Source organism: Hydractinia symbiolongicarpus, chromosome 13 (assembly GCF_029227915.1).
Source record: "Hydractinia symbiolongicarpus strain clone_291-10 chromosome 13, HSymV2.1, whole genome shotgun sequence".
NCBI classification, from domain to species: Eukaryota; Metazoa; Cnidaria; class Hydrozoa; order Anthoathecata; family Hydractiniidae; genus Hydractinia; species Hydractinia symbiolongicarpus.
Genome location: NC_079887.1, coordinates 24,800,371 through 24,872,459, shown reverse-complemented (window position 1 = coordinate 24,872,459; position 72,089 = coordinate 24,800,371).

Below are 72,089 nucleotides of genomic sequence, written 5' to 3'. Positions count from 1 at the left end.
AGTTTTTGAAACTGTCGCTATTTCTTCAGCGCGCGATAACGGCTAGGGTTGGTCCCACAGTAAAAAATGACTTTTTTATCTTAATTTTTATTTGAAGCGCTACCACAGCGCCCAGTGTTATCGCTGAGTTTCGGCAATCATTTCATATTAAGAAGAATGTTATTTCTTGGAGTCCAATTGTCTCACTTTTACATTTATAAGGTGACAGTCCATAATCAGTTCAATTAATTCCCGCAGTCAATCGTTTCACTGATAAAAGCCAAACAACCTAGTAATATCAGAAAAATATCGCTAAATACATGTTCGTACGAATATGTGACCCAACCGTTGTAACTCAAACGGATTGACACCGTTAGAAAGTCAATGAAATGTAATTTTTGAAACTGTCGCTATTTCTTCAGCGCGCGATAACGGCTAAGATTGGTCCCGCAGTAAAAAAATGACTTGTTAATCTAAATTTTTAAATGAAGCGCTACCACAGCGCCAAGTGTAATCGCTGAGTTCCGGCAATCATGTCAAATTAAGAAGAATGTTATTTCTTGGAGTCCAATTTTCTCATTTATCACATTTATCAGGTTACAGTCCAAAGTTAGTTCAATTAATTCCCACAGTCAATCGTTTCACTGTTAAAGGCGATGAAACCTCGTAATGTCAGAAAAGTATCGTTGCATACATGTTGGTACAAATATGTGACGCAAACTTTGTAACTCAAATGGACTGACACCGTTAGAAATTCAATGAAGTGTAGTTCTTCAAGCTGTCGCTATTTCTTTAGCGTGCGAAAGCGGCTAGGATTGGTCCCACAATAAAAAATGACTTTTTTTTATCTTTATTTTTTTAATGAAGCGCTACCACAGCGACCAGTGTAATCGCTGAGTTCCGGCAATCACGTCAAATTAAGAAGAATGTTATTTCTTGGAGTCCAATTGTCTCATTTTTCACATTTATCAGGTCACAGTCCAAAGTTAGATCAATTAAGTCCCACAGTCAATCGTTTCATTGTTAAAAGCGATGCAACCTAGTAATATCAAAAAATATCACTAAATACATGTTGGTACGAATATGTGACACAACTGTTGAAACTCAAACGGACTGACACCTTTAGAAAGTCAATGAAATTTAGTTTTTGAAACTGTCCCCATTTCCTCAGCGCGCAATAACGCCTAGGATTGGTCCCACAATAAAAAAATGACTTTTTTTTATCTTAATTCTTAAATGAAGCGCTACCACAGAGCCCAGTGTAATCGCTGAGTTTTGGCAATCATGTCAAATTAAGAGGAATGTTATTTCTTGGAGTCCAATTGTCTCCTTCATCACATTTATCAGGTGACAGTCCAAATTTAGTCCAATTAAGTCCCACAGTCAATCGTTTTACTGTTAAAAGCGATGCAAACTAGTAATATCAGATAAATATCGCTAAATACATGTTGGTACGAATATGTGACCCAACAGTTGAAACTCAAACGGACTGACACCGTTAGAAAGACAATGAAATGTAGTTTTTGAAACTGTCGCTATTTCTTCAGCACGCGATAACGGCTAGGTTTGGTCCCACAGTAAAAAATGACTTTTTTATCTTAATTTTTATTTGAAGCGCTACCACAGCGCCCAGTGTAATCGCTGATTTTCGGCAATCATTTCATATTAAGAAGAATGTTATTTCTTGGAGTCCAATTGTCTCACTTTTACATTTATAAGGTGACAGTCCATAATTAGTTCAATTAAGTCCCGCAGTCAATCGTTTCAATGATAAAAGCCATACAACCTAGTAATATCAGAAAAATATCGCTAAATACATGTTCGTACGAATATGTGACCCAACCGTTGTAACTCAAACGGATTGACACCGTTAGAAAGTCAATGAAATGTAGTTTTTGAAACTGTCGCTATTTCTTCAGCGGGCGATAACGGCTAAGATTGGTCCCACAGTAAAAATGGCTTATTTATTTAAATTTTTAAATAAAGCGCTACCACAGCGGCCAGTGTAATCGCTGAGTTCCCGCAATCATGTCAAATTAAGACGAATGTTATTTCTTGGAATTCAATTGTGATATTTATCACATTTATAAGGTCGAAGTCGAAAATCAGTTTAATTAAGTCCCACAGCTAATCGTTTCACTGTTAAATGCGACGCAATCTAGTAATGTCAGGAAAATATCGCTAAATACATGTTGGTACGAATATGTGGCGCAACTGTTGTAGCTCACACGGAATTATACTGTTAGAAAGTCAATGAAATGTAGTTTTTGAAACTTTCTCTTTCTCTTCAGGGCGCGCTAACGGCTAGCATTGGTTCCACAGTAAAAATGGCTTATATATTTAAATTTTTAAATAAAGAGATACCACAGCGCCCAGTGTAATCGCTGAGTTCCCACAATCATGACAAATTAAGACGAATGTTATTTCTTGGAATTCAATTGTGATATTTATCACATTTATAAGGTCGAAGTCGGAAATCAGTTTAATTAAGTCCCACAGCTAATCGTTTCACTGTTAAATGCGACGCAATCTAGTAATTTCAGGAAAATATCGCTAAATACATGTTGGTACGAATATGTGGCGCAACCGTTGTAGCTCACACGGAATTATACTGTTAGAAAGTCAATGAAATGTAGTTTTTGAAACTGTCTCAATTTCTTCAGCGCGCGCTAACGGCTAGCATTGGTTCCACAGTAAAAATGGCTTATTTATTTAAATTTTTAAATAAAGAGCTACCAGAGCACCCACGTTATCGCTGAGTTCCAGCAATCATATCAAATTAAGAAGAATGTTATTTCTTGGAGTCCAATTGTCTCATTTATCACATTTATAAGGTCAAAGTCCAAAGTCAGTTCAATTAATTCCCACAGTCAATCGTTTCACTGTTAAAGGCGATGAAACCTCGTAATGTCAGAAAAGTATCGTTGCATACATGTTGGTACAAATATGTGACGCAAACGTTGTAACTCACAAGGATTGATGCCATTAGAAAGTCAATGAAATGTAGTTTTTGAAACTGTCTCAATTTCTTCAGCGCGCGCTAACGGCTAGCATTTGTTCCACAGTAAAAATGGCTTATTTATTTAAATTTTTAAATAAAGAGCTACCACAGCGCCCACGTTATCGCTGAGTTCCAGCAATCATATCAAATTAAGAAGAATGTTATTTCTTGAAGTCCAATTGTCTCATTTATTACATTTATAAGGTCAAAGTCCAGAGTCAGTTCAATTAAGTCCCACAGTCAATCGTTTCACTGTTAAAAGCGATGAAACCTCGTAATGTCAGAAAAATATCGCTGAATACATGTTGGTTCAAATATGTGACGCAACCGTTGTAACTCACAAGGATTGATGCCACTAGAAAGTCAATGAAATGTAGTTTTTTGAAACTGTCTCCACTTCTTCAGCTCGCGCTAACGGCTAGGATTGGTTCCACAGTAAATATCACTTATTTATATAAAGTTTTCAATAAAGCGCTACCACAGCGCCCACGTTATCGCTGAGTTCCAGCAATCATGTCAAGTTAAGAAGAATGTTATTTCTTGGAGTCCAATTGTCTCGTTTATCACATTTATAAGATCAAAGTCCAAAGTCAGTTCAATTAAGTCCCACAGTCAATCGTTTCACTGTTAAAAGCGATGAAACCTCGTATTGTCAGAAAAGTGTCGCTGAATACATGTTGGTACAAGTATGTGACGCAACCATTGTAACTCACAAGGATTGATGCCATTAGAAATTCAATGAAATGTAGTTTTTGAAACTGTCTCCATTTCTTCAGCGCGCGCTAGCGGCTAGCATTGGTTCCACAGTAAAAATGGCTTATTTATTTAAATTTTTAAATAAAGCGCTACCACAGCGCCCAGTGTAATCGCTGAGTTCCCGCAATCATGTCAAATTAAGACGAATGTTATTTCTTGGAATTCAATTGTGATATTTATCACATTTATAAGGTCGAAGTCGGAAATCAGTTTAATTAAGTCCCACAGCTAATCGTTTCACTGTTAAATGCGACGCAATCTAGTAATTTCAGGAAAATATCGCTAAATACATGTTGGTACGAATATGTGGCGCAACCGTTGTAGCTCACACGGAATTATACTGTTAGAAAGTCAATGAAATGTAGTTTTTGAAACTGTCTCAATTTCTTCAGCGCGCGCTAACGGCTAGCATTGGTTCCACAGTAAAAATGGCTTATTTATTTAAATTTTTAAATAAAGAGCTACCAGAGCACCCACGTTATCGCTGAGTTCCAGCAATCATATCAAATTAAGAAGAATGTTATTTCTTGGAGTCCAATTGTCTCATTTATCACATTTATAAGGTCAAAGTCCAAAGTCAGTTCAATTAATTCCCACAGTCAATCGTTTCACTGTTAAAGGCGATGAAACCTCGTAATGTCAGAAAAGTATCGTTGCATACATGTTGGTACAAATATGTGACGCAAACGTTGTAACTCACAAGGATTGATGCCATTAGAAAGTCAATGAAATGTAGTTTTTGAAACTGTCTCAATTTCTTCAGCGCGCGCTAACGGCTAGCATTTGTTCCACAGTAAAAATGGCTTATTTATTTAAATTTTTAAATAAAGAGCTACCACAGCGCCCACGTTATCGCTGAGTTCCAGCAATCATATCAAATTAAGAAGAATGTTATTTCTTGAAGTCCAATTGTCTCATTTATTACATTTATAAGGTCAAAGTCCAGAGTCAGTTCAATTAAGTCCCACAGTCAATCGTTTCACTGTTAAAAGCGATGAAACCTCGTAATGTCAGAAAAATATCGCTGAATACATGTTGGTTCAAATATGTGACGCAACCGTTGTAACTCACAAGGATTGATGCCACTAGAAAGTCAATGAAATGTAGTTTTTTGAAACTGTCTCCACTTCTTCAGCTCGCGCTAACGGCTAGGATTGGTTCCACAGTAAATATCACTTATTTATATAAAGTTTTCAATAAAGCGCTACCACAGCGCCCACGTTATCGCTGAGTTCCAGCAATCATGTCAAGTTAAGAAGAATGTTATTTCTTGGAGTCCAATTGTCTCGTTTATCACATTTATAAGATCAAAGTCCAAAGTCAGTTCAATTAAGTCCCACAGTCAATCGTTTCACTGTTAAAAGCGATGAAACCTCGTATTGTCAGAAAAGTGTCGCTGAATACATGTTGGTACAAGTATGTGACGCAACCATTGTAACTCACAAGGATTGATGCCATTAGAAATTCAATGAAATGTAGTTTTTGAAACTGTCTCCATTTCTTCAGCGCGCGCTAGCGGCTAGCATTGGTTCCACAGTAAAAATGGCTTATTTATTTAAATTTTTAAATAAAGCGCTACCACAGCGCCCAGTGTAATCGCTGAGTTCCCGCAATCATGTCAAATTAAGACGAATGTTATTTCTTGGAATTCAATTGTGATATTTATCACATTTATAAGGTCGAAGTCGAAAATTAGTTTAATTAAGTCCCACAGCTAATCGTTTCACTGTTAAATGCGACGCAATCTAGTAATGTCAGGAAAATATCGCTAAATACATGTTGGTACGAATATGTGGCGCAACCGTTGTAGCTCACACGGAATTATACTGTTAGAAAGTCAATAAAATGTAGTTTTTGAAACTGTCTCTATCTGTTCAGTGTGCGCTAACGGCTAGGGTTGGTTCCACAGTAAAAATCACTTAATTATATAAAGTTTTCAATAAAGCGCTACCACAGCGCCCACGTTATCGCTGAGTTCCAGCAATCATCTCAAATTAAGAAGAATGTTATTTCTTGGAGTCCAATTGCCTCATGTATCACATTTATAAGGTCAAAGTCCAAAGTCAGTTCAATTAAGTCCCACAGTCAATCGTTTCACTGTTAAAAGCGATGAAACCTCGTAATGTCAGAAAAATATCGCTGAATACATGTTGGTAAAAATATGTGACGCAACCGTTGTATCTCACAAGGATTGATGCCATTAGAAAGTCAATGAAATGTAGTTTTTGAAACTGTCTCCATTTCTTCGGCACGGGCTAACGGCTAGGACTGGTTCCACAGTAAAAATCACTTATTTATATAAAGTTTTCAATAAAGCGCTACCACAGCGCCCAGTGTAATCGCTGAGTTCCAGCAATCAGGTCAAGTTAAAAAGAATGTTATTCTTGGAGTCCAATTGTCTCATTTATCACATTTATAAGGTCAAAGTCCAAAGTCAGTTCAATTAAGTCCCACAGTCAATCGTTTCACTGTTAAAAGCGATGAAACCTCGTAATGTCAGAAACATATCGCTGAATACATGTTGGTACAAATATGTGACGCAACCGTTGTAACTCACAAGGATTGATGCCATTAGAAAGTCAATGAAATGTAGTTTTTGAAACTCTCTCAATTTCATCAGCGCGCGCGAACGGCTAGCATTGGTTCAACAGTAAAAATGGCTTATTTATTTAAATTTTTAAATAAAGAGCTTCCACAGCGCCCAGTGTAATCGCTGAGTTTTCGCAATCATGTCAAATTAAGACGAATGTTATTTCTTGGAATTCAATTGTGATATTTATCACATTTATATGGTCGAAGTCGAAAATAAGTTTAATTAAGTCCCACAGCTAATCGTTTCACTGTTTAAAGCGATGGAACCTTGTAATGTCAGAATAATATCGTTGAATACATGTTGGTACAAATATGTGACGCAACCGTTGTAACTCACAAGGATTGATGCCACTAGAAAGTCAATGAAATGTATTTTTTGGAACTGACTCCATCTCTTCAGTGCCCGCTAATGGCTAGGATTGGTTCCACAGTAAAAATCACTTATTTATATAAAGTTTTCAATAAAGCTCTACCACAGCGCCCAGTGTAATCGCTGAGTTACAGCAATCAGGTCAAATTAAAAAGAATGTTATTCTTGGAGTCCAATTGTCTCACTTTCACATTTATAAGGTCACAGTCCACAATCAGTTCAATTAAGTCCCACAGTCAATGGTTTCACTGTTAAAAGCCATACAACCTAGTAATATCAGAAAAATATCGCTAAATACATGTTGGTACAAATATGTGACGCAACCGTTGAAACTCAAATGGACTGACACCGTTAGAAAGTCAATGAAATGTAGTTTTTGAAACTGTCGCTCTTTCCTCAGCGCGCGATGACGTCTAGGATTGGTCCCACAATAAAAAAATGACTTTTTTTATCTTAATTCTTAAATGAAGCGCTACCACAGAGCCCAGTGCAATCGCTGAGTTTCAGCAATCATGTCAAATTAAGAGGAATGTTATTTTTTGGAGTCCATTTGTCTCCTTCATCACATTTATCAAGTGACAGTCCAAAGTTAGTTCAATTAAGTCCCACAGTCAATCGTTTTATAGTTAAAAGCGATGCACCCTAGTAATATTAGAAAAATATCGCTAAATACATGTTGGTACGAATATGTGACCCAACCGTTGTAACTCAAACGGACTGACACCGTTAGAAAGTCAATAAAATGTAGTTTTTAAAACTATCGCTATTTCTTCAGCGCGCGATAACGGATAGGATTGGTCCCACAGTAAAGAATGACTTATTTATCTAAATTTTTAAATGAAGCGCTACCACAGTGGCCAGTGTAATCGCTGAGTTCCGGCAATCACGTCAAATTAAGAAGAATGTTATTTCTTGGAGTCCAATTGTCTCCTTTATCACATTTATAAGGTCGAAGTCCAAAGTCAGTTCAATTAAGTCCCACAGTCAATCGTTTCACTGTTAAAAGCGATGAAACCTCGTAATGTCAGAAACATATCGCTGAATACATGTTGGTACAAATATGTGACGCAACCGTTGTAACTCACAAGGATTGATGCCATTAGAAAGTCAATGAAATGTAGTTTTTGAAACTGTCTCAATTTCTTCAGCGCGTGCTAACGGCTAGCATTGGTTCCACAGTAAAAATGGCTTATTTATTTAAATTTTTAAATAAAGCGCTACCACAGCGCCCAGTGTAATCGCTGAGTTCCCGCAATCATGTCAAATTAAGACGAATGTTATTTCTTGGAATTCAATTGTGATATTTATCACATTTATAAGGTCGAAGTCGAAAATTAGTTTAATTAAGTCCCACAGCTAATCGTTTCACTGTTAAATGCGACGCAATCTAGTAATGTCAGGAAAATATCGCTAAATACATGTTGGTACGAATATGTGGCGCAACCGTTGTAGCTCACACGGAATTATACTGTTAGAAAGTCAATGAAATGTAGTTTTTGAAACTGTCTCAATCTGTTCAGTGTGCGCTAACGGCTAGGGTTGGTTCCACAGTAAAAATCACTTAAATATATAAAGTTTTCAATAAAGCGCTACCACAGCGCCCACGTTATCGCTGAGTTCCAGCAATCATCTCAAATTAAGAAGAATGTTATTTCTTGGAGTCCAATTGCCTCATTTATCACATTTATAAGGTCAAAGTCCAAAGTCAGTTCAATTAAGTCCCACAGTCAATCGTTTCACTGTTAAAAGCGATGAAACCTCGTAATGTCAGAAAAATATCGCTGAATACATGTTGGTACAAATATGTGACGCAACCGTTGTAACTCACAAGGATTGATGCCATTAGAAAGTCAATGAAATGTAGTTTTTGAAACTGTCTCCATTTCTTCGGCACGGGCTAACGGCTAGGACTGGTTCCACAGTAAAAATCACTTATTTATATAAAGTTTTCAATAAAGCGCTACCACAGCGCCCAGTGTAATCGCTGAGTTCCAGCAATCAGGTCAAGTTAAAAAGAATGTTATTCTTGGAGTCCAATTGTCTCATTTATCACATTTATAAAGTCAAAGTCCAAAGTCAGTTCAATTAAGTCCCACAGTCAATCGTTTCACTGTTAAAAGCGATGAAACCTCGTAATGTCAGAAACATATCGCTGAATACATGTTGGTACAAATATGTGACGCAACCGTTGTAACTCACAAGGATTGATGCCATTAGAAAGTCAATGAAATGTAGTTTTTAAAACTGTCTCAATTTCTTCAGCGCGTGCGAACGGCTCGCATTGGTTCAACAGTAAAAATGGCTTATTTATTTAAATTTTTAAATAAAGAGCTTCCACAGCGCCCAGTGTAATCGCTGAGTTTCCGCAATCATGTCAAATTAAGACGAATGTTATTTCTTGGAATTCAATTGTGATATTCATCACATTTATATGGTGGAAGTCGAAAATAAGTTTAATTAAGTCCCACAGCTAATCGTTTCACTGTTAAAAGCGATGAAACCTTGTAATGTCAGAAAAATATCGTTGAATACATGTTGGTACAAATATGTGACGCAATCGTTGTAACTCACAAGGATTGATGCCACTAGAAAGTCAATGAAATGTATTTTTTGGAACTGACTCCATTTCTTCAGCGCCCGCTAATGGCTAGGATTGGTTCCACAGTAAAAATCACTTATTTATATAAAGTTTTCAATAAAGCTCTACCACAGCGCCCAGTGTAATCGCTGAGTTCCAGCAATCAGGTCAAATTAAAAAGAATGTTATTCTTGGAGTCCAATTGTCTCACTTTCACATTTATAAGGTCACAGTCCACAATCAGTTCAATTAAGTCCCACAGTCAATGGTTTCACTGTTAAAAGCCATACAGCCTAGTAATATCAGAAAAATATCGCTAAATACATGTTGGTACGAATATGTGACGCAACCGTTGAAACTCAAATGAACTGACACCGTTAGAAAGTCAATGAAATGTAGTTTTTGAAACTGTCGCTCTTTCCTCACCGCGCGATGACGTCTAGGATTGGTCCCACAATAAAAAAATGACTTTTTTTTATCTTAATTCTTAAATGAAGCGCTACCACAGAGCCCAGTGCAATCGCTGAGTTTCAGCAATCATGTCAAATTAAGAGGAATGTTATTTTTTGGAGTCCATTTGTCTCCGTCACCACATTTATCAAGTGACAGTCCAAAGTTAGTTCAATTAAGTCCCACAGTCAATCGTTTTATAGTTAAAAGCGATGCAACCTAGTAATATTAGAAAAATATCGCTAAATACATGTTGGTACGAATATGTGACCCAACCGTTGTAACTCAAACGGACTGACACCGTTAGAAAGTCAATGAAATGTAGTTTTTAAAACTATCGCTATTTCTTCAGCGCGCAATAACGGATAGGATTGGTCCCACAGTAAAGAATGACTTATTTATCTAAATTTTTAAATGAAGCGCTACCACAGCGCCCAGTGTAATCGCTGAGTTTCGGCAATCACGTCAAATTAAGAAGAATGTTATTTCTTGGAGTCCAATTGTCTCCTTTATCACATTTATAAGGTCGAAGCCCAAAGTCAGTTCAATTAATTCCCACAGTCAATCGTTTCACTGTTAAAAGCGATGAAACCTCGTAATGTCAGAAAATATCGCTAAATACATGTTGGTACGAATACGTTACGCAACTATCGTAAATCACAAGGTATGATGCCATTAGAAAGTCAATGAAATGTAGTTTTTGAAACTGTCTCCATTTCTTCAGCGCGCGCTAACGGCTAGCATTGGTTCCACACTAAAAATTGCTTATTTATCTAAATTTTTTTAAATAAAGCGCTACCACAGCTCCCAGTGTAATCGTTGAGTTCCTGCAATCATGTCAAATTAAGAAGAATGTTATTTCTTGGAGTCCGATTGTCTCCTTTATCACATTTATAAGGTCGAAGTCCAAAGTCAGTTCAATTAATTCCCACATTCAATCGTTTCACTGTTAAAAGCGATGAAACCTCGTAATGTCAGAAAAATATCGCTAAATACATGTTGGTACGAATACGTTACGCAACTGTCGTAAATCACAAGGACTGATGCCATTAGAAAGTCAATGAAATGTAGTTTTTGAAACTGTCTCCATTTCTTCAGCGCGCGCTAACGGCTAGCATTGGTTCCACACAAGAAATTGCTTATTTATCTAAATTTTTTTAAATAAAGCGCTACCACAGCGCCCAGTGTAATCGTTGAGTTCCTGCAATCATGTCAAATTAAGAAGAATGATTTTTCTGGGAATTCAATTGTGATATTTATCACATTTATAAGGTCAAAGTCAAAAATCAGTTAAATTAAGTCCCACAAACAATCGTTTCGCTGTCAAAAGCGATGCAACCCAGTAATATCAGAAACATATGGCTAAATACATGTTGGTACAAATATGTGGTGCAACCGTTGTAACTCACACGAACTAATACCGTTAGAAAGTTAATGAAATGTAGATTTTGAAACTGTCTCTATTTCTTCAGGGCAGGATAATGGCTAGGATTGGTTCCACAGTAAAGATGACTTTTTCATATAAAGTTTTCAATAACGCGCTACCACAGCGCCCAAGTTATCGCTGAGTTCCAGCAATCATGTCAAATTAAGAAGAATGTTATTTCTTGGAGTCCATTTGTCTCATTTATCACATTTATAAGGTCAAAGTCCAAAGTCAGTTCAATTAAGTCCCACAATCAATCGTTTCACTGTTAAAAGCGATGAAACCTCGTAACGTCATAAAAATATCGCTGAATACATGTTGGTACAAATATGTGACACAACCGTTGTAACTCACAAGGATCGATGCCATTAGAAAGTCAATGAAATGTAGTTTTTGAAACTGTCTCAATTTCTTCAGCGCGTGCTAACGGCTAGCATTGGTTCCACAGTAAAAATGGCTTATTTATTTAAATTTTTAAATAAAGAGCTACCACAGCGGCCAGTGTAATCGCTAAGTTCCCGCAATCATGTCAAATTAAGACGAATGTTATTTCTTGGAATTCAATTGTGATATTTATCACATTTATAAGGTCGAAGTCGAAAATCAGTTTAATTAAGTCCCACAGCTAATCGTTTCACTGTTAAATGCGACGCAATCTAGTAATGTCAGGAAAATATCGCTAAATACATGTTGGTACGAATATGTGGCGCAACTGTTGTAGCTCACACGGAATTATACCGTTAGAACGTCAATGAAATGTAGTTTTTGAAACTGTCTCTATCTCTTCAGTGCGCGCTAACGGCTAGGATTGGTTCCACAGTAAAAATCACTTATTTATATAAAGTTTTCAATAAAGCGCTACCACAGCGCCGATGTTATCGCTGAGTTCCAGCAATCATATCAAATTAAGAAGAATGTTATTTCTTGGAGTCCAATTGTCTCATTTATTACATTTATAAGGTCAAAGTCCAAAGTCAGTTCAATTAAGTCCCACAGTCAATCGTTTCACTGTGAAAAGCGATGAAACCTTGTAATGTCAGAAAAATATCGCTGAATACATGTTGGTACAAATATGTGACGCAACCGTTGTAACTCACAAGGATTGATGCCACTAGAAAGTCAATGAAATGTAGTTTTGAAACTGTCTCCATTTCTTCAGCGCGCGCTAACGGCTAGGACTGGTTTTACAGTAAAAATCACTTATTTATATAAAGTTTTCAATAAAGCGCTACCACAGCGCCCAGTGTAATCGCTGAGTTCCCGCAATCAGGTCAAATTAAAAAGAATGTTATTCTTGGAGTCCAATTGTCTGATTTATCACATTTATAAGGTCAAAGTCCAAATCAGTTCAATTAAGTCCCACAGTCAATCGTTTCACTGTTAAAAGCGATGAAACCTCGTAATGTCAGAAACATATCGCTGAATACATGTTGGTACAAATATGTGACGCAACCGTTGTAACTCACAAGGATTGATGCCATTAGAAAGTCAATGAAATGTAGTTTTTGAAACTGTCTCAATTTCTTCAGCGCGCGCGAACGGCTAGCATTGGTTCCACAGTAAAAATGTCTTATTTATTTAAATTTTTAAATAAAGGGCTTCCACAGCGCCCAGTGTAATCGCTGAGTTCTCGCAATCATGTCAAATTAAGACGAATGTTATTTCTTAAAATTCAATTGTGATATTTATCACATTTATAAGGTCGAAGTCGAAAATCAGTTTAATTAAGTCCCACAGCTAATCGTTTCACTGTTAAATGCGACGCAATCTAGTAATGTCAGGAAAATATCGCTAAATACATGTTGGTACGAATATGTGGCGCAACCGTTGTAGCTCACACGGAATTATACTGTTAGAACGTCAATGAAATGTAGTTTTTGAAACTGTCTCTATCTCTTCAGTGCGCGCTAACGGCTAGGATTGGTTCCACAGTAAAAATCACTTATTTATATAAAGTTTTCAATAAAGCGCTACCACAGCGCCCATGTTATCGCTGAGTTCCAGCAATCATATCAAATTAGGAAGAATGTTATTTCTTGGAGTCCAATTGTCTCATTTATTACATTTATAAGGTCAAAGTCCAAAGTCAGTTCAATTAAGTCCCACAGTCAATCGTTTCACTGTTAAAAGCGATGAAACCTTGTAATGTCAGAAAAATATCGCTGAATACATGTTGGTACAAATATGTGACGCAACCGTTGTAACTCACAAGGATTGATGCCACTAGAAAGTCAATGAAATGTAGTTTTGAAACTGTCTCCATTTCTTCAGCGCGCGCTAACGGCTAGGACTGGTTCCACAGTAAAAATCACTTATTTATATAAAGTTTTCAATAAAGCGCTACCACAGCGCCCAGTGTAATCGCTGAGTTCCAGCAATCAGGCCAAATTAAAAAGAATGTTATTCTTGGAGTCCAATTGTCTGATTTATCACATTTATAAGGTCAAAGTCCAAAGTCAGTTCAATTAAGTCCCACAGTCAATCGCTTCACTGTTAAAAGCGATGAAACCTCGTGATGTCAGAAACATATCGCTGAATACATGTTGGTACAAATATGTGACGCAACCGATGTAACTCACAAGGATTGATGCCATTAGAAAGTCAATGAAATGTAGTTTTTGAAACTGTCTCAATTTCTTCAGCGCGCGCGAACGTCTAGCATTGGTTCCACAGTAAAAATGTCTTATTTATTTAAATTTTTAAATAAAGAGCTTCCACAGCGCCCAGTGTAATCGCTAAGTTCTCGCAATCATGTCAAATTAAGACGAATGTTATTTCTTAAAATTCAATTGTGATATTTATCACATTTATAAGGTCGAAGTCGAAAATCAGTTTAATTAAGTCCCACAGCTAATCGTTTCACTGTTAAATGCGACGCAATCTAGTAATGTCAGGAAAATATCGCTAAGTACATGTTGTTACGAATATGTGACCCAACCGTTGTAACTCAAACGGACTGACCCCGTTAGAAAGTCAATGAAATACAGTTTTTGAAACTATCGCTATATCTTCAGCGCGCCATAACGGATAGGATTGGTCCCGCAGTAAAGAATGACCTATTTATCTAAATTTTTAAATGAAGCGCTACCACAGCGCCCAGTGTAATCGCTGAGTTCCGGCAATCACGTCAAATTAAGAAGAATGTTATTTCTTGGAGTCCAATTGTCTCCTTTATCACATTTATAAGGTCGAAGTCCAAAATCAGTTTAATTAAGTCCCACAGCTAATCGTTTCACTGTTTAATGCGACGCAATCTAGTAATGTCAGGAAAATATCGCTAAATACATGTTGGTACGAATATGTGGCGCAACCGTTGTAGCTCACACGGAATTATACTGTTAGAAAGTCAATGAAATGTAGTTTTTGAAACTGTCTCTATCTCTTCAGTGCGCGCTAACGGCTAGGATTGGTTCCACAGTAAAAATCACTTATTTATATAAAGTTTTCAATAAAGCGCTACCAGAGCGCCCACGTTATCGCTGAGTTCCAGCAATCATATCAAATTAAGAAGAATGTTATTTCTTGGAGTCCAATTGTCTCATTTATTACATTTATAAGGTCAAAGTCCAAAGTCAGTTCAATTAAGTCCCACAGTCAATCGTTTCACTGTTAAAAGCGATGAAACCTTGTAATGTCAGAAAAATATCGCTGAATACATGTTGGTACAAATATGTGACGCAACCGTTGTAACTCACAAGGATTGATGCCACTAGAAAGTCAATGAAATGTATTTTTTGGAACTGTCTCCATTTCTTCAGCGCGCGCTAACGGCTAGGATTGGTTCCACAGTAACAATCACTTATTTATATAAAGTTTTCAATAAAGCGCTACCACAGCGCCCATTGTAATCGCTGAGTTTCGGCAATCATGTCAAATTAAGAGGAATGTTATTTCTTGGAGTCCAATTGTCTCCTTCATCACATTTATCAGGTGACAGTCCAAAGTTAGTTTAATTAAGTCCCACAGTCAATCGTTTTATAGTTAAAAGCGATGCAACCTAGTAATATTAGAAAAATATCGCTAAATACATGTTGGTACGAATATGTGACCCAACCGTTGTAACTCAAACGGACTGATCCCGTTAGAAAGTCAATGAAATGTAGTTTTTGAAACTATCGCTATTTCTTCAGCGCGCCATAACGGATAGGATTGGTCCCACAGTAAAGAATGACCTATTTATCTCAATTTTTAAATGAAGCGCTACCGCAGCGCCCAGTGTAATCGCTGAGTTCCGGCAATCACGTCAAATTAAGAAGAATGTTATTTCTTGGAGTCCAATTGTCTCATTTATCACATTTATAAGGTCAAAGTCCAAAGTCAGTTCAATTAAGTCCCACAGTCAATCGTTTCACTGTTAAAAGCGATAAAACCTCGTAATGTCAGAAAAATATCGCTGAATACATGTTGGTACGAATACGTTACGCAACTGTCGTAAATCACAAGGATTGATGCCATTAGAAAGTCAATGAAATGTAGTTTTTGAAACTGTCTCAATTTCTTCAGCGCGTGCTAACGGCTAGCATTGGTTCCACAGTAAAAATGGCTTATTTATTTAAAATTTTAAATAAAGCGCTACCACAGCGCCCAGTGTAATCGCTGAGTTCCCGCAATCATGTCAAATTAAGACGAATGTTATTTCTTGGAATTCAAATGTGATATTTATCACATTTATAAGGTCGAAGTCGAAAATCAGTTTAATTAAGTCCCACAGCTAATCGTTTCACTGTTAAATGAGACGCAATCTAGTAATGTCAGGAAAATATCGCTAAATACATGTTGGTACGAATATGTGGCGCAACCGTTGTAGCTCACACGGAATTATACTGTTAGAAAGTCAGTGAAATGTAGTTTTTGAAACTGTCTCTATCTTTTCAGTGCGCGCTAACGGCTAGGATTGGTTCCACAGTAAAAATCACTTATTTATATAAAGTTTTCAATAAAAAGCTACCACAGCGCCCACGTTATCGCTGAGTTCCAGCAATCATATCAAATTAAGAAGAATGTTTTTTCTTGGAGTCCAATTGTCTCATTTATTACATTTATAAAGTCAAAGTCCAAAGTCAGTTCAATTAAGTCCCACAGTCAATCGTTTCACTGTTAAAAGCGATGAAACCTTGTAATGTCAGAAAAATATCGCTGAATACATGTTGGTACAAATATGTGACGCAACCGTTGTAACTCACAAGGATTGATGCCACTAGAAAGTGAATGAAATGTATTTTTTGGAACTGTCTCCATTTCTTCAGCGCGCGCTAACGGCTAGGATTGGTTCCACAGTAAAAATCACTTATTTATATAAAGTTTTCAATAAAGCGCTACCACAGCGCCCAGTGTAATCGCTGAGTTCTAGCAATCAGGTCAAATTAAAAAGAATGTTTTTCTTGGGGTCCAATTGTCTCACTTTCACATTTATAAGGTCATAGTCCACAATCAGTTCAATTAAGTCCCACAGTCAATGGTTTCACTGTTAAAAGCCATACAACCTAGTAATGTCAGGAAAATATCGCTAAATACATGTTGGTACGAATATGTCACCCAACCGTTTTGTAACATGAAATGTAGTTTTTGAAACTGTCGCTATTTTTTCAGCGCGCGATAACGGTAGGATTGGTCCCACAGTAAAGAACGACTTATTTATCTAATTTTTTATATGAAGCGCTACCACAGCGCCCAGTGTAGTCGCAGACTTCCGGCAATCATGTCAAATTAAGAAGAATTTTTTTTGGAGTCCATTTGTTTCATTTATCACATTGATCATGTCACGGTCCAAATTTAGTTCAATTAAGTCCCACAGTCAATCGTTTCACTGTTAAAAGCGATGCAAACTAGTAATATCAGATAAATATCGCTAAATACATGTTGATACGATTATGTGACCCAACCGTTGAAACCCAAACGAACTGACACCGTTAGAAAGTCAATGAAATGTAGTTTTTGAAACTGTCGCTATTTCTTCAGCACGCGATAACGGCTAGGTTTGGTCCCACAGTAAAAAATGACTTTTTTATCTTAATTTTTATTTGAAGCGCTACCACAGCGCCCAGTGTAATCGCTGAGTTCCAGCAATCAGGTCAAATTAAAAAGAATGTTTTTCTTGGAGTCCAATTGTCTCACTTTCACATTTATAAGGTCACAGTCCACAATCAGTTCAATTAAGTCCCACAGTCAATGGATTCACTGTTAAAAGCCATACAACCTAGTAATATCAGATAAATATCGCTAAATACATGTTGGTACGATTATGTGACCCAACCGTTGAAACCCAAACGGACTGACACAGTTAGAAAGTCAATGAAATGTAGTTTTTGAAACTGTCGCTATTTCTTCAGCACGCGCTAACGGCTAGGATTGGTTCCACAGTAAAAATCACTTATTTATATAAAGTTTTCAATAAAGCGCTACCACAGCGCCCATGTTATCGCTGAGTTCCAGCAATCATATCAAATTAAGAAGAATGTTATTTCTTGGAGTCCAATTGTCTCATTTATTACATTTATAAGGTCAAAGTCCAAAGTCAGTTCAATTAAGTCCCACAGTCAATCGTTTCACTGTTAAAAGCGATGAAACCTTGTAATGTCAAAAAAATATCGCTGAATACATGTTGGTACAAATATGTGACGCAACCGTTGTAACTCACAAGGATTGATGCCACTAGAAAGTCAATGAAATGTAGTTTTGAAACTGTCTCCATTTCTTCAGCGCGCGCTAACGGCTAGGACTGGTTCCACAGTAAATATCACTTATTTATATAAAGTTTTCAATAAAGCGCTACCACAGCGCCCAGTGTAATCGCTGAGTTCCAGCAATCAGGTCAAATTAAAAAGAATGTTATTCTTGGAGTCCAATTGTCTGATTTATCACATTTATAAGGTCAAAGTCCAAAGTCAGTTCAATTAAGTCCCACAGTCAATCGTTTCACTGTTAAAAGCGATGAAACCTCGTAATGTCAGAAACATATCGCTGAATACATGTTGGTACAAATATGTGACGCAACCGTTGTAACTCACAAGGATTGATGCCATTAGAAAGTCAATGAAATGTAGTTTTTGAAACTGTCTCAATTTCTTCAGCGCGTGCGAACGGCTAGCATTGGTTCCACAGTAAAATTGTCTTATTTATTTAAATTTTTAAATAAAGGGCTTCTACAGCGCCCAGTGTAATCGCTAAGTTCTCGCAATCATGTCAAATTAAGACGAATGTTATTTCTTAAAATTCAATTGTGATATTTATCACATTTATAAGGTCGAAGTCGAAAATCAGTTTAATTAAGTCCCACAGCTAATCGTTTCACTGTTAAATGCGACGCAATCTAGTAATGTCAGGAAAATATCGCTAAATACATGTTGGTACGTATATGTGGCGCAACCGTTGTAGCTCACACGGAATTATACTGTTAGAACGTCAATGAAATGTAGTTTTTGAAACTGTCTCTATCTCTTCAGTGCGCGCTAACGGCTAGGATTGGCTCCAGCGTAAAAATCACTTATTTATATAAAGTTTTCAATAAAGCGCTACCACAGCGCCCATGTTATCGCTGAGTTCCAGCAATCATATCAAATTAAGAAGAATGTTATTTCTTGGAGTCCAATTGTCTCATTTATTACATTTATAAGGTCAAAGTCCAAAGTCAGTTCAATTAAGTCCCACAGTCAATCGTTTCACTGTTAAAAGCGATGAAACCTTGTAATGTCAGAAAAATATCGCTGAATACATGTTGGTACAAATATGTGACGCAACCGTTGTAACTCACAAGGATTGATGCCACTAGAAAGTCAATGAAATGTATTTTTTGGAACTGTCTCCATTTCTTCAGCGCGCGCTAACGGCTAGGATTGGTTCCACAGTAACAATCACTTATTTTTATAAAGTTTTCAATGAAGCGCTACCACAGCGCCCAGTGTAATCGCTGAGTTTCGGCAATCATGTCAAATTAAGAAGAATTTTTTTTGGAGTCCATTTGTTTCATTTATCACATTGATCATGTCACGGTCCAAATTTAGTTCAATTAAGTCCCACAGTCAATCGTTTCACTGTTAAAAGCGATGCAAACTAGTAATATCAGATAAATATCGCTAAATACATGTTCATACGATTATGTGACCCAACCGTTGAAACCCAAACGAACTGACACCGTTAGAAAGTCAATGAAATGTAGTTTTTGAAACTGTCGCTATTTCTTCGGCACGCGATAACGGCTAGGTTTGGTCCCACAGTAAAAAATGACTTTTTTATCTTAATTTTTATTTGAAGCGCTACCACAGCGCCCAGTGTAATCGCTGAGTTCCAGCAATCAGGTCAAATTAAAAAGAATGTTTTTCTTGGAGTCCAATTGTCTCACTTTCACATTTATAAGGTCACAGTCCACAATCAGTTCAATTAAGTCCCACAGTCAATGGTTTCAATGTTAAAAGTCATACAACCTAGTAATATCAGATAAATATCGCTAAATACATGTTGGTACGATTATGTGACCCAACCGTTGAAACCCAAACGAACTGACACCGTTAGAAAGTCAATGAAATGTAGTTTTTGAAACTGTCGCTATTTCTTCAGCACGCGCTAACGGCTAGGATTGGTTCCACAGTAAAAATCACTTATTTATATAAAGTTTTCAATAAAGCGCTACCACAGCGCCCATGTCATCGCTGAGTTCCAGCAATCATATCAAATTAAGAAGAATGTTATTTCTTGGAGTCCAATTGTCTCATTTATTACATTTATAAGGTCAAAGTCCAAAGTCAGTTCAATTAAGTCCCACAGTCAATCGTTTCACTGTTAAAAGCGATGAAACCTTGTAATGTCAAAAAAATATCGCTGAATACATGTTGGTACAAATATGTGACGCAACCGTTGTAACTCACAAGGATTGATGCCACTAGAAAGTCAATGAAATGTAGTTTTGAAACTGTCTCCATTTCTTCAGCGCGCGCTAACGGCTAGGACTGGTTCCACAGTAAATATCACTTATTTATATAAAGTTTTCAATAAAGCGCTACCACAGCGCCCAGTGTAATCGCTGAGTTCCAGCAATCAGGTCAAATTAAAAAGAATGTTATTCTTGGAGTCCAATTGTCTGATTTATCACATTTATAAGGTCAAAGTCCAAAGTCAGTTCAATTAAGTCCCACAGTCAATCGTTTCACTGTTAAAAGCGATGAAACCTCGTAATGTCAGAAACATATCGCTGAATACATGTTGGTACAAATATGTGACGCAACCGTTGTAACTCACAAGGATTGATGCCATTAGAAAGTCAATGAAATGTAGTTTTTGAAACTGTCTCAATTTCTTCAGCGCGCGCGAACGGCTAGCATTGGTTCCACAGTAAAATTGTCTTATTTATTTAAATTTTTAAATAAAGGGCTTCCACAGCGCCCAGTGTAATCGCTAAGTTCTCGCAATCATGTCAAATTAAGACGAATGTTATTTCTTAAAATTCAATTGTGATATTTATCACATTTATAAGGTCGAAGTCGAAAATCAGTTTAATTAAGTCCCACAGCTAATCGTTTCACTGTTAAATGAGACGCAATCTAGTAATGTCAGGAAAATATCGCTAAATACATGTTGGTACGTATATGTGGCGCAACCGTTGTAGCTCACACGGAATTATACTGTTAGAACGTCAATGAAATGTAGTTTTTGAAACTGTCTCTATCTCTTCAGTGCGCGCTAACGGCTAGGATTGGTTCCACAGTAAAAATCACTTATTTATATAAAGTTTTCAATAAAGCGCTACCACAGCGCCCATGTTATCGCTGAGTTCCAGCAATCATATCAAATTAAGAAGAATGTTATTTCTTGGAGTCCAATTGTCTCATTTATTACATTTATAAGGTCAAAGTCCAAAGTCAGTTCAATTAAGTCCCACAGTCAATCGTTTCACTGTTAAAAGCGATGAAACCTTGTAATGTCAGAAAAATATCGCTGAATACATGTTGGTACAAATATGTGACGCAACCGTTGTAACTCACAAGGATTGATGCCACTAGAAAGTCAATGAAATGTATTTTTTGGAACTGTCTCCATTTCTTCAGCGCGCGCTAACGGCTAGGATTGGTTCCACAGTAACAATCACTTATTTTTATAAAGTTTTCAATAAAGCGCTACCACAGCGCCCAGTGTAATCGCTGAGTTTCGGCAATCATGTCAAATTAAGAGGAATGTTATTTCTTGGAGTCCAATTGTCTCCTTCGTCACATTTATCAGGTGACAGTCCAAAGTTAGTTTAATTAAGTCCCACAGTCAATCGTTTTATAGTTAAAAGCGATGCAACCTGGTAATATTAGAAAAATATCGCTATATACATGTTGGTACGAATATGTGACCCAACCGTTGTAACTCAAACGGACTGACCCCGTTAGAAAGTCAATGAAATACAGTTTTTGAAACTATCGCAATATCTTCAGCGCGCCATAACGGATAGGATTGGTCCCGCAGTAAAGAATGACCTATTTATCTAAATTTTTAAATGAAGCGCTACCACAGCGCCCAGTGTAATCGCTGAGTTCCGGCAATCACGTCAAATTAAGAAGAATGTTATTTCTTGGAGTCCAATTGTCTCCTTTATCACATTTATAAGGTCGAAGTCCAAAATCAGTTTAATTAAGTCCCACAGCTAATCGTTTCACTGTTAAATGCAACGCAATCTAGTAATGTCAGGAAAATATCGCTAAATACATGTTGGTACGAATATGTGGCGCAACCGTTGTAGCTCACACGGAATTATACTGTTAGAAAGTCAATGAAATGTAGTTTTTGAAACTGTCTCTATCTCTTCGGTGCGCGCTAACGGCTAGGATTGGTTCCACAGTAAAAATCACTTATTTATATAAAGTTTTCAATAAAGCGCTACCACAGCGCCCACGTTATCGCTGAGTTCCAGCAATCATATCAAATTAAGAAGAATGTTATTTCTTGGAGTCCAATTGTCTCATTTATTACATTTATAAGGTCAAAGTCCAAAGTCAGTTCAATTAAGTCCCACAGTCAATCGTTTCACTGTTAAAAGCGATGAAACCTTGTAATGTCAGAAACATATCGCTGAATACATGTTGGTACAAATATGTGACGCAACCGTTGTAACTCACAAGGATTGATGCCACTAGAAAGTGAATGAAATGTATTTTTTGGAACTGTCTCCATTTCTTCAGCGCGCGCTAACGGCTAGGATTGGTTCCACAGTAAAAATCACTTATTTATATAAAGTTTTCAATAAAGCGCTACCACAGCGCCCAGTGTAATCGCTGAGTTCTAGCAATCAGGTCAAATTAAAAAGAATGTTTTTCTTGGGGTCCAATTGTCTCACTTTCACATTTATAAGGTCACAGTCCACAATCAGTTCAATTAAGTCCCACAGTCAATGGTTTCACTGTTAAAAGCCATACAACCTAGTAATGTCAGGAAAATATAGCTAAATACATGTTGGTACGAATATGTCACCCAACCGTTTTGTAACATGAAATGTAGTTTTTGAAACTGTCGCTATTTTTTCAGCGCGCGATAACGGGTAGGATTGGTCCCACAGTAAAGAACGACTTATTTATCTAATTTTTTATATGAAGCGCTACCACAGCGCCCAGTGTAGTCGCAGACTTCCGGCAATCATGTCAAATTAAGAAGAATTTTTTTTGGAGTCCATTTGTTTCATTTATCACATTGATCATGTCACGGTCCAAATTTAGTTCAATTAAGTCCCACAGTCAATCGTTTCACTGTTAAAAGCGATGCAAACTAGTAATATCAGATAAATATCGCTAAATACATGTTGATACGATTATGTGACCCAACCGTTGAAACCCAAACGGACTGACACCGTTAGAAAGTCAATGAAATGTAGTTTTTGAAACTGTCGCTATTTCTTCAGCACGCGATAACGGCTAGGTTTGGTCCCACAGTAAAAAATGACTTTTTTATCTTAATTTTTATTTGAAGCGCTACCACAGCGCCCAGTGTAATCGCTGAGTTCCAGCAATCAGGTCAAATTAAAAAAAATGTTTTTCTTGGAGTCCAATTGTCTGACTTTCACATTTATAAGGTCACAGTCCACAATCAGTTCAATTAAGTCCCAAAGCTAATCGTTTCACTGTTAAATGCAACGCAATCTAGTAATGTCAGGAAAATATCGCTAAATACATGTTGGTACGAATATGTGGCGCAACCGTTGTAGCTCACACGGAATTATACTGTTAGAAAGTCAATGAAATGTAGTTTTTGAAACTGTCTCTATCTCTTCGGTGCGCGCTAACGGCTAGGATTGGTTCCACAGTAAAAATCACTTATTTATATAAAGTTTTCAATAAAGCGCTACCACAGCGCCCACGTTATCGCTGAGTTCCAGCAATCATATCAAATTAAGAAGAATGTTATTTCTTGGAATCCAATTGTCTCATTTATTACATTTATAAGGTCAAAGTCCAAAGTCAGTTCAATTAAGTCCCACAGTCAATCGTTTCACTGTTAAAAGCGATGAAACCTTGTAATGTCAGAAAAATATCGCTGAATACATGTTGGTACAAATATGTGACGCAACCGTTGTAACTCACAAGGATTGATGCCACTAGAAAGTGAATGAAATGTATTTTTTGGAACTGTCTCCATTTCTTCAGCGCGCGCTAACGGCTAGGATTGGTTCCACAGTAAAAATCACTTATTTATATAAAGTTTTCAATAAAGCGCTACCACAGCGCCCAGTGTAATCGCTGAGTTCTAGCAATCAGGTCAAATTAAAAAGAATGTTTTTCTTGGGGTCCAATTGTCTCACTTTCACATTTATAAGGTCACAGTCCACAATCAGTTCAATTAAGTCCCACAGTCAATGGTTTCACTGTTAAAAGCCATACAACATAGTAATGTCAGGAAAATATCGCTAAATACATGTTGGTACGAATATGTCACCCAACCGTTTTGTAACATGAAATGTAGTTTTTGAAACTGTCGCTATTTTTTCAGCGCGCGATAACGGGTAGGATTGGTCCCACAGTAAAGAACGACTTATTTATCTAATTTTTTATATGAAGCGCTACCACAGCGCCCAGTGTAGTCGCAGACTTCCGGCAATCATGTCAAATTAAGAAGAATTTTTTTTGGAGTCCATTTGTTTCATTTATCACATTGATCATGTCACGGTCCAAATTTAGTTCAATTAAGTCCCACAGTCAATCGTTTCACTGTTAAAAGCGATGCAAACTAGTAATATCAGATAAATATCGCTAAATACATGTTGATACGATTATGTGACCCAACCGTTGAAACCCAAACGGACTGACACCGTTAGAAAGTCAATGAAATGTAGTTTTTGAAACTGTCGCTATTTCTTCAGCACGCGATAACGGCTAGGTTTGGTCCCACAGTAAAAAATGACTTTTTTATCTTAATTTTTATTTGAAGCGCTACCACAGCGCCCAGTGTAATCGCTGAGTTTCAGCAATCAGGTCAAATTAAAAAAAATGTTTTTCTTGGAGTCCAATTGTCTGACTTTCACATTTATAAGGTCACAGTCCACAATCAGTTCAATTAAGTCCCAAAGCTAATCGTTTCACTGTTAAATGCAACGCAATCTAGTAATGTCAGGAAAATATCGCTAAATACATGTTGGTACGAATATGTGGCGCAACCGTTGTAGCTCACACGGAATTATACTGTTAGAAAGTCAATGAAATGTAGTTTTTGAAACTGTCTCTATCTCTTCGGTGCGCGCTAACGGCTAGGATTGGTTCCACAGTAAAAATCACTTATTTATATAAAGTTTTCAATAAAGCGCTACCACAGCGCCCACGTTATCGCTGAGTTCCAGCAATCATATCAAATTAAGAAGAATGTTATTTCTTGGAGTCCAATTGTCTCATTTATTACATTTATAAGGTCAAAGTCCAAAGTCAGTTCAATTAAGTCCCACAGTCAATCGTTTCACTGTTAAAAGCGATGAAACCTTGTAATGTCAGAAAAATATCGCTGAATACATGTTGGTACAAATATGTGACGCAACCGTTGTAACTCACAAGGATTGATGCCACTAGAAAGTGAATGAAATGTATTTTTTGGAACTGTCTCCATTTCTTCAGCGCGCGCTAACGGCTAGGATTGGTTCCACAGTAAAAATCACTTATTTATATAAAGTTTTCAATAAAGCGCTACCACAGCGCCCAGTGTAATCGCTGAGTTCTAGCAATCAGGTCAAATTAAAAATAATGTTTTTCTTGGGGTCCAATTGTCTCACTTTCACATTTATAAGGTCACAGTCCACAATCAGTTCAATTAAGTCCCACAGTCAATGGTTTCACTGTTAAAAGCCATACAACCTAGTAATGTCAGGAAAATATCGCTAAATACATGTTGGTACGAATATGTCACCCAACCGTTTTGTAACATGAAATGTAGTTTTTGAAACTGTCGCTATTTTTTCAGCGCGCGATAACGGGTAGGATTGGTCCCACAGTAAAGAACGACTTATTTATCTAATTTTTTATATGAAGCGCTACCACAGCGCCCAGTGTAGTCGCAGACTTCCGGCAATCATGTCAAATTAAGAAGAATTTTTTTTGGAGTCCATTTGTTTCATTTATCACATTGATCATGTCACGGTCCAAATTTAGTTCAATTAAGTCCCACAGTCAATCGTTTCACTGTTAAAAGCGATGCAAACTAGTAATATCAGATAAATATCGCTAAATACATGTTGATACGATTATGTGACCCAACCGTTGAAACCCAAACGGACTGACACCGTTAGAAAGTCAATGAAATGTAGTTTTTGAAACTGTCGCTATTTCTTCAGCACGCGATAACGGCTAGGTTTGGTCCCACAGTAAAAAATGACTTTTTTATCTTAATTTTTATTTGAAGCGCTACCACAGCGCCCAGTGTAATCGCTGAGTTCCAGCAATCAGGTCAAATTAAAAAAAATGTTTTTCTTGGAGTCCAATTGTCTGACTTTCACATTTATAAGGTCACAGTCCACAATCAGTTCAATTAAGTCCCAAAGCTAATCGTTTCACTGTTAAATGCAACGCAATCTAGTAATGTCAGGAAAATATCGCTAAATACATGTTGGTACGAATATGTGGCGCAACCGTTGTAGCTCACACGGAATTATACTGTTAGAAAGTCAATGAAATGTAGTTTTTGAAACTGTCTCTATCTCTTCGGTGCGCGCTAACGGCTAGGATTGGTTCCACAGTAAAAATCACTTATTTATATAAAGTTTTCAATAAAGCGCTACCACAGCGCCCACGTTATCGCTGAGTTCCAGCAATCATATCAAATTAAGAAGAATGTTATTTCTTGGAGTCCAATTGTCTCATTTATTACATTTATAAGGTCAAAGTCCAAAGTCAGTTCAATTAAGTCCCACAGTCAATCGTTTCACTGTTAAAAGCGATGAAACCTTGTAATGTCAGAAAAATATCGCTGAATACATGTTGGTACAAATATGTGACGCAACCGTTGTAACTCACAAGGATTGATGCCACTAGAAAGTGAATGAAATGTATTTTTTGGAACTGTCTCCATTTCTTCAGCGCGCGCTAACGGCTAGGATTGGTTCCACAGTAAAAATCACTTATTTATATAAAGTTTTCAATAAAGCGCTACCACAGCGCCCAGTGTAATCGCTGAGTTCTAGCAATCAGGTCAAATTAAAAAGAATGTTTTTCTTGGGGTCCAATTGTCTCACTTTCACATTTATAAGGTCACAGTCCACAATCAGTTCAATTAAGTCCCACAGTCAATGGTTTCACTGTTAAAAGCCATACAACCTAGTAATGTCAGGAAAATATCGCTAAATACATGTTGGTACGAATATGTCACCCAACCGTTTTGTAACATGAAATGTAGTTTTTGAAACTGTCGCTATTTTTTCAGCGCGCGATAACGGGTAGGATTGGTCCCACAGTAAAGAACGACTTATTTATCTAATTTTTTATATGAAGCGCTACCACAGCGCCCAGTGTAGTCGCAGACTTCCGGCAATCATGTCAAATTAAGAAGAATTTTTTTTGGAGTCCATTTGTTTCATTTATCACATTGATCATGTCACGGTCCAAATTTAGTTCAATTAAGTCCCACAGTCAATCGTTTCACTGTTAAAAGCGATGCAAACTAGTAATATCAGATAAATATCGCTAAATACATGTTGATACGATTATGTGACCCAACCGTTGAAACCCAAACGGACTGACACCGTTAGAAAGTCAATGAAATGTAGTTTTTGAAACTGTCGCTATTTCTTCAGCACGCGATAACGGCTAGGTTTGGTCCCACAGTAAAAAATGACTTTTTTATCTTAATTTTTATTTGAAGCGCTACCACAGCGCCCAGTGTAATCGCTGAGTTCCAGCAATCAGGTCAAATTAAGAAGAATGTTATTTCTTGGAGTCCAATTGTCTCATTTATTACATTTATAAGGTCAAAGTCCAAAGTCAGTTCAATTAAGTCCCACAGTCAATCGTTTCACTGTTAAAAGCGATGAAACCTTGTAATGTCAGAAAAATATCGCTGAATACATGTTGGTACAAATATGTGACGCAACCGTTGTAACTCACAAGGATTGATGCCACTAGAAAGTGAATGAAATGTATTTTTTGGAACTGTCTCCATTTCTTCAGCGCGCGCTAACGGCTAGGATTGGTTCCACAGTAAAAATCACTTATTTATATAAAGTTTTCAATAAAGCGCTACCACAGCGCCCAGTGTAATCGCTGAGTTCTAGCAATCAGGTCAAATTAAAAAGAATGTTTTTCTTGGGGTCCAATTGTCTCACTTTCACATTTATAAGGTCACAGTCCACAATCAGTTCAATTAAGTCCCACAGTCAATGGTTTCACTGTTAAAAGCCATACAACCTAGTAATGTCAGGAAAATATCGCTAAATACATGTTGGTACGAATATGTCACCCAACCGTTTTGTAACATGAAATGTAGTTTTTGAAACTGTCGCTATTTTTTCAGCGCGCGATAACGGGTAGGATTGGTCCCACAGTAAAGAACGACTTATTTATCTAATTTTTTATATGAAGCGCTACCACAGCGCCCAGTGTAGTCGCAGACTTCCGGCAATCATGTCAAATTAAGAAGAATTTTTTTTGGAGTCCATTTGTTTCATTTATCACATTGATCATGTCACGGTCCAAATTTAGTTCAATTAAGTCCCACAGTCAATCGTTTCACTGTTAAAAGCGATGCAAACTAGTAATATCAGATAAATATCGCTAAATACATGTTGATACGATTATGTGACCCAACCGTTGAAACCCAAACGGACTGACACCGTTAGAAAGTCAATGAAATGTAGTTTTTGAAACTGTCGCTATTTCTTCAGCACGCGATAACGGCTAGGTTTGGTCCCACAGTAAAAAATGACTTTTTTATCTTAATTTTTATTTGAAGCGCTACCACAGCGCCCAGTGTAATCGCTGAGTTCCAGCAATCAGGTCAAATTAAAAAAAATGTTTTTCTTGGAGTCCAATTGTCTGACTTTCACATTTATAAGGTCACAGTCCACAATCAGTTCAATTAAGTCCCACAGTCAATGGTTTCACTGTTAAAAGCCATACAACCTAGTAATGTCAGGAAAATATCGCTAAATACATGTTGGTACGAATATGTCACCCAACCGTTTTGTAACATGAAATGTAGTTTTTGAAACTGTCGCTATTTTTCCAGCGCGCGATAACGGGTAGGATTGGTCCCACAGTAAAGAACGACTTATTTATCTAATTTTTTATATGAAGCGCTACCACAGCGCCCAGTGTAGTCGCAGACTTCCGGCAATCATGTCAAATTAAGAAGAATTTTTTTTGGAGTCCATTTGTTTCATTTATCACATTGATCATGTCACGGTCCAAATTTAGTTCAATTAAGTCCCACAGTCAATCGTTTCACTGTTAAAAGCGATGCAAACTAGTAATATCAGATAAATATCGCTAAATACATGTTAATACGATTATGTGACCCAACCGTTGAAACCCAAACGGACTGACACCGTTAGAAAGTCAATGAAATGTAGTTTTTGAAACTGTCGCTATTTCTTCAGCACGCGATAACGGCTAGGTTTGGTCCCACAGTAAAAAATGACTTTTTTATCTTAATTTTTATTTGAAGCGCTACCACAGCGCCCAGTGTAATCGCTGAGTTCCAGCAATCAGGTCAAATTAAAAAAAATGTTTTTCTTGGAGTCCAATTGTCTGACTTTCACATTTATAAGGTCACAGTCCACAATCAGTTCAATTAAGTCCCACAGTCAATGGTTTCACTGTTAAAAGCCATACAACCTAGTAATATCAGATAAATATCGCTAAATACATGTTGGTACGATTATGTGACCCAACCGTTGAAACCCAAACGGACTGACACAGTTAGAAAGTCAATGAAATGTAGTTTTTGAAACTGTCGCTATTTCTTCAGCACGCGCTAACGGCTAGGATTGGTTCCACAGTAAAAATCACTTATTTATATAAAGTTTTCAATAAAGCGCTACCACAGCGCCCAGTGTAATCGCTGAGTTTCGGCAATCATGTCAAATTAAGAGGAATGTTATTTCTTGGAGTCCAATTGTCTCCTTCGTCACATTTATCAGGTGACAGTCCAAAGTTAGTTTAATTAAGTCCCACAGTCAATCGTTTCACTGTTAAAAGCGATGAAACCTTGTAATGTCAAAAAAATATCGCTGAATACATGTTGGTACAAATATGTGACGCAACCGTTGTAACTCACAAGGATTGATGCCACTAGAAAGTCAATGAAATGTAGTTTTGAAACTGTCTCCATTTCTTCAGCGCGCGCTAACGGCTAGGACTGGTTCCACAGTAAATATCACTTATTTATATAAAGTTTTCAATAAAGCGCTACCACAGCGCCCAGTGTAATCGCTGAGTTCCAGCAATCAGGTCAAATTAAAAAGAATGTTATTCTTGGAGTCCAATTGTCTGATTTATCACATTTATAAGGTCAAAGTCCAAAGTCAGTTCAATTAAGTCCCACAGTCAATCGTTTCACTGTTAAAAGCGATGAAACCTCGTAATGTCAGAAACATATCGCTGAATACATGTTGGTACGAATATGTGGCGCAACCGTTGTAGCTCACACGGAATTATACTGTTAGAACGTCAATGAAATGTAGTTTTTGAAACTGTCTCTATCTCTTCAGTGCGCGCTAACGGCTAGGATTGGTTCCACAGTAAAAATCACTTATTTATATAAAGTTTTCAATAAAGCGCTACCACAGCGCCCATGTTATCGCTGAGTTCCAGCAATCATATCAAATTAAGAAGAATGTTATTTCTTGGAGTCCAATTGTCTCATTTATTACATTTATAAGGTCAAAGTCCAAAGTCAGTTCAATTAAGTCCCACAGTCAATCGTTTCACTGTTAAAAGCGATGAAACCTTGTAATGTCAGAAAAATATCGCTGAATACATGTTGGTACAAATATGTGACGCAACCGTTGTAACTCACAAGGATTGATGCCACTAGAAAGTCAATGAAATGTATTTTTTGGAACTGTCTCCATTTCTTCAGCGCGCGCTAACGGCTAGGATTGGTTCCACAGTAACAATCACTTATTTTTATAAAGATTTCAATAAAGCGCTACCACAGCGCCCAGTGTAATCGCTGAGTTTCGGCAATCATGTCAAATTAAGAGGAATGTTATTTCTTGGAGTCCAATTGTCTCCTTCGTCACATTTATCAGGTGACAGTCCAAAGTTAGTTTAATTAAGTCCCACAGTCAATCGTTTTATAGTTAAAAGCGATGCAACCTGGTAATATTAGAAAAATATCGCTATATACATGTTGGTACGAATATGTGACCCAACCGTTGTAACTCAAACGGACTGACCCCGTTAGAAAGTCAATGAAATACAGTTTTTGAAACTATCGCTATATCTTCAGCGCGCCATAACGGATAGGATTGGTCCCGCAGTAAAGAATGACCTATTTATCTAAATTTTTAAATGAAGCGCTACCACAGCGCCCAGTGTAATCGCTGAGTTCCGGCAATCACGTCAAATTAAGAAGAATGTTATTTCTTGGAGTCCAATTGTCTCCTTTATCACATTTATAAGGTCGAAGTCCAAAATCAGTTTAATTAAGTCCCACAGCTAATCGTTTCACTGTTAAATGCGACGCAATCTAGTAATGTCAGGAAAATATCGCCAAATACATGTTGGTACGAATATGTGGCGCAACCGTTGTAGCTCACACGGAATTATACTGTTAGAAAGTCAATGAAATGCAGTTTTTGAAACTGTCTCTATCTCTTCAGTGCGCGCTAACGGCTAGGATTGGTTCCACAGTAAAAATCACTTATTTATATAAAGGTTTCAATAAAGCGCTACCACAGCGCCCACGTTATCGCTGAGTTCCAGCAATCATATCAAATTAAGAAGAATGTTATTTCTTGGAGTCCAATTGTCTCATTTATTACATTTATAAGGTCAAAGTCCAAAGTCAGTTCAATTAAGTCCCACAGTCAATCGTTTCACTGTTAAAAGCGATGAAACCTTGTAATGTCAGAAAAATATCGCTGAATACATGTTGGTACAAATATGTGACGCAACCGTTGTAACTCACAAGGATTGATGCCACTAGAAAGTGAATGAAATGTATTTTTTGGAACTGTCTCCATTTCTTCAGCGCGCGCTAACGGCTAGGATTGGTTCCACAGTAACAATCACTTATTTATATAAAGTTTTCAATAAAGCGCTACCACAGCGCCCATTGTAATCGCTGAGTTTCGGCAATCATGTCAAATTAAGAGGAATGTTATTTCTTGGAGTCCAATTGTCTCCTTCATCACATTTATCAGGTGACAGTCCAAAGTTAGTTTAATTAAGTCCCACAGTCAATCGTTTTATAGTTAAAAGCGATGCAACCTAGTAATATTAGAAAAATATCGCTAAATACATGTTGTTACGAATATGTGACCCAACCGTTGTAACTCAAACGGACTGATCCCGTTAGAAAGTCAATGAAATGTATTTTTTGGAACTGTCTCCATTTCTTCAGCGCGCCATAACGGATAGGATTGGTCCCACAGTAAAGAATGACCTATTTATCTAAATTGTTAAATGAAGCGCTACCGCAGCGCCCAGTGTAATCGCTGAGTTTCGGCAATCATGTCAAATTAAGAGGAATGTTATTTCTTGGAGTCCAATTGTCTCCTTCATCACATTTATCAGGTGACAGTCCAAAGTTAGTTTAATTAAGTCCCACAGTCAATCGTTTTATAGTTAAAAGCGATGCAACCTAGTAATATTAGAAAAATATCGCTAAGTACATGTTGTTACGAATATGTGACCCAACCGTTGTAACTCAAACGGACTGATCCCGTTAGAAAGTCAATGAAATGTAGTTTTTGAAACTATCGCTATTTCTTCAGCGCGCCATAACGGATAGGATCGGTCCCACAGTAAAGAATGACCTATTTATCTAAATTGTTAAATGAAGCGCTACCGCAGCGCCCAGTGTAATCGCTGAGTTTCGGCAATCATGTCAAATTAAGAGGAATGTTATTTCTTGGAGTCCAATTGTCTCCTTCATCACATTTATCGATGACAGTCCAAAGTCAGTTCAATTAAGTCCCACAGTCAATCGTTTCACTGTTAAAAGCGATAAAACCTCGTAATGTCAGAAAAATATCGCTAAATACATGTTGGTACGAATACGTTACGCAACTGTCGTAAATCACAAGGATTGATGCCATTAGAAAGTCAATGAAATGTAGTTTTTGAAACTGTCTCCATTTCTTCAGCGCGCGCTAACGGCTAGCATTGGTTCCACACTAAAAATTGCTTATTTATCTAATTTTTTTTAAATAAAGCGCTACCACAGCGCCCAGTGTAATCGTTGAGTTCCTGCAATCATGTCAAATTAAGAAGAATGTTTTTTCTGGGAATTCAATTGTGATATTTATCACATTTATAATGTCAAAGTCAAAAATCAGTTAAATTAAGTCCCACAAACAATCGTTTCGCAGTCAAAAGCGATGCAACACAGTAATATCAGAAACATATGGCTAAATACATGTTGGTACGAATATGTGGCGCAACCGTTGTAGCTCACACGGAATTATACTGTTAGAAAGTCAGTGAAATGTAGTTTTTGAAACTGTCTCTATCTTTTCAGTGCGCGCTAACGGCTAGGATTGGTTCCACAGTAAAAATCACTTATATATATAAAGTTTTCAATAAAAAGCTACCACAGCGCCCACGTTATCGCTGAGTTCCAGCAATCATATCAAATTAAGAAGAATGTTTTTTCTTGGAGTCCAATTGTCTCATTTATTACATTTATAAAGTCAAAGTCCAAAGTCAGTTCAATTAAGTCCCACAGTCAATCGTTTCACTGTTAAAAGCGATGAAACCTTGTAATGTCAGAAAAATATCGCTGAATACATGTTGGTACAAATATGTGACGCAACCGTTGTAACTCACAAGGATTGATGCCACTAGAAAGTGAATGAAATGTATTTTTTGGAACTGTCTCCATTTCTTCAGCGCGCGCTAACGGCTAGGATTGGTTCCACAGTAACAATCACTTATTTATATAAAGTTTTCAATAAAGCGCTACCACAGCGCCCAGTGTAATCGCTGAGTTCCAGCAATCAGGTCAAATTAAAAAGAATGTTTTTCTTGGAGTCCAATTGTCTCACTTTCACATTTATAAGGTCACAGTCCACAATCAGTTCAATTAAGTCCCACAGTCAATCGTTTCACTGTTAAAAGCGATGCAAACTAGTAATATCAGATAAATATTGCTAAATACATGTTGGTACGATTATGTGACCCAACCGTTGAAACCCAAACGGACTGACACCGTTAGAAAGTCAATGAAATGTAGTTTTTGAAACTGTCGCTATTTCTTTAGCACGCGATAACGGCTAGGTTTGGTCCCACAGTAAAAAATGACTTTTTTATCTTAATTTTTATTTGAAGCGCTACCACAGCGCCCAGTGTAATCGCTGAGTTTCAGCAATCATTTCATATTATGAAGAATGTTATTTCTTGGAGTCCAATTGTCTCACTTTTACATTTATAAGGTGACAGTCCATAATCAGTTCAATTAAGTCCCACAGTCAATCGTTTCACTGATCAAAGCCATACAGCCTAGTAATATCAGAAAAATATCGCTAAATACATGTTCGTACGAATATGTGACCCAACCGTTGTAACTCAAACGGATTGACACCGTTAGAAAGTCAATGAAATGTAGTTTTTGAAACTGTCGCTATTTCTTCAGCGCGCGAAAACGGCTAAGATTGGTCCCACAGTAAAAAAATGACTTGTTAATCTAAATTTTTAAATGAAGCGCTACCACAGCGCCCAGTGTAATCGCTGAGTTCCGGCAATCATTTCAAATTAAGACAAATGTTATTTCTTGGAGTCCAATTTTTTCATTTATCACATTTATCAGGTTACAGTCCAAAGTTAGTTTAATTAAGTCCTACAGTCAATCGTTTCATTGTTAAAAGCGATGCAACCTAGTAATACCAGAATAATATCAAGAAATACTTGTTGGTACAAATATGTGACCCAACCGTTGTAACTCAAACGGACTGACACCGTTAGAAAGTCAATGAAGTGTAGTTCTTCAAACTGTCGCTATTTCTTTAGCGCGCGAAAGCGGCTAGGATTGGTCCCACAATAAAAAAATGACTTTTTTTTATCTTAATTCTTAAATGAAGCGCTACCACAGCGGCCAGTGTAATCGCTGAGTTCCGGCAATCCCGTCAAATTAAGAAGAATGTTATTTCTTGGAGTCCAATTGTCTCATTTATCACATTTATAAGGTCGAAGTCCAAAATAAGTTTAATTAAGTCCCACAGTTAATCGTTTCACTGTTAAATGCGACGCAATTTAGTAATGTCAGGAAAATATCGCTAAATACATGTTGGTACGAATATGTGGCGCAACCGTTGTAGCTCACACGGAATTATACTGTTAGAAAGTCAAAAGAAATGTAGTTTTTGAAACTTTCTCTATCTCTTCAGTGCGCGCTAACGGCTAGGATTGGTTCCACAGTAAAAATCACTTATGTATATAAAGTTTTCACCAAAGCGCTACCACAGCGCCCACGTTATCGCTGAGTTCCAGCAATCATATCAAATTAAGAAGAATGTTATTTCTTCGAGTCCAATTGTCTCATTTATCACATTTATAAGGTCAAAGTCCAAAGATAGTTCAATTAAGTCCCACAGTCAATCGTGTCACTGTTAAAAGCGATGAAACCTCGTAATGTCAGAAAAATATCGCTGAATACATGTTGGTACAAATACGTGACCCAAACGTTGTAACTCAAACGGACTGACACCGTTAGAAAGTCAATGAAGTGTAGTTCTTCAAACTGTCGCTATTTCTTTAGCGCGCGAAAGCGGCTAGGATTGGTCCCACAATAAAAAAATGACTTTTTTTATCTTAATTCTTAAATGAAGCGCTACCACAGCGGCCAGTGTAATCGCTGAGTTCCGGCAATCCCGTCAAATTAAGAAGAATGTTATTTCTTGGAGTCCAATTGTCTCCTTCATCACATTTATAAGGTGACAGTCCAAAGTTAGTTCAATTAAGTCCCACAGTCAATCGTTTTATAGTTAAAAGCGATGCAACCTAGTAATGTCTGAAAAATATCGCTATATACATGTTGGTACGAATATGTGACACAACCGTTGTAACTCTCACAGACTGATACCGTTAGAATGTCAATGAAATTTAGTTTTTGAAACTATCGCTATTTCTTCAGTGCGCGCTAACGGCTAGGATTGGTTCCACAGTAAAAATCACTTATTTATATAACGTTTTCAATAAAGCGCTACCACAGCGCCCACGTTATCGCTGAGTTCCAGCAATCATATCAAATTAAGAAGAAAGTTATTTCTTGGAGACCAATTGTTTCATTTATCACATTTATAAGGTCAAAGTCCAAAGTCAGTTCAATTAAGTCCCACAGTCAATCGTTTCACTGTTAAAAGCGATGAAACCTCGTAATGTCAGAAAAATATCGCTGAATACATGTTGGTACAAATATGTGACGCAACCGTTGTAACTCACAAGGATTGATGCCATTAGAAAGTCAATGAAATGTAGTTTTTGAAACTGTCTCCATTTCTTCAGCGCGCTAACGGCTAGGATTGGTTCCACAGTAAATATCACTTATTTATATAAAGTTTTCAATAAAGCGCTACCACAGGGCCCAGTGTAATCGCTGAGTTCCTGCAATCATGTCAAATTAAGACGAATGTTTTATCTGGGAATTCAATTGTGATATTTATCACATTTATAAGGTCGAAGTCCAAAATCAGTTCAATTAAGTCCCACAGTTAATTGTTTCACTGTTAAAAGCGACACAATCTAGTAATGTCAGGAAAATATCGCTAAATACATGTTGGTACCAATATGTGGCGCAACCGTTGTAAGTCACACGAACTAATACCGTTAGAAAGTCAATGAAATGTAGATTTTCAAACTGTCTCTATTTCTTCAGGGCGCGATAACGGCTAGGATTGGTTCCACAGTAAAGATGACTTCTTCATATAAAGTTTTCAATAACGCGCTACCACAGCGCCCACATTATCACTGAGTTTCAGCAATCATATCAAATCAAGAAGAATGTTATTTCTTGGAGTCCAATTGTCTCCTTCATCACATTTATAAGGTCAAAGTCCAAAGTCAGTTCAATTAAATCCCACAGTCAATCGTTTCACTGTTAAAAGTGATGAACCTCGTTACGTCAGAAAAATATCGCTAAAAACATGTTGGTACGAATATGTGACCCAACCGTTGTAACTCAAACGGACTGAGACCGTTAGAAAGTCAATGAAATGTAGTTTTTGAAACTATCGCTATTCTTTCAGCGCGCGATAATGGATAGGATTGGTCCCACAGTAAAGAATGACTTATTTATCTAAATTTTTAAATGAAGCGCTACCGCAGCGCCCAGTGTAATCTCTGAGTTCCGGCAATCACGCCAAATTAAGGAGAATGTTATTTCTTGGAGTCCAATTGCCTCTTTTATCACATTTACAAGGTCGAAGTCCAAAATAAGTTCAATTAAGGCCCACAGTTAATCGTTTCACTGTTAAATTCGACGCAATCTAGTAATGTCAGGAAAATATCGCTAAATACATTTTGGTACGAATATGTGGCGCAACCGTTGTAGCTCACACGGAATTATACTGTTAGAAAGTCAAAAGAAATGTAGTTTTTGAAACTTTCTCTATCTCTTCAGTGCGCGCTAACGGCTAGGATTGCTTCCACAGTAAAAATCACTCATTTATATAAAGTTTTCAATAAAGCGCTACCTCAGCGCCCACGTTATTGCTGAGTTCCAGCAATCATATCAAATTAAGAAGAATGTTATTTCTTGGAGTCCAATTGTCTCATTTATCACATTTATAAGGTCAAAGTCCAAAACCAGTCCAATTAAGTCCCACAGTCAATCGTTTCACTGTTAAAAGCGATGAAACCTCGTAATGTCAGAAACATATCGCTGAATACATGTTGGTACGAACATGTGACGCAACTGTTGTAACTCACAAGGACTGTTGCCATTAGAAAGTCAATGAAATGTAGTTTTTGAAACTGTCTCTATTTATTCAGCGCGCGCTAACGGCTAGGATTGGTTTCACAGTAAAAATGACTTATTTATTTAAATTTGTAAATAAAGCGCTACCACAGGGCGCAGTGTAATCGCTGAGTTCCTGCAATCATGTCAAATTAAGACGAATGTTTTATCTGGGAATTCAATTGTGATATTTATCACATTTAAAAGTTCGAAGTCCAAAATCAGTTTAAATAAGTCCGACAGTTAATCGTTTCACTGTTAAAAGTGACGCAATCTAGTAATGTCAGGAAAATATCGCTAAATACATGTTGGTACAAAATATGTGGCGCAACCGTTGTAGCTCACACGGAATTATACTGTTAGAAAGTCAAAAGAAATGTAGTTTTTGAAACTTTCTCTATCTCTTCAGTGCGCGCTAACGGCTAGGATTGGTTCCACACTAAAAATCACTTATTTATATAAAGTTTTCAATAAAGCGCTACCACAGCGCCCACGTTATCGCTGAGTTCCAGCAATCATATCAAATTAAGAAGAATGTTATTTCTTGGAGTCCAATTGTCTCATTTATCACATTTATAAGGTCAAAGTCAAAAGTCAGTTTAATTAAGTCCTACAGTCAATCGTTTCACTGTTAAAAGCGATGAAACCTCGTAATGTCAGAAAAATATCGCTGAATACATGTTGGTACAAATATGTGACGCAACCGTTGTAACTTACAAGGATTGATGCCATTAGAAAGTCAATGAAATGTAGTTTTTGAAACTGTCTCAATTTCTTCAGCGCGCGCTAACTGCTAGGAATGGTTCCACAGTAAAAATCACTTATTTATATAAAGTTTTCAATAAAGCGCTACCACAGCGCCCAGTGTAATCGCTGAGTTCCAGCAATCAGGTCAAATTAAACAGAATGTTATTCATGGAGTCCAATTGTCTCATTTATCACATTTATAAAGTCAAAGTCCAAAGTCAGTTCAATTAAGTCCCACAGTCAATCGTTTCACTGTTAAAAGCGATGAAACCTGGTAATGTCAGAAACATATCGCTGAATACATGTTGGTACAAATATGTGACGCAACCGTTGTAACTCACAAGGATTGATGCCATTAGAAAGTCAATGAAATGTAGTTTTTGAAACAGTCTCAATTTCTTCAGCGTGCGCTAACGGCTAGCATTGGTTCCACAGTAAAATTGGCTTATTTATTTAAATTTTCAAATAAAGAGCTACCGCAGCGCCAATGTAATCGCTGAGTTCCCGCAATCATGTCAAATTAAGACGAATGTTATTTCTTGGAATTCAATTGTGATATTTACCACATTTATAAGGTCAAATTCCAAAGTCAGTTCAATTAAGTCCCACAGTCAATCGTTTCACTGTTAAATGCGACGCAATCTAGTAATGTCAGGAAAATATCGCTAAATACATGTTGGTACTAATATTTGGCGCAACCGTTGTAGCTCACACGGAATTATCCTGTTAGAAAGTCAATGAAATAAAGTTTTTGAAACTGTCCCCATTTCTTCAGCACGCGCTAACTGCTAGGAATGGTTCCACAGTAAAAATCACTTATTTATATAAAGTTTTCAATAAAGCGCTACCACAGCGCTAACGTTATCGCTGAGTTCCAGCAATCATATCAAATTAAGAAGAATGTTATTTCTTGGAGTCCAATTGTCTCATTTATTACATTTATAAGGTCAAAGTCCAAAGTCAGTTCAATGAAGTCCCACAGTCAATCGTTTCACTGTTAAAAGCGATGAAACCTCGTAATGTCAGAAAAATATCGCTGAATACATGTTGGTACAAATATGTGACGCAACCGTTGTAACTCACAAGGCTTGATGCCACTAGAAAGTCAATGAAATGTAGTTTTTGAAACTGTCTCCATTTCTTCAGCGCGCTAACGGCTAGGATTGGTTCCACAGTAAAAATCACTTATTTATATAAAGTTTTCAATAAAGCGCTACCACAGCGCCCACGTTATCGCTGAGTTCCAGCAATCATATGAAATTAAGAAGAATGTTATTTCTTGGAGTCCAATTGTCTCATTTATCACATTTATAAGGTCAAAGTCCAAAGTCAGTTCAATTAAGTCCCACAGTCAATCGTTTCACTGTTAAATGCGACGCAATCTAGTAATGTCAGGAAAATATCGTTAAATACATGTTGGTACGAATATGTGGCGCAACCGTTGTAGCTCACAAGGATTGATGCCATTAGAAAGTCAATGAAATATAGTTTTTGAAACTGTCTCCATTTCTTCAGCGCGCTAACGGCTAGGATTGGTTCCACAGTAAAAATCACTTATTTATGTAAAGTTTTCAATAAAGCGCTACCACAGCGCCCACGTTATCGCTGAGTTCCAGCAATCATATGAAATTAAGAAGAATGTTATTTCTTGGAGTCCAATTGTCTCATTTATCACATTTATAAGGTCAAAGTCCAAAGTCAGTTCAATTAAGTCCCACAGTCAATCGTTTCATTGTTAAATGCGACGCAATCTAGTAATGTCAGGAAAATATCGCTAAATACATGTTGGTACGAATATTTGGCGCAACCGTTGTAGCTCACACGGAATTATACTGTTAGAAAGTCAATAAAATAAAGTTTTTGAAACTGTCTCTATCTCTTCTGTGCGCGCTAACGGCTAGGATTGGTTCTACAGTAAAAATCACTTATTTATATAAAGTTTTCAATAAAGCGCTACAACAGCACCCAGTGTAATCGCTGAGTTCCAGCAATCATGTCAAATTAAAAAGAATGTTATTTCTTGGAGTCCAATTGTCTCATTTATCACATTTGTAAGGTCAAAGTCCAAAGTCAGTTCAATTAATTCCCACAGTCAATCGTTTCACTGTTAAAAGCGATGAAACCTCGTAATGTCAGAAAAATATCGCTAAATACATGTTGGTACGAATACGTTACGCAACTGTCATAAATCACAAGGATTGATGCCATTAGAAAGTCAATGAAATGCAGTTTTTGAAACTGTCTCCATTTCTTCAGCGCGCGCTAACGGCTAGCATTGGTTCCACAGTAAAAATGGCTTATTTATTTAAATTTTTAAATAAAGAGCTACCGCAGCGCCCAGTGTAATCGCTGAGTTCCCGCAATCATGTCAAATTAAGACGAATGTTATTTCTTGGAATTTAATTGTGATATTTATCACATTTATAAGGTCGAAGTCGAAAATCAGTTTAATTAAGTCCCACAGCTAATCGTTTCACTGTTTAATGCGACGCAATCTAGTAATGTCAGGAAAAAATCGTTAAATACATGTTGGTACGAATATGTGGCGCAACCGTTGTAGCTCACACGGAATTATACTGTTTGAAAGTCAATGAAAAGTAGTTTTTGAAACTGTCTCTATCTCTTCAGTGCGCGCTAACGGCTAGGATTGGTTCTACAGTAAAAATCACTTATTTATATAAAGTTTTCAATAAAGCGCTACCACAGCACCCAGTGTAATCGCTGAGTTCCAGCAATCATGTCAAATTAAAAAGAATGTTATTTCTTGGAGTCCAATTGTCTCATTTATCACATTTATAAGGTCAAAGTCCAAAGTCAGTTCAATTAATTCCCACAGTCAATCGTTTCACTGTTAAAAGCGATGAAACCTCGTAATGTCAGAAAAATATCGCTAAATACATGTTGGTACGAATACGTTACGCAACTGTCGTAAATCACAAGGATTGATGCCATTAGAAAGTCAATGAAATGTAGTTTTTGAAACTGTCTCAATTTCTTCAGCGCGCGCTAACCGCTGGCATTGGTTCCACATTAAAAATTGCTTATTTATCTAAATTTTCTTAAATAAAGCGATACCACAGCGCCCAGTGTAATCGTTGAGTTCCTGCAATCCTGTCAAATTAAGAAGAATGTTTTTTCTGGGAATTCAATTGTGATATTTATCACATTTATAAGGTCAAAGTCAAAAATAAGTTAAATTAAGTCCCACAAACAATCGTTTCGCTGTCAAAAGCGATGCAACGCAGTAATATCAGAAACATATGGCTAAATACATGTTGGTACGAATATGTGGTGCAACCGTTGCAACTCACACGAACTAATACCGTTAGAAAGTTAATGAAATGTAGATTTTGAAACTGTCTCTATTTCTTCAGGGCGCGATAATGGCTAGGATTAGTTCCACAGTAAAGATGACTTTTTCATATAAAGTTTTCAATAACGCGCTACCACAGCGGCCACGTTATCGCTGAGTTCCAGCAATCATGTCAAATTAAGAAGAACGTTATTTCTTGGAGTCCAATTGTCTCATTTATCACATTTATAAGGTCGAAGTCGAAAATCAGTTTAATTAAGTCCCACAGCTAATCGTTTCACTGTTAAATGCGACGCAATCTAGTAATGTCAGGAGAATATCGCTAAATACATGTTGGTACGAATATGTGGCGCAACCGTTGTAGCTCACACGGAATTATACTGTTAGAAAGTCAATGAAATGTAGTTTTTGAAACTGTCTCCATTTCTTCAGCGCGCGCTAACGGCCAAGAATGCTTCCACAGTAAAAATCACTTATTTATATAAAGTTTTCAATAAAGCGCTACCACAGCGCCCAGTGTAATCGCTGAGTTCCAGCAATCAGGTCAAATTAAAAAGAATGTTATTCTTGGAGTCCAATTGTCTCAATTATCACATTTATAAGGTCAAAGTCCAAAGTCAGTTCAATTAAGCCCCACAGTCAATCGTTTCACTGTTAAAAGCGATGAAACTTCGTAATGTCAGAAACATATCGCTGAATACATGTTGGTACAAATATGTGACGCAACCGTTGTAACTCACAAGGATTGATGCCATTAGAAAGTCAATGAAATGTAGTTTTTAAAACTCTCTCTATCTCTTCAGTGCGCGCTAACGGCTAGGATTGGTTCCACAGTAAAAATCACTTATTTATATAAAGTTTTCAATAAAGCGCTACCACAGCGCCCACGTTATCGCTGAGTTCCAGCAATCATATCAAATTAAGAAGAATGTTATTTCTTGGAGTCCAATTGTCTCATTTATTACATTTATAAGGTCAAAGTCCAAAGTCAGTTCAATTAAGTCCCACAGTCAGTCGTTTCACTGTTAAAAGCGATGAAACCTTGTAATGTCAGAAAAATATCGCTGAATACATGTTGGTACAAATATGTGACGCAACCGTTGTAACTCACAAGGATTGATGCCACTAGAAAGTCAATGAAATGTATTTTTTAGAACTGACTCCATTTCTTCAGGGCGCGCTAACGGCTAGCATTGGTTCCACACTAAAAATTGCTTATTTATCTAAATTTTTTTAAATAAAGCGCTACCACAGCGCCCAGTGTAATCGTTGAGTTCCTGCAATCATGTCAAATTAAGAAGAATGTTTTTTCTGGGAATTCAATTGTGATATTTATCACATTTATAAGGTGAAAGTCAAAAATCAGTTAAATTAAGTCCCACAAACAATCGTTTCGCTGTCAAGAGCGATGCAACCCAGTAATATCAGAAACATATGGCTAAATACATGTTGGTACGAATATGTGGTGCAACCGTTGTAACTCACACGAACTAGTACCGTTAGAATGTTAATGAAATGTAGATTTTGAAACTGTCTCTATTTCTTCAGGGCGCGATAATGGCTAGGATTGGTTCCACAGTAAAGATGACTTTTTCATATAAAGTTTTCAATAACGCGCTACCACAGCGCCCAAGTTATCGCTGACATTTCATTGACTTTCGAATGGCATCGATCCTTGTGAGTTACAACGGTTGCGTCACATATTTGTACCAACATGTATTCAGCGATATTTTTATGACATTACGAGGTTTCATCGCTTTTAACAGTGAAACGATTGATTGTGGGACTTAAATGAACTGACTTTGGACTTTGATCTTATAAATGTGATAAATGAGACAATTGGACTCCAAATCGTTGAGTTCCTGCAATCATGTCAAATTAAGAAGAATGTTTTTTCTGGGAATTCAATTGTGATATTTATCACATTTATAAGGTCAAAGTCAAAAATCAGTTAAATTAAGTCCCACAAACAATCGTTTCGCTGTCAAAAGCGATGCAACACAGTAATATCAGAAACATATGGCTAAATACATGTTGGTACGAATATGTGGTGCAACCGTTGTAACTCACACGAACTAAAACCGTTAGAAAGTTAATAAAATGTAGATTTTGAAACTGTCTCTATTTTTTCAGGGCGCGATAATGACTAGGATTGGTTCCACAGTAAAGATGACTTTTTCATATAAAGTTTTCAATAACGCGCTACCACAGCGCCCACGCTATCGCTGAGTTCCAGCAATCATGCCAAATTAAGAAGAATGTTATTTCTTGGAGTCCAATTGTCTCATTTATCACATTTATAAGGTCAAAGTCCAAAGTCAGTTCAATTAAGTCCCACAGTCAATCGTTTCACTGTTAAAAGCGATGAAACCTCGTAATGTCAGAAAAATATCGCTGAATACATGTTGGTACAAATATGTAACGCAACCATTGTAACTCACAAGGATTGATGCCATTAGAAAGTCAATGAAATGTAGTTTTTGAAACTGTCTCAATTTCTTCAGCGCGTGCTAACGGCTAGCATTGGTTCCACAGTAAAAATGGCTTATTTATTTAAATTTTTAAATAAAGCGCTACCACAGCGGCCAGTGTAATCGCTGAGTTCCCGCAATCATGTCAAATTAAGACGAATGTTATTTCTTGGAATTCAATTGTGATATTTATCACATTTATAAGGTCGAAGTCGAAAATCAGTTTAATTAAGTCCCACAGCTAATCGTTTCACTGTTAAATGCGACGCAATCTAGTAATGTCAGGAAAATATCGCTAAATACATGTTGGTACGAATATGTGGCGCAACCGTTGTAGCTCACACGGAATTATACTGTTAGAAAGTCAATAAAATGTAGTTTTTGAAACTGTCTCTATCTCTTCAGTGCGTGCTAACGGCTAGCATTGGTTCCACAGTAAAAATGGCTTATTTATTTAAATTTTTAAATAAAGTGCTACCACAGCGGCCAGTGTAATCGCTGAGTTCCCGCAATCATGTCAAACTAAGACGAATGTTATTTCTTGGAGTCCAATTGTCTCATTTATCACATTTATAAGGTCAAAGTCCAAAGTCAGTTCAATTAAGTCCCACAGTCAATCGTTTCACTGTTAAAAGCGATGAAACCTCGTAATGTCAGAAAAATATCATTAAATACATGTTGGTACGAATACGTTACGCAACTGTCGTAAATCACAAGGATTGATGCCATTAGAAAGTCAATGAAATGTAGTTTTTGAAACTGTCTCAATTTCTTCAGCGCGTGCTAACGGCTAGCATTGGTTCCACAGTAAAAATGGCTTATTTATTTAAATTTTTAAATAAAGCGCTACCACAGCGGTCACTGTAATCGCTGAGTTCCCGCAATCATGTCAAATTAAGAAGAATGTTATTTCTTGGAGTCCAATTGTCTCATTTATCACATTTATAAGGTCAAAGTCCAAAGTCAGTTCAATTAAGTCCCACAGTCAATCGTTTCACTGTTAAAAGCGATGAAACCTCGTAATGTCAGAAAAATATCGCTGAATACATGTTGGTACAAATATGTGACGCAACCGTTGTAACTCACAAGGATTGATGCCATTAGAAAGTCAATGAAATGTAGTTTTTGAAACTGTCTTAATTTCTTTAGCGCGCGCGAACGGCTAGCATTGGTTCCACAGTAAAAATGGCTTATTTATTTAAATTTTTAAATAAAGAGCTTCCACAGCGCCCAGTGTAATCGCTGACATTTCATTGACTTTCTAATGGCATCGATCCTTGTGAGTTACAACGGTTGCGTCACATATTTGTACCAACATGTATTCAAAGATATTTTTATGACATTACGAGGTTTCGTCGCTTTTAATAGTGAAACGATTGATTGTGGGACTTAATTGAACTGACTTTGGACTTTGACCTTATAAATGTGATAAATGAGACAATTGGACTCCAAATCGTTGAGTTCCTGCAATCATGTCAAATTAAGAAAAATGTTTTTTCTGGGAATTCAATTGTGATATTTATCACATTTATTAGGTCAAAGTCAAAAATCAGTTAAATTAAGTCCCACAAACAATCGTTTCGCTGTCAAAAGCGATGCAACACAGTAATATCAGAAACATATGGCTAAATACATGTTGGTACGAATATGTGGTGCAACCGTTGTAACTCACACGAACTAAAACCGTTAGAAAGTTAATGAAATGTAGATTTTGAAACTGCCTCTATTTTTTCAGGGCGCGATAATGGCTAGGATTGGTTCCACAGTAAAGATGACTTTTTCATATAAAGTTTTCAATAACGCGCTACCACAGCGCCCACGTTATCGCTGAGTTCCCGCAATCATGTCAAATTAAGACGAATGTTATTTCTTGGAATTCAATTGTGATATTTATCACATTTATAAGGTTAAAGTCAAAAATCAGTTAAATTAAGTCCCACAGTCAATCGTTTCACTGTTAAAAGCGATGAAACCTCGTAATGTCAGAAAAATATCGCTGAATACATGTTGGTACAAATATGTAACGCAACCGTTGTAACTCACAAGGATTGATGCCATTAGAAAGTCAATGAAATGTAGTTTTTGAAACTGTCTCAATTTCTTCAGCGCGTGCTAACGGCTAGCATTGGTTCCACAGTAAAAATGGCTTATTTATTTAAATTTTTAAATAAAGCGCTACCACAGCGGCCAGTGTAATCGCTGAGTTCCCGCAATCATGTCAAATTAAGACGAATGTTATTTCTTGGAATTCAATTGTGATATTTATCACATTTATAAGGTCGAAGTCGAAAATCAGTTTAATTAAGTCCCACAGCTAATCGTTTCACTGTTAAATGCGACGCAATCTAGTAATGTCAGGAAAATATCGCTAAATACATGTTGGTACGAATATGTGGCGCAACCGTTGTAGCTCACACGGAATTATACTGTTAGAAAGTCAATAAAATGTAGTTTTTGAAACTGTCTCTATCTCTTCAGTGCGTGCTAACGGCTAGCATTGGTTCCACAGTAAAAATGGCTTATTTATTTAAATTTTTAAATAAAGCGCTACCACAGCGGCCAGTGTAATCGCTGAGTTCCCGCAATCATGTCAAACTAAGACGAATGTTATTTCTTGGAGTCCAATTGTCTCATTTATCACATTTATAAGGTCAAAGTCCAAAGTCAGTTCAATTAAGTCCCACGGTCAATCGTTTCACTGTTAAAAGCGATGAAACCTCGTAATGTCAGAAAAATATCGCTAAATACATGTTGGTACGAATACGCTACGCAACTGTCGTAAATCACAAGGATTGATGGCATTAGAAAGTCAATGAAATTTAGTTTTTGAAACTGTGTCCATTTCTTCAGCGCGCGCTAACGGCTAGCATTGGTTCCACACTAAAAATTGCTTATTTATCTAAATTTTTTTAAATAAAGCACTACCACAGCGCCCAGTGTAATCGTTGAGTTCCTGCAATCATGTCAAATTAAGAAGAATGTTTTTTCTGGGAATTCAATTGTGATATTTATCACATTTATAAGGTCGAAGTCGAAAATCAGTTTAATTAAGTCCCACAGCTAATCGTTTCCCTGTTAAATGCGACGTAATCTAGTAATGTCAGGAAAATATCGCTAAATACATGTTGGTACGAATATGTGGCGCAACCGTTGTAGCTCACACGGAATTATGCTGTTAGAAAGTCAATGAAATGTAGTTTTTGAAACTGTCTCTATCTCTTCAGTGCGCGCTAACGGCTAGGATTTGTTCCACAGTAAAAATCACTTATTTATATAAAATTTTCAATACGGCGCTACCACAGCGCCCACGTTATCGCTGAGTTCCAGCAATCATATCAAATTAAGAAGAATGTTTTTTCTTGGAGTCCAATTGTCTCATTTATTACATTTATAAAGTCAAAGTCCAAAGTCAGTTTAATTAAGTCACACAGTCAATCGTTTCACTGTTAAAAGCGATGAAACCTTGTAATGTCAGAAAAATATCGCTGAATACATGTTGGTACAAATATGTGACGCAACCGTTGTAACTCACAAGGATTGATGCCACTAGAAGGTCAATGAAATGTATTTTTTGGAACTGTCTCCATTTCTTCAGTGCGCGCTAACGGCTAGGATTGGTTCCACAGTAAAAATCACTTATTTATATAAAGTTTTCAATAAAGCGCTACCACAGCGCCCAGTGTAATCGCTGAGTTCCAGTAATCAGGTCAAATTAAAAAGAATGTTTTTCTTGGAGTCCAATTGTCTTACTTTCACATTTATAAGGTCACAGTCAACAATCAGTTCAATTAAGTCCCACAGTCAATGGTTTCACTGTTAAAAGCCATACAACCTAGTAATATCAGAAAAATATCGCTAAATACATGTTCGTACGAATATGTGACCCAACCATTGTAGCTCAAACGGATTGACACCGTTAGAAAGTCAATGAAATGTAGTTTTTGAAACTGTCGTTATTTCTTCAGCGCGCGAAAACGGCTAAGATTGGACCCACAGTAAAAAAATGACTTGTTAATCTAAATTTTTAAATGAAGCGCTACCACAGCGCCCAGTGTAATCGCTGAGTTACGGCAATCATGTCAAAATAAGAAGAATGTTATTTCTTGGAGTTTAATTTTCTTATTTATCACATTTATCAGGTTACAGTCCAAAGTTAGTTCAATTAAGTCCTACAGTCAATCGTTAACAGCGATGCAACCTAGTAATACCAGAATAATATCAAGAAATACATGTTGGTACAAATATGTGGCCCAACCGTTGTAACTCAAACGGACTGACACCGTTAGAAAGTCAATGAAGTGTAGTTCTTCAAACTTTCGCTATTTCTTTAGCGCGCGAAAGCGGCTAGGATTGGTCCTACAATAAACAAATGACTTTTTTTTATCTTAATTCTTAAATGAAGCGCTACCACAGCGGCCAGTGTAATCGCTAAGTTCCGGCAATCACGTCAAATTAAGAAGAATGTTATTTCTTGGAGTCCAATTGTCTCATTTTTCACATTTATCAGGTCACAGTCCAAAGTTAGATCAATTAAGTCACACAGTCAATCGTTTCATTGTTAAAAGCGATGCAACCTAGTAATATCAAAAAATATCGCTAAATACATGTTGGTACGAATATGTGACACAACCGTTGAAACTCAAACGGACTGACACCGTTAGAAAGTCAATGAAATGTAGTTTTTGAAACTGTCGCAATTTCCTCAGCGCGCGATAACGCCTAAGATTGGTCCCACAATAAAAAAATGACTTTTTTATCTTAATTCTTAAATGAAGCGCTACCACAGAGACCAGTGTAATCGCTGAGTTTCCGCAATCATGTCAAATTAAGAGGAATGTTATTTCTTGGAGTCCAATTCTCTCCTTCATCACATTTATAAGGTGACAGTCCAAAGTTAGTTCAATTAAGTCCCACAGTCAATCGTTTTATAGTTAAAAGCGATGCAACCTAGTAATATTAGAAAAATATCGCTAAATACATGTTGGTACGAATATGTGACCCAACCGTTGAAACCCAAACGGACTGACACCGTTAGAAAGTCAATGAAATGTAGTTTTTGAATCTGTCGCTATTTCTTCAGCACGCGATAACGGCTAGGTTTGGTCCCACAGTAAAAAATGACTTTTTTATCTTAATTTTTATTTGAAGCGCTACAACAGCGCCCAGTGTAATCGCTGAGTTTCGGCAATCATTTCATATTAAGAAGAATGTTATTTCTTGGAGTCCAATTGTCTCACTCTTACATTTATAAGGTGACAGTCCATAATCAGTTCAATTAAGTCCCGCAGTCAATCGTTTCACTGATAAAAGCCATACAACCTAGTAATATCAGAAAAATATCGCTAAATACATGTTCGTATGAATATGTGACCCAACCGTTGTAACTCAAACGGATTGACACCGTTAGAAAGTCAATGAAATGTAGTTTTTGAAACTGTCGCTATTTCTTCAGCGCGCGAAAACGGCTAAGATTGGTCCCACAGTAAAAAAATGACTTGTTAATCTAAATTTTTAAATGAAGCGCTACCACAGCGCCCAGTGTAATCGCTGAGTTCCGGCAATCATGTCAAATTAAGAAGAATGTTTTTTCTTGGAGTCTAATTTTCTCATTTATCACATTTATCAGGTTACAGTCCAAAGTTAGTTCAATTAAGTCCTACAGTCAATCGTTTCATTGTTAAAAGCGATGCAACCTAGTAATACCAGAATAATATCAAGAAATACATGTTGGTACAAATATGTGACCCAACCGTTGTAACTCAAACGGACTGACACCGTTAGAAAGTCAATGAAGTTTAGTTCTTCAAACTGTCGCTATTTCTTTAGCGCGCGAAAGCGGCTAGGATTGGTCCTACAATAAAAAAGTGACTTTTTTTTATCTTAATTCTTAAATGAAGCGCTACCACAGCGGCCAGTGTAATCGCTGAGTTCCGGCAATCATGTCAAATTAAGAAGAATGTTATTTCTTGGAGTCCAATTGTCTCATTTTTCACATTAATCAGGTCACAGTCCAAAGTTAGATCAATTAAGTCCCACAGTCAATCGTTTCATTGTTATAAGCGATGCAACCTAGTAATATCAAAAAATATCGCTAAATACATGTTGGTACGAATATGTGACACAACCGTTGAAACTCAAACGGACTGACACCGTTAGAAAGTCAATGAAATGTAGTTTTTGAAACTGTCGCAATTTCCTCAGCGCGCGATAACGTCTAGGATTGGTCCCACAATAAAAAAATGACTTTTTTTATCTTAATTCTTAAATGAAGCGCTACCACAGAGCCCAGTGTAATCGCTGAGTTCCGGCAATCATGTCAAATTAAGAAGAATGTTATTTCTTGGAGTCTAATTTTCTCATTTATCACATTTATCAGGTTACAGTCCAAAGTTAGTTCAATTAAGTCCTACAGTCAATCGTTTTATTGTTAAAAGCGATGCAACCTAGTAATACCAGAATAATATCAAGAAATACATGTTGGTACAAATATGTGACCCAACCGTTGTAACTCAAACGGACTGACACCGTTAGAAAGTCAATGAAGTTTAGTTCTTCAAACTGTCGCTATTTCTTTAGCGCGCGAAAACGGCTAGGATTGGTCCTACAATAAAAAAATGACTTTTTTTTATCTTAATTCTAAAATGAAGCGCTACCACAGCGGCCAGTGTAATTGCTGAGTTCCGGCAATCACGTCAAATTAAGAGGAATGTTATTTCTTGGAGTCCAATTGTCTCCTTCATCACATTTATAAGGTGACAGTCCAAAGTTAGTTCAATTAAGTCCCACAGTCAATTGTTTTATAGTTAAAAGCGATGCAACCTAGTAATATTAGAAAAATATCGCTATATACATGTTGGTACGAATATGTGACCCAACCGTTGTTACTCAAACGGACTGACAGCGTTAGAAAGTCAATGAAATGTAGTTTTTGAAACTATCGCAATTTCCTCAGCGCGCGATAACGTCTAGGATTGGTCCCACAATAAAAAAATGACTTTTTTTTATCTTAATTCTTAAATGAAGCGCTACCACAGAGCCCAGTGTAATCGCTGAGTTTCCGCAATCATGTCAAATTAAGAGGAATGTTATTTCTTGGAGTCCAATTGTCTCCTTCATCACATTTATAAGGTGACAGTCCAAAGTTAGTTCAATTAAGTCCCACAGTCAATCGTTTTATAGTTAAAAGCGATGCAACCTAGTAATATTAGAAAATATCACTATATACATGTTGGTACGAATATGTGACCCAACCGTTGTAACTCAAACGGACTGACACCGTTAGAAAGTCAATGAAATGTAGTTTTTGAAACTATCGCTATTTCTTCAGCGAGCCCAGTGTAATCGCTGAGATTCCGCAATACTGTCAAATTAAGAGGAATGTTATTTCTTGGAGTCCAATTGTCTCCTTCATCACATTTATAAGGTGACAGTCCAAAGTTAGATCAATTAAGTCCCACAGTCAATCGTTTTATAGTTAAAAGCGATGCAACCTAGTAATATTAGAAAAATATCGCTATATACATGTTGATACGAATATGTGACCCAACCGTTGTAACTCAAACGGACTGACACCGTTAGAAAGTCAATGAAATGTAGTTTTTGAAACTATCGCTATTTCTTCAGCGCGCGATAACGGATAGGATTGGTCCCACAGTAAAGAATGACTTATTTATCTAAATTTTTAAATGAAGCGCTACCGCAGCGCCCAGTGTAATCGCTGAGTTCCGGCAATCACGTCAAATTAAGAAGAATGTTATTTCTTGGAGTCCAATTGCCTCCTTTATCACATTTATAACGTCGAAGTCCAAAATAACTTAAATTAAGTGCCACAGTCAATCGTTTCACTGTTAAATGCGACGCAATCTAGTAATGTCAGGAAAATATCGCTAAATACATGTTGGTACGAATGTGTGGCGCAACCGTTGTAGCTCACACGGAATTATACTGTTAGAAAGTCAAAAGAAATGTAGTTTTTGAAACTTTCTCTATCTCTTCAGTGCGCGCTAACGGCTAGGATTGGTTCCACAGTAAAAATCACTTATTTATATAAAGTTTTCAATAAAGCGCTACCACAGCGCCCACGTTATCGCTGAGTTCCAGCAATCATATCAAATTAGGAAGAATGTTATTTCTTGGAGTATAATTGTCTCCTTCATCACATTTATAAGGTGACAGTCCATAATCAGTTCAATTAAGTCCCGCAGTCAATCGTTTCACTGATAAAAGCCATACAACCTAGTAATATCAGAAAAATATCGCTAAATACATGTTCGTACGAATATGTGACCCAACCGTTGTAACTCAAACGGATTGACACCGTTAGAAAGTCAATGAAATGTAGTTTTTGAAACTGTCGCTATTTCTTCAGCGCGCGAAAACGGCTAAGATTGGTCCCATAGTAAAAAAATAACTTGTTAATCTAAATTTTTAAATGAAGCGCTACCACAGCGCCCAGTGTAATCGCTGAGTTCCGGCAATCATGTCAAATTAAGAAGAATGTTATTTCTTGGAGTCTAATTTTCTCATTTATCACATTTATCAGGTTACAGTCCAAAGTTAGTTCAATTAAGTCCCACAGTCAATCGTTTTATAGTTAAAAGCGATGCAACCTAGTAATATTAGAAAAATATCGCTATATACATGTTGGTACGAATATGTGACCCAACCGTTGTAACTCAAACGGACTGACACCGTTAGAAAGTCAATGAAATGTAGTTTTTGAAACTATCGCTATTTCTTCAGCGCGCGATAACGGATAGGATTGGTCCCACAGTAAAGAATGACTTATTTATCTAAATTTTTAAATGAAGCGCTACCGCAGCGCCCAGTGTAATCGCTGAGTTCCGGCAATCACGTCAAATTAAGAAGAATGTTATTTCTTGGAGTCCAATTGCCTCCTTTATCACATTTATAAGGTCAAAGTCCAAAGTCAGTTCAATTAAGTCCCACAGTCAATCGTTTAACTGTTAAAAGCGATGCAAACTAGTAATATCAGATAAGTATCGCTAAATAGATGTTGGTACGATTATGTGACCCAACCGTTGAAACCCAAACGGACTGACACCGTTAGAAAGTCAATGAAATGTAGTTGTTGAAACTGTCGCTAATTCTTCAGCACGCGATAACGGCTAGGTTTGGTCCCACAGTAAAACATGACTTTTTTATCTTAATTTTTATTTGAAGCGCTACAACAGCGCCCAGTGTAATCGCTGAGTTTCGGCAATCATTTCATATTAAGAAGAATGTTATTTCTTGGAGTCCAATTGTCTCACTTTTACATTTATAAGGTGAAAGTCCACAATCAGTTCAATTAAGTCCCGCAGTCAATCGTTTCACTGATAAAAGCCATACAACCTAGTAATATCAGAAAAATATCGCTAAATACATGTTCGTACGAATATGTGACCCAACCGTTGTAACTCAAACGGATTGACACCGTTAGAAAGTCAATGAAATGTAGTTTTTGAAACTGTCGCTATTTCTTCAGCGCGCGAAAACGGCTAAGATTGGTCCCACAGTAAAAAAATGACTTGTTAATCTAAATTTTTAAATGAAGCGCTACCACAGCGCCCAGTGTAATCGCTGAGTTCCGGCAATCATGTCAAATTAAGAAGAATGTTATTTCTTGGAGTCTAATTTTCTCATTTATCACATTTATCAGGTTACAGTCCAAAGTTAGTTCAATTAAGTCCTACAGTCAATCGTTTCATTGTTAAAAGCGATGCAACCTAGTAATACCAGAATAATATCAAGAAATACATGTTGGTACAAATATGTGACCCAACCGTTGTAACTCAAACGGACTGACACCGTTAGAAAGTCAATGAAGTTTAATTCTTCAAACTGTCGCTATATCTTTAGCGCGCGAAAGCGGCTAGGATTGGTCCTACAATAAAAAAATGACTTTTTTTTATCTTAATTCTTAAATGAAGCGCTACCACAGCGGCCAGTGTAATCGCTGAGTTCCGGCAATCACGTCAAATTAAGAAGAATGTTATTTCTTGGAGTCCAATTGTCTCATTTTTCACATTTATCAGGTCACAGTCCAAAGTTAGATCAATTAAGTCCCACTGTCAATCGTTTTAATTGTTATAAGCGATGCAACCTAGTAATATCAAAAAATATCGCTAAATACATGTTGGTACGAATATGTGACACAACCGTTGAAACTCAAACGGACTGACACCGTTAGAAAGTCAATGAAATGTAGTTTTTGAAACTGTCGCAATTTCCTCAGCGCGCGATAACGTCTAGGATTGGTCCCACAATAAAAAAATGACTTTTTTTATCCTAATTCTTAAATGAAGCGCTACCACAGAGCCCAGTGTAATCGCTGAGTTTCCGCAATCATGTCAAATTAAGAGGAATGGGATTTCTTGGAGTCCAATTGTCTCCTTCATCACATTTATAAGGTGACAGTCCAAAGTTAGTTCAATTAAGTCCCACAGTCAATCGTTTTATAGTTAAAAGCGATGCAACCTAGTAATATTAGAAAAATATCGCTATATACATGTTGGTACGAATATGTGACCCAACCGTTGTAACTCAAACGGACTGACACCGTTAGAAAGTCAATGAAATGTAGTTTTTGAAACTATCGCTATTTCTTCAGCGCGCGATCACGGATAGGATTGGTCCCACAGTAAAGAACGACTTATTTATCTAATTTTTTAAATGAAGCGCTACCACAGCGCCCAGTGTAGTCGCTGACTTCTGGCAATCATGTCAAATTAAGAAGAATTTTTTTTTGGAGTCCATTTGTTTCATTTATCACATTGATCATGTCACGGTCCAAATTTAGTTCAATTAAGTCCCACAGTCAATCGTTTAACTGTTAAAAGCGATGCAAACTAGTAATATCAGATAAGTATCGCTAAATACATGTTGGTACGATTATGTGACCCAACCGTTGCAACCCAAACGGACTGACACCGTTAGAAAGTCAATGAAATGTAGATTTCGAATCTGTCGCTATTTCTTCAGCACGCGATAACGGCTAGGTTTGGTCCCACAGTAAAAAATGACTTTTTTATCTTAATTTTTATTTGAAGCGCTACAACAGCGCCCAGTGTAATCCCTGACTTTCGGCAATCATTTCATATTAAGAAGAATGTTATTTCTTGGAGTCCAATTGTCTCACCTTTACATTTATAAGGTGACAGTCCATAATCAGTTCAATTAAGTCCCGCAGTCAATCGTTTCACTGATAAAAGCCGTACAACCTAGTAATATCAGAAAAATATCGCTAAATACATGTTCGTACGAATATGTGACCCAACCGTTGTAACTCAAACGGATTGACACCGTTAGAAAGTCAATGAAATGTAGTTTTTGAAACTGTCACTATTTTTTCAGCGCGCGAAAACGGCTAAGATTGGTCCCACAGTAAAAAAATGACTTGTTAATCTAAATTTTTAAATGAAGCGCTACCACAGAGCCCAGTGTAATCGCTGAGTTCCGGCAATCATGTCAAATTAAGAAGAATGTTATTTCTTGGAGTCTAATTTTCTCATTTATCACATTTATCAGGTTACAGTCCAAAGTTAGTTCAATTAAGTCCCACAGTCAATCGTTTTATAGTTTAAAGCGATGCAACCTAGTAATATTAGAAAAATATCGCTATATACATGTTGGTACGAATATGTGACCCAACCGTTGTAACTCAAACGGACTGACACCGTTAGAAAGTCAATGAAATGTAGTTTTTGAAACTATCGCTATTTCTTCAGCGCGCGATCACGGATAGGATTGGTCCCACAGTAAAGAACGACTTATTTATCTAATTTTTTAAATGAAGCGCTACCACAGCGCCCAGTGTAATCGCTGAGTTTCGGCAATCATTTCATATTAAGAAGAATGTTATTTCTTGGAGTCCAATTGTCTCACTTTTACATTTATAAGGTGACAGTCCATAATCAGTTCAATTAAGTCCCGCAGTCAATCGTTTCACTGATAAAAGCCATACAACCTAGTAAAATCAGAAAAATATCGCTAAATACATGTTCGTATGAATATGTGACCCAACCGTTGTAACTCAAACGGATTGACACCGTTAGAAAGTCAATGAAATGTAGTTTTTGAAACTGTCGCTATTTCTTCAGCGCGCGAAAACGGCTAAGATTGGTCCCACAGTAAAAAAATGACTTGTTAATCTAAATTTTTAAATGAAGCGCTACCACAGCGCCCAGTGTAATCGCTGAGTTCCGGCAATCATGTCAAATTAAGAAGAATGTTATTTCTTGGAGTCTAATTTTCTCATTATCACATTTATCAGGTTACAGTCCAAAGTTAGTTCAATTAAGTCCTACAGTCAATCGTTTCATTGTTAAAAGCAATGCAACCTAGTAATACCAGAATAATATCAAGAAATACATGTTGGTACAAATATGTGACCCAACCGTTGTAACTCAAACGGACTGACACCGTTAGAAAGTCAATGAAGTTTAGTTCTTCAAACTGTCGCTATTTCTTTAGCGCGCGAAAGCGGCTAGGATTGGTCCTACAATAAAAAAATGACTTTTTTTTATCTTAATTCTTAAATGAAGCGCTACCACAGCGCCCAGTGTAATCGCTGAGTTCCGGCAATCATGTCAAATTAAGAAGAATGTTATTTCTTGGAGTCTAATTTTCTCATTTATCACATTTATCAGGTTACAGTCCAAAGTTAGTTCAATTAAGTCCTACAGTCAATCGTTTCATTGTTAAAAGCCATACAACCTAGTAATATCAGAAAAATATCGCTAAATACATGTTCGTACGAATATGTGACCCAACCGTTGTAACTCAAACGGATTGCTACCGTTAGAAAGTCAATGAAATGTAGTTTTTGAAACTGTCACTATTTCTTCAGCGCGCGAAAACGGCTAGGATTGGTCCCACAGTAAAAAAATGACTTGTTAATCTAAATTTTTAAATGAAGCGCTACCACAGCGCCCAGTGTAATCGCTGAGTTCCGGCAATCATGTCAAATTAAGAAGAATGTTATTTCTTGGAGTCTAATTTTCTCATTTATCACATTTATCAGGTTACAGTCCAAAGTTAGTTCAATTAAGTCCTACAGTCAATCGTTTCATTGTTAAAAGCGATGCAACCTAGTAATACCAGAATAATATCAAGAAATACATGTTGGTACAAATATGTGACCCAACCGTTGTAACTCAAACGGACTGACACCGTTAGAAAGTCAATGAAGTTTAGTTCTTCAAACTGTCGCTATTTCTTTAGCGCGCGAAAGCGGCTAGGATTGGTCCTACAATAAAAAAATGACTTTTTTTATCTTAATTCTTAAATGAAGCGCTACCACAGCGGCAAGTGTAATCGCTGAGTTCCGGCAATCACGTCAAATTAAGAAGAATGTTATTTCTTGGAGTCCAATTGTCTCATTTTTCACATTTATCAGGTCACAGTCCAAAGTTAGATCAATTAAGTCCCACAGTCAATCGTTTCATTGTTATAAGCGATGCAACCTAGTAATATCAAAAAATATCGCTAAATACATGTTGGTACGAATATGTGACACAACCGTTGAAACTCAAACGGACTGACACCGTTAGAAAGTCAATGAAATGTAGTTTTTGAAACTGTCGCAATTTCCTCAGCGCGCGATAACGTCTAGGATTGGTCCCACAATAAAAAAATGACTTTTTTTATCTTAATTCTTTAATGAAGCGCTACCACAGAGCCCAGTGTAATCACTGAGTTTCCGCAATCATGTCAAATTAAGAGGAATGTTATTTCTTGGAGTCCAATTGTCTCCTTCATCACATTTATAAGGTGACAGTCCAAAGTTAGTTCAATTAAGTCCCACAGTTAATTGTTTTATAGTTAAAGGCGATGCAACCTAGTAATATTAGAAAAATATCGCTATATACATGTTGGTACGAATATGTGACCCAACCGTTGTTACTCAAACGGACTGACACCGTTAGAAAGTCAATGAAATGTAGTTTTTGAAACTATCGCAATTTCCTCAGCGCGCGATAACGTCTAGGATTGGTCCCACAATAAAAAAATGACTTTTTTTATCTTAATTCTTAAATGAAGCGCTATCACAGAGCCCAGTGTAATCGCTGAGTTTCCGCAATCATGTCAAATTAAGAGGAATGTTATTTCTTGGAGTCCAATTGTCTCCTTCATCACATTTATAAGGTGACAGTCCAAAGTTAGTTCAATTAAGTCCCACAGTCAATCGTTTTATAGTTAAAAGCGATGCAACCTAGTAATATTAGAAAAATATCGCTATATACATGTTGGTACGAATATGTGACCCAACCGTTGTAACTCAAACGGACTGACACCGTTAGAAAGTCAATGAAATTTAGTTTTTGAAACTATCGCTATTTCTTTAGCGCGCGAAAGCGGCTAGGATTGGTCCTACAATAAAAAAATGACTTTTTTTTATCTTAATTCTTAAATGAAGCGCTACCACAGCGGCCAGTGTAATCGCTGAGTTCCGGCAATCACGTCAAATTAGGAAGAATGTTATTTCTTGGAGTCCAATTGTCTCCTTCATCACATTTATAAGGTGACAGTCCATAATCAGTTCAATTAAGTCCCGCAGTCAATCGTTTCACTGATAAAAGCCATACAACCTAGTAATATCAGAAAAATATCGCTAAATACATGTTCGTACGAATATGTGACCCAACCGTTGTAACTCAAACGGATTGACACCGTTAGAAAGTCAATGAAATGTAGTTTTTGAAACTGTCGCTATTTCTTCAGCGCGCGAAAACGGCTAAGATTGGTCCCACAGTAAAAAAATGACTTGTTAATCTAAATTTTTAAATGAAGCGCTACCACAGCGCCCAGTGTAATCGCTGAGTTTCCGCAATCATGTCAAATTAAGAAGAATTTTATTTCTTGGAGTCTAATTTTCTCATTATCACATTTATCAGGTTACAGTCCAAAGTTAGTTCAATTAAGTCCTACAGTCAATCGTTTCATTGTTAAAAGCGATGCAACCTAGTAATACCAGAATAATATCAAGAAATACATGTTGGTACAAATATGTGACCCAACCGTTGTAACTCAAACGGACTGACACCGTTAGAAAGTCAATGAAGTTTAGTTCTTCAAACTGTCGCTATTTCTTTAGCGCGCGAAAGCGGCTAGGATTGGTCCTACAATAAAAAAATGACTTTTTTTTATCTTAATTCTTAAATGAAGCGCTACCACAGCGCCCAGTGTAATCGCTGAGTTCCGGCAATCATGTCAAATTAAGAAGAATGTTATTTCTTGGAGTCTAATTTTCTCATTTATCACATTTATCAGGTTACAGTCCAAAGTTAGTTCAATTAAGTCCTACAGTCAATCGTTTCATTGTTAAAAGCCATACAACCTAGTAATATCAGAAAAATATCGCTAAATACATGTTGGTACGAATATGTGACCCAACCGTTGTAACTCAAACGGATTGCTACCGTTAGAAAGTCAATGAAATGTAGTTTTTGAAACTGTCACTATTTCTTCAGCGCGCGAAAACGGCTAGGATTGGTCCCACAGTAAAAAAATGACTTGTTAATCTAAATTTTTAAATGAAGCGCTACCACAGCGCCCAGTGTAATCGCTGAGTTCCGGCAATCATGTCAAATTAAGAAGAATGTTATTTCTTGGAGTCTAATTTTCTCATTTATCACATTTATCAGGTTACAGTCCAAAGTTAGTTCAATTAAGTCCTACAGTCAATCGTTTCATTGTTAAAAGCGATGCAACCTAGTAATACCAGAATAATATCAAGAAATACATGTTGGTACAAATATGTGACCCAACCGTTGTAACTCAAACGGACTGACACCGTTAGAAAGTCAATGAAGTTTAGTTCTTCAAACTGTCGCTATTTCTTTAGCGCGCGAAAGCGGCTAGGATTGGTCCTACAATAAAAAAATGACTTTTTTTATCTTAATTCTTAAATGAAGCGCTACCACAGCGGCAAGTGTAATCGCTGAGTTCCGGCAATCACGTCAAATTAAGAAGAATGTTATTTCTTGGAGTCCAATTGTCTCATTTTTCACATTTATCAGGTCACAGTCCAAAGTTAGATCAATTAAGTCCCACAGTCAATCGTTTCATTGTTATAAGCGATGCAACCTAGTAATATCAAAAAATATCGCTAAATACATGTTGGTACGAATATGTGACACAACCGTTGAAACTCAAACGGACTGACACCGTTAGAAAGTCAATGAAATGTAGTTTTTGAAACTGTCGCAATTTCCTCAGCGCGCGATAACGTCTAGGATTGGTCCCACAATAAAAAAATGACTTTTTTTATCTTAATTCTTAAATGAAGCGCTATCACAGAGCCCAGTGTAATCGCTGAGTTTCCGCAATCATGTCAAATTAAGAGGAATGTTATTTCTTGGAGTCCAATTGTCTCCTTCATCACATTTATAAGGTGACAGTCCAAAGTTAGTTCAATTAAGTCCCACAGTCAATCGTTTTATAGTTAAAAGCGATGCAACCTAGTAATATTAGAAAAATATCGCTATATACATGTTGGTACGAATATGTGACCCAACCGTTGTAACTCAAACGGACTGACACCGTTAGAAAGTCAATGAAATTTAGTTTTTGAAACTATCGCTATTTCTTTAGCGCGCGAAAGCGGCTAGGATTGGTCCTACAATAAAAAAATGACTTTTTTTTATCTTAATTCTTAAATGAAGCGCTACCACAGCGGCCAGTGTAATCGCTGAGTTCCGGCAATCACGTCAAATTAAGAAGAATGTTATTTCTTGGAGTCCAATTGTCTCCTTCATCACATTTATAAGGTGACATTCCATAATCAGTTCAATTAAGTCCCGCAGTCAATCGTTTCACTGATAAAAGCCATACAACCTAGTAATATCAGAAAAATATCGCTAAATACATGTTCGTACGAATATGTGACCCAACCGTTGTAACTCAAACGGATTGACACCGTTAGAAAGTCAATGAAATGTAGTTTTTGAAACTGTCGCTATTTCTTCAGCGCGCGAAAACGGCTAAGATTGGTCCCACAGTAAAAAAATGACTTGTTAATCTAAATTTTTAAATGAAGCGCTACCACAGCGCCCAGTGTAATCGCTGAGTTCCGGCAATCATGTCAAATTAAGAAGAATGTTATTTCTTGGAGTCTAATTTTCTCATTTATCACATTTATCAGGTTACAGTCCAAAGTTAGTTCAATTAAGTCCTACAGTCAATCGTTTTATTGTTAAAAGCGATGCAACCTAGTAATACCAGAATAATATCAAGAAATACATGTTGGTACAAATATGTGACCCAACCGTTGTAACTCAAACGGACTGACACCGTTAGAAAGTCAATGAAGTTTAGTTCTTCAAACTGTCGCTATTTCTTTAGCGCGCGAAAGCGGCTAGGATTGGTCCTACAATAAAAAAATGACTTTTTTTTATCTTAATTCTTAAATGAAGCGCTACCACAGCGGCCAGTGTAATCGCTGAGTTCCGGCAATCACGTCAAATTAAGAAGAATGTTATTTCTTGGAGTCCAATTGTCTCATTTTTCACATTTATCAGGTCACAGTCCAAAGTTAGATCAATTAAGTCCCACTGTCAATCGTTTCATTGTTATAAGCGATGCAACCTAGTAATATCAAAAAATATCGCTATATACATGTTGGTACGAATATGTGACCCAACCGTTGTAACTCAAACGGACTGACACCGTTAGAAAGTCAATGAAATGTAGTTTTTGAAACTATCGCTATTTCTTCAGCGCGCGATCACGGATAGGATTGGTCCCACAGTAAAGAACGACTTATTTATCTAATTTTTTAAATGAAGCGCTACCACAGCGCCCAGTGTAGTCGCTGACTTCTGGCAATCATGTCAAATTAAGAAGAATTTTTTTTTGGAGTCCATTTGTTTCATTTATCACATTGATCATGTCACGGTCCAAATTTAGTTCAATTAAGTCCCACAGTCAATCGTTTAACTGTTAAAAGCGATGCAAACTAGTAATATCAGATAAGTATCGCTAAATACATGTTGGTACGATTATGTGACCCAACCGTTGAAACCCAAACGGACTGACACTGTTAGAAAGTCAATGAAATGTAGTTTTCGAATCTGTCGCTATTTCTTCAGCACGCGATAACGGCTAGGTTTGGTCCCACAGTAAAAAATGACTTTTTTATCTTAATTTTTATTTGAAGCGCTACAACAGCGCCCAGTGTAATCGCTGAGTTTCGGCAATCATTTCATATTAAGAAGAATGTTATTTCTTGGAGTCCAATTGTCTCACTTTTACATTTATAAGGTGACAGTCCATAATCAGTTCAATTAAGTCCCGCAGTCAATCGTTTCACTGATAAAAGCCATACAACCTAGTAATATCAGAAAAATATCGCTAAATACATGTTCGTACGAATATGTGACCCAACCGTTGTAACTCAAACGGATTGACACCGTTAGAAAGTCAATGAAATGTAGTTTTTGAAACTGTCGCTATTTCTTCAGCGCGCGAAAACGGCTAAGATTGGTCCCACAGTAAAAAAATGACTTGTTAATCTTAATTTTTAAATGAAGCGCTACCACAGCGCCCAGTGTAATCGCTGAGTTCCGGCAATCATGTCAAATTAAGAAGAATGTTATTTCTTGGAGTCTAATTTTCTCATTTATCACATTTATCAGGTTACAGTCCAAAGTTAGTTCAATTAAGTCCCACAGTCAATCGTTTTATAGTTTAAAGCGATGCAACCTAGTAATATTAGAAAAATATCGCTATATACATGTTGGTACGAATATGTGACCCAACCGTTGTAACTCAAACGCACTGACACCGTTAGAAAGTCAATGAAATGTAGTTTTTGAAACTATCGCTATTTCTTCAGCGCGCGATCACGGATAGGATTGGTCCCACAGTAAAGAACGACTTATTTATCCAATTTTTTAAATGAAGCGCTACCACAGCGCCCAGTGTAGTCGCTGACTTCTGGCAATCATGTCAAATTAAGAAGAATTTTTTTTTGGAGTCCATTTGTTTCATTTATCACATTGATCATGTCACGGTCCAAATTTAGTTCAATTAAGTCCCACAGTCAATCGTTTAACTGTTAAAAGCGATGCAAACTAGTAATATCAGATAAGTATCGCTAAATACATGTTGGTACGATTATGTGACCCAACCGTTGAAACCCAAACGGACTGACACCGTTAGAAAGTTAATGAAATGTAGTTTTTGAATCTGTCGCTATTTCTTCAGCACGCGATAACGGCTAGGTTTGGTCCCACAGTAAAAAATGACTTTTTTATCTTAATTTTTATTTGAAGCGCTACAACAGCGCCCAGTGTAATCGCTGAGTTTCGGCAATCATTTCATATTAAGAAGAATGTTATTTCTTGGAGTCCAATTGTCTCACTTTTACATTTATAAGGTGACAGTCCATAATCAGTTCAATTAAGTCCCGCAGTCAATCGTTTCACTGATAAAAGCCATACAACCTAGTAATATAAGAAAAATATCGCTAAATACATGTTCGTATGAATATGTGACCCAACCGTTGTAACTCAAACGGATTGACACCGTTAGAAAGTCAATGAAATGTAGTTTTTGAAACTGTCGCTATTTCTTCAGCGCGCGAAAACGGCTAAGATTGGTCCCACAGTAAAAAAATGACTTGTTAATCTAAATTTTTAAATGAAGCGCTACCACAGCGGCCAGTGAAATCGCTGAGTTTCCGCAATCATGTCAAATTAAGAGGAATGTTATTTCTTGGAGTCCAATTGTCTCCTTCATCACATTTATAAGGTGACAGTCCAAAGTTAGTTCAATTAAGTCCCACAGTCAATTGTTTTATAGTTAAAAGCGATGCAACCTAGTAATATTAGAAAAATATCGCTATATACATGTTGGTACGAATATGTGACCCAACCGTTGTTACTCAAACGGACTGACACCGTTAGAAAGTCAATGAAATGTAGTTTTTGAAACTATCGCAATTTCCTCAGCGCGCGATAACGTCTAGGATTGGTCCCACAAAAAAAAAATGACTTTTTTTATCTTAATTCTTAAATGAAGCGCTACCACAGAGCCCAGTGTAATCGCTGAGTTTCCGCAATCATGTCAAATTAAGAGGAATGTTATTTCTTGGAGTCCAATTGTCTCCTTCATCACATTTATAAGGTGACAGTCCATAATCAGTTCAATTAAGTCCCGCAGTCAATCGTTTCACTGATAAAAGCCATACAACCTAGTAATATCAGAAAAATATCGCTAAATACATGTTCGTACGAATATGTGACCCAACCGTTGTAATTCAAACGGATTGACACCGTTAAAAAGTCAATAAAATGTAGTTTTTGAAACTGTCGCTATTTCTTCAGCGCGCGAAAACGGCTAAGATTGGTCCCACAGTAAAAAAATGACTTGTTAATCTAAATTTTTAAATGAAGCGCTACCACAGCGCCCAGTGTAATCGCTGAGTTCCGGCAATCATGTCAAATTAAGAAGAATGTTATTTCTTGGTGTCTAATTTTCTCATTTATCACATTTATCAGGTTACAGTCCAAAGTTAGTTCAATTAAGTCCCACAGTCAATTGTTTTATAGTTTAAAGCGATGCAACCTAGTAATATTAGAAAAATATCGCTATATACATGTTGGTACGAATATGTGACCCAACCGTTGTAACTCAAACGGACTGACACCGTTAGAAAGTCAATGAAATGTAGTTTTTGAAACTATCGCTATTTCTTCAGCGCGCGATCACGGATAGGATTGGTCCCACAGTAAAGAACGACTTATTTATCTAATTTTTTAAATGAAGCGCTACCACAGCGCCCAGTGTAGTCGCTGACTTCTGGCAATCATGTCAAATTAAGAAGAATTTTTTTTTGGAGTCCATTTGTTTCATTTATCACATTGATCATGTCACGGTCCAAATTTAGTTCAATTAAGTCCCACAGTCAATCGTTTAACTGTTAAAAGCGATGCAAACTAGTAATATCAGATAAGTATCGCTAAATACATGTTGGTACGATTATGTGACCCAACCGTTGAAACCCAAACGGACTGACACCGTTAGAAAGTCAATGAAATGTAGTTTTTGAAACTGTCGCTATTTCTTAAGCGCGCGATAACAGCTAGGATTGGTCCCAAAGTAAAAAATGACTTTTTTATCTTAATTTTTATTTGAAGCGCTACAACAGCGCCCAGTGTAATCGCTGAGTTTCGGCAATCATTTCATATTAAGAAGAATGTTATTTCTTGGAGTCCAATTGTCTCACTTTTACATTTATAAGGTGACAGTCCATAATCAGTTCAATTAAGTCCCGCAGTCAATCGTTTCACTGATAAAAGCCATACAACCTAGTAATATCAGAAAAATATCGCTAAATACATGTTCGTATGAATATGTGACCCAACCGTTTTAACTCAAACGGATTGACACCGTTAGAAAGCCAATGAAATGTAGTTTTTGAAACTGTCGCTATTTCTTCAGCGCGCGAAAACGGCTAAGATTGGTCCCACAGTAAAAAAATGACTTGTTAATCTAAATTTTTAAATGAAGCGCTACCACAGCGCGCAGTGTAATCGCTGAGTTCCGGCAATCATGTCAAATTAAGAAGAATGTTATTTCTTGGAGTCTAATTTTCTCATTTATCACATTTATCAGGTTACAGTCCAAAGTTAGTTCAATTAAGTCCTACAGTCAATCGTTTCATTGTTAAAAGCGATGCAACCTAGTAATATTAGAAAAATATCGCTATATACATGTTGGTACGAATATGTGACCCAACCGTTGTTACTCAAACGGACTGACACCGTTAGAAAGTCAATGAAATGTAGTTTTTGAAACTATCGCAATTTCCTCAGCACGCGATAATGGCTAGGATTGGTCCCACAATAAAAAAATGACTTTTTCTGTCTTAATTCTTAAATGAAGCGCTACCACAGAGCCCAGTGTAATCGCTGAGTTTCCGCAATCATGTCAAATTAAGAGGAATGTTATTTCTTGGAGTCCAACTGTCTCCTTCATCACATTTATAAGGTGACAGTCCAAAGTTAGTTCAATTAAGTCCCACAGTCAATCGTTTTATAGTTAAAAGCGATGCAACCTAGTAATATTAGAAAAATATCGCTATATACATGTTGGTACGAATATGTGACCCGAACCGTTGTAACTCAAACGGACTGACACCGTTAGAAAGTCAATGAAATGTAGTTTTTGAAACTATTGCTATTTCTTTAGCGCGCGAAAGCGGCTAGGATTGGTCCTACAATAAAAAAATGACTTTTTTTTATCTTAATTCTTAAATGAAGCGCTACCACAGCGGCCAGTGTAATCGCTGAGTTCCGGCAATCACGTCAAATTAAGAAGAATGTTATTTCTTGGAGTCCAATTGTCTCCTTCATCACATTTATAAGGTGACAGTCCATAATCAGTTCAATTAAGTCCCGCAGTCAATCGTTTCACTGATAAAAGCCATACAACCTAGTAATATCAGAAAAATATCGCTAAATACATGTTCGTACGAATATGTGACCCAACCGTTGTAACTCAAACGGATTGACACCGTTAGAAAGTCAATGAAATGTAGTTTTTGAAACTGTCGCTATTTCTTCAGCGCGCGAAAACGGCTAAGATTGGTCCCACAGTAAAAAAATGACTTGTTAATCTAAATTTTTAAATGAAGCGCTACCACAGCGCCCAGTGTAATCGCTGAGTTCCGGCAATCATGTCAAATTAAGAAGAATGTTATTTCTTGGAGTCTAATTTTCTCATTTATCACATTTATCAGGTTACAGTCCAAAGTTAGTTCAATTAAGTCCTACAGTCAATCGTTTCATTGTTAAAAGCGATGCAACCTAGTAATACCAGAATAATATCAAGAAATACATGTTGGTACAAATATGTGACCCAACCGTTGTAACTCAAACGGACTGACACCGTTAGAAAGTCAATGAAGTTTAGTTCTTCAAACTGTCGCTATTTCTTTAGCGCGCGAAAGCGGCTAGGATTGGTCCTACAATAAAAAAATGACTTTTTTTTATCTTAATTCTTAAATGAAGCGCTACCACAGCGGCCAGTGTAATGGCTGGGTTCCGGCAATCACGTCAAATTAAGAAGAATGTTATTTCTTGGAGTCCAATTGTCTCATTTTTCACATTTATCAGGTCACAGTCCAAAGTTAGATCAATTAAGTCCCACTGTCAATCGTTTCATTGTTATAAGCGATGCAACCTAGTAATATCAAAAAATATCGCTAAATACATGTTGGTACGAATATGTGACACAACCGTTGAAACTCAAACGGACTGACACCGTTAGAAAGTCAATGAAATGTAGTTTTTGAAACTGTCGCAATTTCCTCAGCGCGCGATAACGTCTAGGATTGGTCCCACAATAAAAAAATGACTTTTTTTATCTTAATTCTTAAATGAAGCGCTACCACAGAGCCCAGTGTAATCGCTGAGTTTCCGCAATCATGTCAAATTAAGAGGAATGTTATTTCTTGGAGTCCAATTGTCTCCTTCATCACATTTATAAGGTGACAGTCCAAAGTTAGTTCAATTAAGTCCCACAGTCAATCGTTTTATAGTTAAAAGCGATGCAACCTAGGAATATTAGAAAAATATCGCTATATACATGTTGGTACGAATATGTGACCCAACCGTTGTAACTCAAACGGACTGACACCGTTAGAAAGTCAATGAAATGTAGTTTTTGAAACTATCGCTATTTCTTCAGCGCGCGATCACGGATAGGATTGGTCCCACAGTAAAGAACGACTTATTTATCTAATTTTTTAAATGAAGCGCTACCACAGCGCCCAGTGTAGTCGCTGACTTCTGGCAATCATGTCAAATTAAGAAGAATTTTTTTTTGGAGTCCATTTGTTTCATTTATCACATTGATCATGTCACGGTCCAAATTTAGTTCAATTAAGTCCCACAGTCAATCGTTTAACTGTTAAAAGCGATGCAAACTAGTAATATCAGATAAGTATCGCTAAATACATGTTGGTACGATTATGTGACCCAACCGTTGAAACCCAAACGGACTGACACCGTTAGAAAGTCAATGAAGTTTAGTTCTTCAAACTGTCGCTATTTCTTTAGCGCGCGAAAGCGGCTAGGATTGGTCCTACAATAAAAAAATGACTTTTTTTTATCTTAATTCTTAAATGAAGCGCTACCACAGCGGCCAGTGTAATCGCTGAGTTCCGGCAATCACGTCAAATTAAGAAGAATGTTATTTCTTGGAGTCCAATTGTCTCATTTTTCACATTTATCAGGTCACAGTCCAAAGTTAGATCAATTAAGTCCCACTGTCAATCGTTTCATTGTTATAAGCGATGCAACCTAGTAATATCAAAAAATATCGCTAAATACATGTTGGTACGAATATGTGACACAACCGTTGAAACTCAAACGGACTGACACCGTTAGAAAGTCAATGAAATGTAGTTTTTGAAACTGTCGTAATTTCCTCAGCGCGCGATAACGTCTAGGATTGGTCCCACAATAAAAAAATGACTTTTTTTATCTTAATTCTTAAATGAAGCGCTACCACAGAGCCCAGTGTAATCGCTGAGTTTCCGCAATCATGTCAAATTAAGAGGAATGTTATTTCTTGGAGTCCAATTGTCTCCTTCATCACATTTATAAGGTGACAGTCCAAAGTTAGTTCAATTAAGTCCCACAGTCAATCGTTTTATAGTTAAAAGCGATGCAACCTAGTAATATTAGAAAAATATCGCTATATACATGTTGGTACGAATATGTGACCCAACCGTTGTAACTCAAACGGACTGACACCGTTAGAAAGTCAATGAAATGTAGTTTTTGAAACTATCGCTATTTCTTCAGCGCGCGATCACGGATAGGATTGGTCCCACAGTAAAGAACGACTTATTTATCTAATTTTTTAAATGAAGCGCTACCACAGCGCCCAGTGTAGTCGCTGACTTCTGGCAATCATGTCAAATTAAGAAGAATTTTTTTTTGGAGTCCATTTGTTTCATTTATCACATTGATCATGTCACGGTCCAAATTTAGTTCAATTAAGTCCCACAGTCAATCGTTTAACTGTTAAAAGCGATGCAAACTAGTAATATCAGATAAGTATCGCTAAATACATGTTGGTACGATTATGTGACCCAACCGTTGAAACCCAAACGGACTGACACTGTTAGAAAGTCAATGAAATGTAGTTTTCGAATCTGTCGCTATTTCTTCAGCACGCGATAACGGCTAGGTTTGGTCCCACAGTAAAAAATGACTTTTTTATCTTAATTTTTATTTGAAGCGCTACAACAGCGCCCAGTGTAATCGCTGAGTTTCGGCAATCATTTCATATTAAGAAGAATGTTATTTCTTGGAGTCCAATTGTCTCACTTTTACATTTATAAGGTGACAGTCCATAATCAGTTCAATTAAGTCCCGCAGTCAATCGTTTCACTGATAAAAGCCATACAACCTAGTAATATCAGAAAAATATCGCTAAATACATGTTCGTACGAATATGTGACCCAACCGTTGTAACTCAAACGGATTGACACCGTTAGAAAGTCAATGAAATGTAGTTTTTGAAACTGTCGCTATTTCTTCAGCGCGCGAAAACGGCTAAGATTGGTCCCACAGTAAAAAAATGACTTGTTAATCTAAATTTTTAAATGAAGCGCTACCACAGCGCCCAGTGTAATCGCTGAGTTCCGGCAATCATGTCAAATTAAGAAGAATGTTATTTCTTGGAGTCCAATTGTCTCATTTTTCACATTTATCAGGTCACAGTCCAAAGTTAGATCAATTAAGTCCCACTGTCAATCGTTTCATTGTTATAAGCGATGCAACCTAGTAATATCAAAAAATATCGCTAAATACATGTTGGTACGAATATGTGACACAACCGTTGAAACTCAAACGGACTGACACCGTTAGAAAGTCAATGAAATGTAGTTTTTGAAACTGTCGTAATTTCCTCAGCGCGCGATAACGTCTAGGATTGGTCCCACAATAAAAAAATGACTTTTTTTATCTTAATTCTTAAATGAAGCGCTACCACAGAGCCCAGTGTAATCGCTGAGTTTCCGCAATCATGTCAAATTAAGAGGAATGTTATTTCTTGGAGTCCAATTGTCTCCTTCATCACATTTATAAGGTGACAGTCCAAAGTTAGTTCAATTAAGTCCCACAGTCAATCGTTTTATAGTTAAAAGCGATGCAACCTAGTAATATTAGAAAAATATCGCTATATACATGTTGGTACGAATATGTGACCCAACCGTTGTAACTCAAACGGACTGACACCGTTAGAAAGTCAATGAAATGTAGTTTTTGAAACTATCGCTATTTCTTCAGCGCGCGATCACGGATAGGATTGGTCCCACAGTAAAGAACGACTTATTTATCTAATTTTTTAAATGAAGCGCTACCACAGCGCCCAGTGTAGTCGCTGACTTCTGGCAATCATGTCAAATTAAGAAGAATTTTTTTTTGGAGTCCATTTGTTTCATTTATCACATTGATCATGTCACGGTCCAAATTTAGTTCAATTAAGTCCCACAGTCAATCGTTTAACTGTTAAAAGCGATGCAAACTAGTAATATCAGATAAGTATCGCTAAATACATGTTGGTACGATTATGTGACCCAACCGTTGAAACCCAAACGGACTGACACTGTTAGAAAGTCAATGAAATGTAGTTTTCGAATCTGTCGCTATTTCTTCAGCACGCGATAACGGCTAGGTTTGGTCCCACAGTAAAAAATGACTTTTTTATCTTAATTTTTATTTGAAGCGCTACAACAGCGCCCAGTGTAATCGCTGAGTTTCGGCAATCATTTCATATTAAGAAGAATGTTATTTCTTGGAGTCCAATTGTCTCACTTTTACATTTATAAGGTGACAGTCCATAATCAGTTCAATTAAGTCCCGCAGTCAATCGTTTCACTGATAAAAGCCATACAACCTAGTAATATCAGAAAAATATCGCTAAATACATGTTCGTACGAATATGTGACCCAACCGTTGTAACTCAAACGGATTGACACCGTTAGAAAGTCAATGAAATGTAGTTTTTGAAACTGTCGCTATTTCTTCAGCGCGCGAAAACGGCTAAGATTGGTCCCACAGTAAAAAAATGACTTGTTAATCTAAATTTTTAAATGAAGCGCTACCACAGCGCCCAGTGTAATCGCTGAGTTCCGGCAATCATGTCAAATTAAGAAGAATGTTATTTCTTGGAGTCTAATTTTCTCATTTATCACATTTATCAGGTTACAGTCCAAAGTTAGTTCAATTAAGTCCCACAGTCAATCGTTTTATAGTTTAAAGCGATGCAACCTAGTAATATTAGAAAAATATCGCTATATACATGTTGGTACGAATATGTGACCCAACCGTTGTAACTCAAACGCACTGACACCGTTAGAAAGTCAATGAAATGTAGTTTTTGAAACTATCGCTATTTCTTCAGCGCGCGATCACGGATAGGATTGGTCCCACAGTAAAGAACGACTTATTTATCTAATTTTTTAAATGAAGCGCTACCACAGCGCCCAGTGTAGTCGCTGACTTCTGGCAATCATGTCAAATTAAGAAGAATTTTTTTTTGGAGTCCATTTGTTTCATTTATCACATTGATCATGTCACGGTCCAAATTTAGTTCAATTAAGTCCCACAGTCAATCGTTTAACTGTTAAAAGCGATGCAAACTAGTAATATCAGATAAGTATCGCTAAATACATGTTGGTACGATTATGTGACCCAACCGTTGAAACCCAAACGGACTGACACCGTTAGAAAGTTAATGAAATGTAGTTTTTGAATCTGTCGCTATTTCTTCAGCACGCGATAACGGCTAGGTTTGGTCCCACAGTAAAAAATGACTTTTTTATCTTAAT